Below are 61,641 nucleotides of genomic sequence, written 5' to 3' on the forward strand. Positions count from 1 at the left end.
GTTCTATGATATACAGCAAAATTTGAGAGTTGATTGTATTTTCTGGGACACCTTCATATGAATAGGAGAACATTTTTACAGGGTATAGAGCTGCTGTTCAGTTTTGTCTTCTCAGTTTTTGACCATGTATAATGTGGTCCTCAAAGTATGAGAACTTACTGTGAAAATAGTAAAGTGATAGAGACAGCTCCTCTCTCAGTTACCTGTTGCCTGTTATATCCACTTAAATGTTGTTTTTTAGTTAACCAACATTTGTTAACTGTAAATTAGTAAATAATAAATATCCTGTGAAAGCTTATAAAATCCTGTTGTAGGATTTTGTGTTACCAATGAATAAAGGCAATGTGTTCCATTTCAGACACACTTCCAGTACTCCCTCGTGTGGAAGTTTTGCATCACAAGTTGAACAATGATAGGAGGTTATAGAAGAGCTATTGTGTGGAGGAGCCCTTCAGAGAAGAGCTGTTCCAAAATCTCATTCCCTCCACAGCACTTCTGTGTCCTCATCCTTTATGGTCTGCAAGGGAGTGTTCAGAGTGGATATAACACAGTGCATCATCTGGAAAAATATGTCTGAAAATATCTAGGTTGAAGATAAAAGCCTAATTTGTGTGTGTGTGTGTGTGTGTGTGTGTGTGTGTGTGTGTGTGTGTGTGTGAAGGAGAGAGAGAGAGGGAGAGAGAGAAAGAGAGCACCACAAGATGGCACTATAATACACAAGTTTCTTCGGGACGTTGCAGTCTTCGCACCACATCAGTTCAACCTAAACACTAATCCGCTATTTTGTGAAAGAGCGCACTGTCTGGGTGAAAATTCATTCTTAAGGTTGATTAATTCATGCGCATATTTAATATCGAACATGTTACTTCACAGGAGTTCTTGTATTATGTACGTTAGGGTAAAGTAATGTATGTCCAGCCGAGTAATGCATGGCGATTACTTTTATAGAGAGAATTAACATTATTACTTATTGTCATGTGTGAATATATTGAATTATACTTTATAGAATAAGTTTTCATTATTCATGTTATAGACAAGTGCGTCTCGAGTTTTCAAAAACTTTCTGCGTAATAGTCAAAACTGTCGAATAACTGTTGAATAATTCTTCAGCATTAAGTCGCCCCTAACCTTACTTTCCATGGTTTTTATTAAAATTTATAACATATCAACATTGCTATTTGAATGAGGCAAGTCTACAGCAACATATAAAAAGGCGGTTTACTGTGCCAATTACACTTGACGTGTCGGAGGCACCTCGCTTGTGTTGTCCACAGAACAAGTCTCCACACATATTTATTTGAGCGCGCGAAGAATCGTACAGTGCTTTTACTGTAATGAAGGTGCACGCCACTGACGCTGCACAGTGATGTATCACACCATAGCGATGTACTGACTGATAAAAACAAGAGTTTAAAGTTTTGTTTTGTTTTTTTAAATTAGGTTGTACGTTTAATTTAACGTTAAATAACTGCGAAACAATGGAAGAGGTATACTTAAAAACCGTCACGACACTTCTTGTCCTACTTAACTGGATCTTTTTATCTGTCGGTTCAAGAGGAAGTCTCCAGTCCTTCATGTAAGTGAAAAATGCTCACCTGGGGCAATCTGTTTTCAACTCATCAGAATCTGATTCGGTGAATGCCTGTGGCAGTTTAGCGATGTAGAGCCTACCAAATTTGTATGCATTTGCAAATCTGCTATTTAAACAATTTTAACTATTTTAACTTAAAAGAAGTAACAAGATTGTTCATTCATTTAATGCCCTATAAATAAACGTTCAGGCATTCATATACATGCATACATACATACATACATACACACACACACACATATATGTATATATATACATATACACATATATATATACACACACACACACACACACACACACATATGTATGTATATATATGTGTATGTGTATACACAGACACACACACACACACACACACACACACATAGTACACATAGTATATGTATACACATTTATTTCTGTATGATTTGTCTTTTGTATTAAGAGACCTTTAATGAGCTCAGTCTCGGAACACTGAAATGGTAAAATGCTTTTGGTTTTCTCAGCATTATATGAAAAGATTTTATAAAGCTAATTATGGGCTGGTTTCCTTCTCTCTTAAATATGGCTTGGAGTAAACTTTGGAGTAAACTCATTCTTATATTCAGAATTATTATAAATGGACTGTGAAGTACTTGAATAAGTTTGACCAGACATTTTTACTTTACCACACACTCCATGATGGTTTCTTTTAGTGGGCTAAATTTATGCTTTGTAACAAAAGATGCTTCTATAAGGTTTTTAATTAAAAGTTAAGAGGTCAACTTTGGCAAGAATGGTGAAATGGAATAATTATTTCTTAATCTCTGCTAGGCCAAATGTGTGCACGGAGCAGCAGAAAATTATTGTAGCTGAGAAGCAACCGTGCGTACAGACCTTCACACGGATGGTAAAAGTTTGGAAACAAGATTGTGTAGGACATCCCTGGTGCATGGGTTATGAAAGAAGGTTAGTATGGACCCAATTAAATTCCCCCTCTTGCTCTGCTGTCAACCTTCAGTGGACGTTATCTCCCTATCACTTCATCATCTTCGTCATGTCCCAGAAGTCCCTTACTCAACCCTTTAGGCATGTCACGTTATCCTTGTGGTGATTTTTCCCAGTCTTCAGTTTCCCAACTTTCCCATCTTTTCCCATCACTTTCCAAACTACCCCGTCGTGTACTGAATTTACTGACTGACTTGCTGAGGTGCTTACATACTCAGTGATTAATGGCATGAAGGATGCCTGAAACAATTCTGCCATTCATTCATCCATCTATCCGTCCTGAGGATATTTCACTGAGTGCATTATTTGATCTCCGATTAATTTAAAGAATTACCAGGATTTTCAGCAAAGGTCAAGATCTCATAGTTTCTTGAATGACACCCCCATTCCTCCTGTATGGGGCTCACTGAAATAAACCATGGCCTTGTGTTTGTGCTTTTCTTGGACAGTAGAATAGGTCACTGCCAGGTTAGGATCAGGGTCAAATTCTTGTGACAATTTGGCACCCATTTGAAATCATATTCCCTTTTTGGAATCAGATACCAAATGGTGTCAATGGGAATACTTTGTGACATGGTGTCATAATGACAATGACCATTGTCAACAACTGTTTTGTCTGAACAGCATTTTACATGTTGACAGAACCATCCTATGAAACCTAATACCAGTCTGCCTTTGAGACTGGGCAGAGGAGTAGGGGGGAGACAGTGGTTGGAAACCGATCTGCCGGATGAGAGATGACTATTAAAGCTCTCAGATGCTCCAGGAATCAAAGAGGGGCACAAGGCTCCCAGAGTCATCAGTATTCTGGACAATTATAGCAGGTCATTGAATAGACCACATTACTGGAAGTGGGCATGTGAAATGCTGCAGATGAGGTGGACAAATGCTGAACTAATTAGGGTTTAAGGGAGACAAGTTTTACAGTCATTTTGTTTCCAGTCCCATAGAATGGAGTACAGAATAGTCTTTGTGGCATGGAAAGATTCTAAATGTGCCCTCTAAAAGTGTTCCCCAGATTGTCTCTGAACATATTTATACATCTCTAAATGTTAAACAACAAATTGTAATGCGACGACGCATGGATCTTTTTTTCCTTCTTTCGAATGTTGTTAATTAACAGAATGAAAACATCCCTCAAAGAGCAGTCCTATGGGAAAAACTTTGCCTGTTTGGTCTGTCAGTGAGTCTGATTAACAGTATCATAGTAGAGCCCCTGTGGAACATGCAGCTTAACACACAGCTTTACTGTTCGCTGTGGTGTAATGCAGGGACATGCTCTGATGATTGACAAGCCTTGAGTAACAGGCCATAAACATTATAGTGTGTTTGTTGCTGTCAGTCTAAAAGTCCTGTGAGGAAACATAAAGTGAGATGTCCCTCAGGGACTTTGTCTTCATTTCCAAGTGGTATCTTTGCAATGACAGGAGTATTATTTAGACAAAGACAGACTTGCTAGATTTATAGATACTCACGAATACATTCTAAATACCCCCCCCCCCCCCCCCCCCCCCCAAAAAAATCCTGTTTGTTTTTCATGATTCAGTCAGTTTAGGGGGTGGTCCTTTCTAAAAATGGATAAGTTTCATGTAGTTTCCCATTCATGGTCAGATGAGAGCAATAGTATGAAAGTCACAGCATTCAGTTTACTGTTTAAGTACAAAGCACTCGATTGGTTCTCTCTTCAGTGTCAAAGAATGTAAGCTGAACTAGTAATCCAAACCACTTCTAATGTTGATTTGTTCCCTGACTGGTTGCAGGACTGCTTACTACACTGGTTACAGGCAGGTGTACAGACAGGACTATCAGACAGTGTGCAAGTGTTGCCCTGGATGGTCACAGCTCAGTGGAGAGGCTGGCTGTCTCTACCGTAAGTACCACGTCTTTATTTTTCTCACCCTTCTATCACCACTAGTTCATGACCTGTTGGGAGTGACAAAACTGTCACCAGTGTTGTTTCTGAGACCAGATCACAAACTGTCTGAGCCTTGAAGTATGATCTTTATCAGATTACATTAAGAGAAGAAAGGCTGCATGGTTGCTGTTGACTTATATTTCCAAATCTGACACTCACAGAGACATGTATATGTTGATAAACCCCTTGTGCTCTCACTCTTCAGATAAAGACAACAACCTGCTCTCTGTTGGTACCATGGTAACAGTAAAGCCTTGTCTAATGACTGGAGTGAAGCAGCCTCTCTCTCTCCCAGTCTCTATCAGAGGATTTGTCCCCAATCACATGAAACCTGTCTGGGGGCTTTTGAGCCAATTTTACGCTGGGATAGCAGTCACATAGCCTGCATTCCTTAGACAGCACCCTTGACAGAGATCTGCCCCTTATTTATTGTAAATCTACTTCCATCACACTTTCATTCAGCATTTGCCCTTCATCCATCTCCCTTCATTCAACCATTAGAGCAGCTTATGAGATGCTAGGGGTAGGGTGTTAGTGACATTACCATAGCACTCATCAGTCCCCCCACAAAAGGTTTTCATCAGACATTCATTACATGGACATGGACTTTTACTATGAGAAACATGGCTAGTTTTGTTGAGAGCAAGAAATGGTTTTATCCCCTCCCTGTGGGCCAGGAAGTCATGCTCATGCTGTCAGTCCCTGCAGTGATGAAATCTGACCCATGTAAACTTCAAACGCAAAGACACACACACACACACACACACACACACACACACGGCATGCTCATGCATACACACACACATTCTCCTAAAACAGTTAAGCAATTCTCCTCACTTTCACGAGTTCTCTAACCACAAGATGACGCGATGAGCTTCTTTGTGTTTGTCTGTCTGTTTTTGGGCCATTCTTCATGCCTTGACATCGCTGAGATTCCTTTGTGTTTCTACATAAAGGTTAGTCCCTCTGCATTTACTGATGATCATCATCACAGCTCTCTGAGATGTGGTAATGTCAACCACGTTAAAAAAGTTTCACTGTGTAGTCTGTATGCACGTTTTAATAATCAGGGCATGGTGCAGGAAAACTGTGTGCACTGTTTAGACTGGTAGATGCTGTGTTAAATAAAACAGTTCGCTTAAACTTAGAATGTTTAATACATTACTGTTTAAGGGGGTCCAGCATTTCAGTATTTAAGCATTTACGAAAAGACCTGAAAGAAATACTGTTGACTATGGATTTTGGAAAATTAATATAACTATTTTCCAGGTATTTGCCTGGGAACTTAGCTACTTCAGTCCTGTCCCAATTGTAAAGTAAAAGTATATTAGGTCACCATCTACATTTCCGATTTTAAAAATAAATAAATTAAAAAAATTAAGCCTTCAGAAGATGGCTTAAAACCTAATCTGTTCAGGTTGGCTTGGGTGCACGGTGAATTCGTATGTGACAGTGGATCATTATCGTGAATGCAAACATTTTCTCTTACATGCTGTTTCCAAAACACATGTTTTCACGCTTAAAAGGCCTTTAAAAGGACTGAAAGGCTGAACTTACGACACCTGCTCATCCAGTGCTTTGTAGGACTGAAAAACCTGGATGACTTAGTGACCTCCTCCCATCATGCTCTGGTAATCCTCCCTGACAAGGCTTCTTTGTGCTGGGAGAACGTGATGGCAGAGACAGCTGGGAGAGAGAATTTAAGTCATTAGGTTTGGAGTATGGTGAGTTAGGGAACATCACAGGGTCCAGGAGACAGCTCTCCATCTTTCCACAGTGGGACTTAGAACACTAAGTACATATCTTAGCCTATCCAGTGGAATATCCCTTTAATTTAATAAACAAATGCTAGTGTAATCGTGTCTGGTGGAGTTTTGAGGACTTCTAAGCTTTTTACTGGTGGTTGGATTTAGTCAGAGGAGCGCTGTGTAATTGACACAAAGGTGCCAAGCATTCTGTGAACATAGCCAAACAGTTGTGAATGTTTTGACTGCTTTTAGACATGGATAGTTGCCCAACACAACGCTGAATGAAAAGACTGATTGTCAGCTCTTTCACATTGTGTTTGGACCCAACTGCTGTGATCCTGTTTTTCACAAGTCTTTATGGGCTATTGAAAAAAATAGAAAAGAAAAAAAATAAAATATATATATATATATATATATATATATATATATATATATATGTATATGATCAATCTCCACACGTGCACCTATTTTGTCCAGATATTCCCAAGCAATCTACACAGTAATTCCACCTCCCTGGTCTAACAGCTCTGTTAATCCATTATTCAAGTAGTAAACATGTGTGTACATGCAGCTGACCTATTGTTTCTCTGAAAGGACATTCAGCTCTTACTTGTGAAGTCTTGTCTTGCACATTAAGGAGAAACAGTTGTGTTATATTATCAGTTGAGATATGATCGTGTTTTTGCATTCCATACTCACGGTTTCTGTTGGGTTGATGTCTCCTGTTTAATTATAGCACAGGTGTGACTTGCTTCAGCACAAAGTCAAGTGAATGAGAAGGATTTTGATAATCATATGAGAATTTACAAACTGTGTATCATGGTATTCATGTTCCAAGGAATTATTGGACAAACACCAAGGTTTGACAGTTTTATTTAAAAAAATATTTCCACCAGGGAAACCTGTATTAATGTGTTGGGAGTTGCCATTGGCTGGGAACTCTGTGTGCACTATACGGACTTATATCAATGTGGGAATGCTTCTACAAAAACCTCTCTGATGATTATCCATTTCATGTTCTGCTTATTGTAGAGCCTATAGATAGACCTGCAATTGTTTCCATATTTACATGAGATAGCTCCATTGTCCAGAGTATCCCAGTAAACATATTAATTTGATCAAATTTAACTTTTGCACATGCACAGCATATGGCATTCAGCTCTCAACATGTATGTTTTCTTTTTTGAAGAATTCAAAATGAGTGTTTTGAATGGGTAAATGTAAGACACCTGGAAAGATAGATGGGAACAAACCGAAGTTTTGCTGGTAAATTGACAAATAGAGGCACCATTGGATGCAGAGCGAGTAATACAGATTCCACTGACTCTGTACCAGTTTTGGTTTGAGAGAGGCTGCAAAATGAATCAATACCATCTGCAGTTTTGGGTGTGAAGGCTGCAGAGAGTAAGGCCCACTCTCAGTTCTGAGGGGTGCGAAACCTATTTTGTGAAACTGTTACAATCATTCAGATCTTTGGCTGGGGTGAGTGATTAGCTCCCTTTAAAACCTCTGAGAATCAAATGTTATGTTCAAATTTTGCTGGATCTTGGCTTTGTTCAGACTTCCCCCTCAAGTACTGTAGAGAACTGCTGATGCTTCCAATAAGTCGGTGTCTTTTTAAAGATGAAAAGGCTCCTACCACAGCCACTTGATGAAGACCAAACCTGATGAAACCTTATTCTCTTTTGCCTCCGTTAAGCTCTCTGCAGCTATGGTGTGTGCTTTAATGGAGGAGTTTGTAAGGAGGGTTCGTCCCAGCTCTGCGACTGCCCTGCTGGATTTCATGGACCTAGCTGCCAGTATGGTGAGTACACAAGAGATACTATACATAGGCTTTTTTATTTCCACTGACCTCTACATCTGTGACATTTCAACTTTATGTGACTATCTTTCAATCAACAACAGTCTCTTCTCTACTGTGGTGAATTTTATCAGACTTGTGTGTGCTTGTGGTGATAGCTCTTTCTCTTTCTCTCTCTCTGTCTCTCTCTCTCTCTCTCTCATGGGGAAGGCTAGGCTTCCTTCCTTCCTTTGAGCTCTGGCACTGCTCAAGATGGTTCATTCATGTCTGCACATGTCAGATGTGTCGGTGCTTTGCTGCCTTTTCTAAATTAGTAAAAGTAATACTTCATCCTGCTCTTGTATTATCAGAGAGTCTTAAAAACACAACTTGAAACTTGATGACGATATGTGTGAAATCACGGCAGCTTATAAATTGCAACAATTTTCTTGTGAATAAAACCAGGGGTCTCTTTACAGTTGACTGTATTTTCACATTTTTTTTCTAATCTAACAAAAATGTTTTATGTCTTATCCCTTATACATGGGCTGTCTTCTTCTGCTTATCAGTACTTGACCTGCAAATCACTTTGTTTGCCTTATGAAAACTGTGGACGGCCAGTAATTTTATCAGCAAACCATTGTAATGATTCAGGAAATTCATCTCTTAGGAGCAAGTTGAGGATGTCAAAACAACAAAGTTGCGCTGTCCCCTTCTGTAAATCAACGACGTGAAGGTTTTCGGAACTTCTGAACAATTGGAATCACTAGCAACCACAGAAAAAATCCTCAGATAGTGTAGTGTATCGCTAGATAGAACAGAAAAGGCAAAACATTGTACTATTGAAAAAATGGTACAACTAATTTAAGATTCACTGAAGATTTGGTTTTGGTTCTTCAAATAATTATAGGCTGGTTTTATTGTAATCTTTTTCAGACGAGTGGTTGTCCCTAAACCAAAGACACAGGTGAAAATGATTTTGATTATAGAATATATGCCCACCAAAAGATCATAAAATATTGTCATAGAATGGAGGAAAAAATTATATTGCCCATATGCCTGCCTGTCCAGTTTCTATGATTCCCTTCAGAACATTTGGCTATGATGTTGCTAAGACCATTAGTTCCACCTGTCAGCCTCTTCATACAATATGATTATAATGATTATAAAGCAGAAGAACAGATGTATGACGTACTTCTAACTAAATCCTCCTCTACAGATTTTCTGTATAAAATAATGAGGAGAAGAGTTAAGTGCACCTCATGAAAGTCTACAGTTCATTGTTTTATGTTATTTTATGTTATTTAATGTACGTCTTGCATGTGTTGTAGCAGAGTTATTGGAATTATGGTGGAATTACTGTTAGAATTACAGGTAGCAAGATCCCATAAAGTTTTAGATGTTTCATGACTGAAAAAGAATAAATAATACCTCATAAAAGAAGTGTTCTAATACTTCATTTAAAAACTTAAGGATGAAAAACTGGATATTGAAAGTTAGCGAGCAAATATATTGGTTTCTATGGTTATGGTAGTAATAACTTCTCACCTGGCCTTTAGTAGACATACCACGTAAGTGATACATATGGAACTTTTCTCTGTCCCTTCTTTTTTAACTTTACACACCTTTAATGGAACAAACAGCTCTACTTTCCACACCTTAAATAAGTCTGAACACTCCCCAACAAGTCATTAATTTAACATAAACAGTTATTAATTTAACCTAAATATTTTTGCATTTTACACTGAGGCTTTTGTTAGTGTATAGATAGAATTATTTGTTCCATTTAGGCACCTTAAAGGGCTTTCAAGAAATTTAAGTCCAAGGAACATTATCTAAATGTGAAAAATAGTGTTGACCAACAGAGTAGTGAAACTTTAATTTTTAACATTAGGAGTTGTACTTTGCATGGATATACTCCTGGGTATAATTTTGGTCCCCAGGAGTAGATTTTTTTTGTGTGTGTGTCTGAGCTAATGTCTTGGCAAAGACTTTAAGTGAGAGATGCCAGGCCAGCCACCTAACTGCTGTAACACCTCATAGCTTTGGATTCAGTGGTAATCCCTAATACCTTTGACAGTATGTAATGTAAATGGAATATGTGAATCAAATGCATGGCAACTATCTCTGTCTTAATGCGTTTTGTGATGGAGGTGAGATTCTTGAGATATCTGGGTTTCATAAGTAATATCTAAAATTTCTTTTCAACTGCCTAATCTCAGATGAAACCAGATGAAAAAAAAAAAAACTAAAACACCTACTCACCTCCCGGCAAACAATATGTTGACTTACCAAAGTCTTTTTGTAATAGCCTCTGGAGTTACTTCATGTGCAACCTTTTACCCTCAAATGAATCTGATCTCTGTCTGCTCTGTTCATTGTATGTTCCTCAAATTGGGCATTGTTCACCTGAACCCATACCCCCAATTCACTGGCCTACAGTAAGTCAGAGTGGCTCAGGGGTCAAGAGGTAGCTGACAGGACAACCAGAGTCCTTTGGCCAGACAGCAGATTCAGTGTTCTGTCTCGGGATGTTTGTATGAAATGAAGTGCGAGAATGCCGTGCTGGAACCATGTACTCTGAAGTGTTTCTGTTTTATGGTAGGTCTGTGAAGTTTTGTGGAGGGCTTTCTACACAGCTGCAGGGCCTCTGAGGAAGGCAACATTGGCAAGTCCCCTCAGGCTGCCTGCAGCTCAAGCTGTTAAAAGATGTAGAAATTTGAGACTGGGGATAAAACTGGAATATACTGATTTTCAAATCAAGAAAGTGTCTTAGTCAAAGATTGATAAATCAAATCAAAGCACCTTAAGAAAGAGGTGCTTGCTTAGGACACAACGGAACTCATTGAGATTTATTTTCACCATAGTATAGAGCCTGTAAGATGTTCTATGATGTAAGATCAATAATTTGAGCTGGATATTTGGATATTTGGAAGAAAGTTAAACTCCCTTGGGCTACTTGATCCACTTTTGATGATGACTGTGCATTCACCAGTAGGAAGAGCATAAAACTAATCTCTGAGAAATGTCTAAAACATTATAGAGATTATAGAGAAGTTGTTGAAAAGCAGTTGTCTGAGGTTGCAGTATGAAATTGGGAGATTAGTGTTTTAAAATTGAAATTCAAACATGTTGTGGTGTAAATACCCTCGCTTATTTAAACTGCACACACAGCAGGTGGGCTTGGCAGAGAAAAGGCATCTTCAGGCTGCAGTTGGTGTTGACTTCTCAGGCTCACTTTGATAGGGTAAGCGATACAATTCCTTGAAACGCATTCATTTCCCACAGGAGCCACAAAACAAAGGACAGGCCTTTTCCTCTGATCCCCCTGTCTGCACTTTTGTGATTATTTGGGATTTCTGAACTCCAGCTGATATATAATATAACTGAAGTGGCTGTATCCAAAGGGATTAATAAACTAAATGTGCTGGTGAATATTGTGGTTGGTCCTCGCTAATCTCCATTTTAGGACCTCTTCCAGGTACATTATTTGAAAAATTACATAGCATTGTAGAATCACACAGTCTTGAATGCTAAAACACTGGCAATCCAGAAGGATATCAATGCCAAATATCTACAGATAGATCCTGTCAGTGGAGCTTGTTAAGGAAGTGTGACAAATTAAGGAAATTCTCTGTAAGCCAACTGCGGAAATCTAAAGTATAGACTGATTAATAGTAAGACTATGATCCTGACATTGTGTGACCCCTGACGAGTTCATGTTAAAGAAGTCTGGACAGAGAAGGTCTTTTCAAAAATATGGATGCATATGACTGTCGATGACACAAATAGTTTTTGTCCCTTTAATATTTTGCCTGCATTTGCCTGCAGTTATGTATACATATTAGTTCTTTTTCCCCCTCTTCAACCTTGATTGTTATTTTAGGACTCTGTAAAATAACTGCTCCAAGATGCCCATTATTTTTGCTGTCAGTACAGGCATCCAGAAACTACTGTGGTTGCCAGACAATTTGCCTGTAGTTTGTTGGGGATGCATGGCCAATTTCAACATCAACGGACTTCTTTTTGCATCTGTGAATGTTTAAGTAAGTCAGAGTGGATATGGCATGTGGTGCTCAGCACAAGAATCTCAAATTATCATCTCAAAATCACCTGCAGATAATGAGGAACATAAGTTTTCCTTTATAATGTGAATGGGATAAAGTTTTTCCTGATGAGTCATATAAACTGGTAGCTATAATATAATATAATATAATATAATATAATATAATATAACTTCATTAGAAACACCATGGATAACTCTAAGGTCTTGGAAAGAGAAAGAAGACAGTGAACTCTCAGACAGAGTGCCTGGTGTTATTGGGAGTGGAGACTCATGCAGATTACATGTGCGTGTCTGTAAGTTAGTGTGTGTGTGTGTGTGTGTGGTAAGGTAATTGTTATGGCTCTCAATCTTTGGTTACATTACAGTTTAAGTCCTCACTTGCATGTAAAAAAGTGTGTGTATGTGTGTGTGTGTGTGTGTGTCTGTGTGTGTGTGTCCGTGCATGTGCGGGTGTGCGCGTTTATGCGTGTGATCTGATCTGCTGATTGACACATCAGGCCTGCCTAGTCCTGATGTCCATTCTAGCCAAGTTACTGAGGGATGAATGACTGCCATTACACAAGCATGTTAAATACATTCAGAGGACAGAATCACCAACTCTCCAACTTGGAAGACTCAGAAGTAAACATTTTTGAACTTTATATGAACTTTGACTGATGATAATTTAGCCAAATATTACCATATTCCTTTTTTTAATCAGTTAAATGGCCCCAAAAGAATGCTTGCACTGACTTGACCTCATCAGAATGAAACTTGGTGTCCCTTTAGTTCCCTAGAGGGAGGCCTCACAAGTAAAATATTCTTCACCGAGACATTTGGATAGAGGACAGAGGAGCCCTAGCAGGTGCTGTGTGATCCTTGACAGAGTGAGGTAGATGAAATGGAAATCAGACTGATTTAGTGAACGTCCGGTCAGTGACCCCTCACATCCCTCAAGACATGATGAAATGGCTCACATTCCCATGAAGGAGGAAAAGCTACGAGTCCCCATACCATCCTGTATTATGAGTTCAGCGAATTATCTGAAATCTCTCTTTGCCTCTCTCTCTGCCTCTCTCTCTGTCTCTCTCTCTGTCTCTCTCTCTCTCTCTCTCTCTCTCTCTCTCTCTCTCTCTCGCTCTCTCTCTCACTCACTTTCTGTCTGTCTCTCTGTCTCTCTGTCTCGCTCTCTCTCTCTCTGTTGCTCTTTTTTCTGTGTGTTTAGAAGAACATGGACCAAACAGTTTTTGGCTCTTTCTTTTGCCTTCAGGGACAACAAGCAGTGCCATATTTTTCTTTGCTGAGAAAATTGAATTTGAAGTGCTTTGTTATTCACACATCAAGGGGATGTTTTTGCCCTGTTTTGATGAATTGCATCTAAGTCTTCTCATTGATTCTGTATGGTTGTCTGTGTGTTTTACATGCTTATGTTTTATGCGTGTGTGTGTTTTTATTGAATAGGGATTAGTTCCCCTCTGAAAGTGGCTAAAGATGTTAGACATTATAAACTTTGGTGCCATACAATCATTCTTACATCTCATGAATTATATTGTAGTGCATTTGTCCCAGGATGAATGGAATGGGAATCGAAACAATGTTTTTGGTACAGATGTTACAGCTGCAAGTCTTTGTCAATGACAGTCTGTGTCAGACCATGTGTGTGAAGCTTCAGGAAAAAGAACTCTGGCAGACATCGAGCAAGAATCCTCAGAAACTATTAAGAGGAAGTCCCATTTCTCATGTTCACCAGCATTTTAATAATGATTTATGTTCTCCTTGTCCATCCTCCCCTGCTACTCTCTCTCATAAAGAATGTTGTACAGTCATCTGAGTGTGTAAGCTCCTGTCTGAGGATGCAGGACTCCTCTGTCATGCAGTCGATCAGTGTACAGTTCGGAGTAGCTTCAGTACTTTATTATTAGAGAAAATGTTGACTGTGTGAAACAAGTATGTGTACTATACCCTGAAGGTATAAATACCAACTGTCTACTCCATGTGTGAAAAATTGGACTTGATAGTTTCTCTTAAGTATTTTAACAAATATTTCAAAAGTTGTATTTTTGTCTTTTCACCTAGTCTGTGCTGCTTAAGTCACCGTCTCTGTTATGCTGCTCACTAATGTCATCTTTAATCTGATTGGGAATGCTAATCCCTCTTAATGGGTGGCACACCTGTAATAGTAAGGGAGAGCAATTTTTCACTTAAAGAATTAAGAGGAGGTTTAAATGCACTCGAGCATGAAACAGTAGATGTGTTGAAATTAGGGAGGTGAAAGTATGTATGTCCTTTTTCTTAATATTTACACGTCTTTTTTTTTTTTTGCTTCCACACAGCGAATTCCCCAGTGTTAACACTGACGGTGTTTACGTGGAATATTGTATGGACAGGGTATAATATGTATAATGTGAAAACCTTCAGGTGACAATGCATGCTGTCTTTTTTTTCAGTATGAGATTTGCAAAAATATATTTTCTTTCTTTCTTTCTTTTTTTTTTTTTTTTTTTTGCCAGAGATCCTGTCTCTGCTCTGATGGGTCAGAGTCCTTGGTCAAGTCACCACCAGAGCAAGTAATCAGTCCCCAATCCAAAACACCAACAAAGAATTAAGTGACATCTGCACTTCCCTAAAGCACCTGGCACACAGAAACATTCCCAGATTAGAGAGCAGAATGTTTCACTGTGATCAGGAGGTGATAACTCACTCTAAGCACTAGTCACCGGATCCTGTGTTTGTGTGTATTCCAGTTGAACTTGACCAAAATTTGAGAGGTCGGGGAAGCAGGTTAAGCTTGTGTGCTTTTGCTGCCAAAAGGTACTGGCAGACTACATTGATTTTGTTTTGCTACTGACATGCTTTGATGGAGAAATGCATCAGCAGGTTTCATTGAATGAACTACTCTATCCATGCGTATATTCGCTCTTTTAAATTGTTTGTATGAAGATGGAGTTACAGTTCACGTAGGCACGTGAAAGCATCGCACATACATTCATTCGCACATATGAAATCATTGTTTCCACAGCTTTAGAATGCGTAGGCCACTGACCCCAGGACTTTGAACTTGGCAACACGTCTTCTAAGAGTGCACGCGGGGAATGATAAATTGCTGTTTTGGAGAGGGACAAATGGCACAGCAGAGCAGTAATTTGTGAATACCTCCATGTCTTACTCTGCCTCAGGCTTCTGAGTATATCAAGGTCAAGAGTCAGGTCCAGACAAGTACCAGATAGACACAATATATGCTAAGCTTGTGCTGAGCACAATATATGCTGAGCTGAGTTGTATCCTAGTGATAATGAACATGTTGAGTAAAGTTTTTTGCGTAGCAGATTGCCTCTATTTCTTTCATTTTTAGACCATGTTAATGGATTCCATTATCCCCACAGGTACAGATTTAGCCAATTTACATTTTCAGAGTCGTTGCTGTACATTACTTTTCTGGTCATAGGCCTATTTGTTCCATACAGGGTATTTCATGGTTGTTCTTAAATATTCTTTGAGTGAGGTTATGGCAAAGAAAAAAATGTGTAAATAAGACATGGATTAATTTAGCTGTTTTTGTGTTGAGGGGTCAGGATATTTGAGCCTTTAGTGCAATTCAAGAAAATGATCTTAAATGCCGACCTAAATGTAACCTGGAATGACACACATTCCTGAAATGGACTCTCTCATCTTGGAGCCTGTAGACTGTTTGACAAATAAACCTACCATAATGTGGACTGGATTCACAGCTCTGCTGTCTCATTAACCTTGTTTATTCTGCCAATTGGGACACATCTGTCTTTGATTTAGTTCCCGTGGGCTCCTTAAAGCCCCGGGAATACAGTGCTCTAATTGTCACCGCATCTTGAAATGACTTTGGTCATACATTGCCATCATGACCATAGCAAGCAGATAAATCTTTTCTATGTACCAACACTCTTCTGTGTATTCTGCTCACCCTAATTATCACATAACCTTGAACAGTAGTCTCAAAAGATCTCTTAAGTGAAATTTACCTTTCGAATGTACCCTTTTGTTTCTGAATGTCGTTGTCTTAAGCTGTGTTTACATATGTTACAACTTTGGACCTACAAACACACATTCAGGTCCAATTGATCCTTTCCTGTCTTGCAAAGCCAGCCATCCCCCCACTCTTTAACACCCCAGTGCTCATGGTGAGTGTGTTATCAGTAGAGGGGCTGTAGAGACCTGGCCCCACAAGCACTCACGCCTGGGCAGGGTGGCGAGACTTCCTGAACCACTTCCATCTGTCTCATATATCTCTCTCAGCAGCAGCCCGTACTCCAAATATTTAGATAAGAGCACCCTAAATGGGCGCTGACAGATGAATAGTTTGAGGGAATAAGATAATAGAAGTATATGTAATAGCATACTTATAAAGTTACAACTAAATACATGCCAGTGAGAGGTTTCAAATTTCAGACGCTGACAAAGGGAGGTTTTTAACCAGTAAATTACTACTGCTATCGTATGAGCTGTTGCTGAAAGGAGTTTGACTTTTATTGAAGAATGTCTTCCTTGCGGCCTGTTATGACAATGGAATCAAAAGACCATTCAAATGTATGCCGAGTGTAATGATTATGAGTATAAACTTGTATGAGTATAATGATTATGCTCATGATGTTCAATCCTGATATAGGTTATATGTTAACAGAATGATGTATTATATTGAATGACAGGTGCTGATTAAAATATTGCTTTTTAACAGTGAACAAAGGATTTGCTTATGCCTTAATAATTTGGGTTTTTTGTTTTTTTTTTAACTGCACTTCAGTGCCATCTGTTTGAGATACCATCAGCCACACATATATTGGCTGAAATATGTAGATTTCATCACTATACATAACTGTTATATACTTTTGTTAACCATGAGCAGGAAAAGGTCATTTAAAAACCAGTCTGTCATGAATACAGAACGGTGTTTCCTTTGACCAATATTGTGAAATGAAGAGTATGAGAGTTCACTAGTGCTGGGTTCAAAAACTACAAAGAGACTGATTCTCAGTTGATCATCTATAATCTTTGAGATGAAGTTGGGTAATACAGGAGTAGGACAGTGGTTTAATGGCCTTAAAAATACTCCTCTTCAGTTAGTTCCTCTTTTTGCTGGAGAATAATCATCATAGTTAGAAGCTTCTAGCTTCTCAGATGTTCTCCAGTGCCCTTACATTGATTCAATTTATTTTTGGCTGATATAATTAGTCTGAAATGCTTGTCTCAGTTGATATGTGGTTGTTGTATCATTTCAGTATGATTCTTTCTTGGCAGGACCCCCAGTCTTTGAGCAAAGGGTCCTTTGGGGGCTGTCTTGTTTTTTGCCCATGTCCACAGTTGAGGAACATGCTGTGTAGATGTGAGAGGTCAAGAGATAATGTAGGAAGTACTTCAGTGATTTGTCATATCTCTAATTCCCCTTGTGAGTCTGTCATACTCCAAAACCCTGGCACCAGCTCTGGACATTCCTAGATAAAGGCTAGATTATTTTACCAACAGTTTCCATGTTCCACTCTGGCTACGAATGACACAAATATCTGCTAATAGATGGAGGGGAATTGTGGACACAAAGGGTACCCTTAGACCTCTTTTTATGAAAGCCTGGTTCACTTCAAGAGTGAAGGAGTGTTTTACCCATTCACTTGTAACACAAAGCCATGTTGTTCCAGTAGACGTTACTGAGCGATCCTCATTCCACACACTGCACAGGTTTAACTCCTGTAATTCCATTACCAGACTCTCTGAACTGGATGCCAAGTCTAATACAGTAGCCTGTGATATATTTTCAGCCTAGGGAATGAGTGTCCTTTGGGACTCATAGATCAGGCACTTTCAAATTAAAACCACACAAAGGAAAGTGACACAGGTTTGAGTAATGGCTTGACACAATGGCACCTGTAACCCCACTGTATTCTAGAGGCTCCATGGTATGTTATGTACATGACTGGCCTTTACAGTCAAAACACTGTCATTATCGCTTACTGGGATCCAATCAATGGTTGTAAAATTTGGATTTATAAATCAGTGTTTTGATTTGGTTTAAAGAGCACTTCACAAAAGTGACTGCTGAAAGGGATAAAAGTTGTTTTGTGTGTTTTGATGAATCCTGCATTGTTTGACATGAAAATATGTATATTTCATCTTCTACACTATATGTAAAATACTACTGTATGTTGTTCAATTAACATTTTAGTTTAGCTGATAATCTTTGCCATTAAGATGTTTTAGGTTCACCATGGAGTATTTTGTCTTGCACAACATTCTACCAAATGTTTCCAAAGGTCCTTAGAAAATTATTCCTTTGAAGGCTACATAACATGAACCTAAATAAGTCTGCCAAAATCCAAAATGACAGAGGCAATATAACACTGTTCATCGTATAGTTCATGGGTCGGATCCAGCGAACCCCAGGAGCGCAGTAAAGCTCAGCGGGTCATGGCAGTATGGACTCTCTAGTCAAACATCAACACTGATGATAATCACCAGGCATGAGATACAGCCTGGGAGTAAATTCACATTTCACTGAGAAAGTGCAGTAGACTGTATGCGTAATCCCCTGCACTCACATTATGATTACAGGAGAGCATTTCTGAGCAGACCTCCTGGTAATACTGTGATAGCCCTGTGTTTTTTTTCTTGACAGAAGGCAGTATCATGCATACCTTAAGATTCTGCTAATCAACATACGCACAAAACTGCTTGCTTGTATGTATGTATAATGTGGTTGTATCTGTATAATGCAGTTTTTTACTCCCTGCTAAAAACTTTATTGAGTGTGATTAATCTATCCTGATTTGTTACATATTCCCTGAGTGACAACACAAACCATGTTGACAGATGGGATTATGAATGGCAACAAACATTTAAAAATGTAATACATTTTCATATTTGCATTTGGTGTTTGGTTCCCTCTAGAGGTTTAGTGTCAAATGGCCTTTTTAATATTCCATTATCATTTTTTTCAGCATCTGTCAGCTGCTGATAATTGTTGATAATGGCTGATAATAGTATTATTTCCATTTCAAAATTCATCTTAGCCAGCTGAAGATTGCGGAAACTTATTAATGGGACTGACATTTTCCCCTTTCACACTTCGTTTTCTTTCTAAATTACATAGATGACCTGCAGATGAGAAACATCTGGCAATTAAATATTAAATGGTCCGATTGCGTAGATTAATAGTTTCGTCAGGGATCAAAATGTTGAGCATTTGGCTGCAGGTTTTGTGTGGATAGACGCATGGCTAGGAAGTCCCAGCAGAGTGAAATCTTATTAAACTTTGCAGAGTGTCCTGATTAGCATAATAAGAGTAGTCTGAAATATCTATTATTCATAGAGACAGAGTGGACAGAGACGTACTTGAATTTTATTAAACTTATTCACATTTCAAACTTTCTCCCCGAAGAGAGGGCTTCTGTCTTGCTTTAAATAGCCTAAAATGACTGAGAGAAACAGGCATAATCGTCTGAAAATAACAATGACTGAAATATTGTGTCTCTGTTCTTGTTCCCAGCTACCCAGTTTGAGTCTCTCTCTCTCAAGCTCCTCTCATTAAATCTCAATATGTGCCGTTATAAACTCAAATTATTTAAGGATTGTTTGCAAGTGCCTGGCAAATCCAGCCAAACCCATCTCTGGTTTTTCATTACATGCCTTAATGTAACCTCATCAAAGCCCAATCAGAAAAACAATGGTAGGCATTTTCCTTAAGCTCAGGGAGAACAGAAGTGCATTTACAAAGTCTCATTTAAGATGCTCGTAATTGCCGTCCCATTACTATTTTAAACAGCAATAACGTAGATATAAATAGTGTCTGCGTTCTGTTCAGTGTGAGGTCTTCTTTATGTCATGGCTTTGCTGGTCCATAGTGAGGATTCAGAAACCCTCACACCTACTGATGGTGTGCTGGGTACTATGGTAATCTTAGTACAGGTTCACCTAGGTGCAGTGCAACACACCCTATTACAGGAATGATGAATTAGTGTGGAATGTTAGTTATCTTTAAAATTTATTTTGCCTGTGCTATGTTTAACTTTCTACAACGTTACAGTAAACTATGAGCTCAACCAGGTCAAATAACAGCGAACTGCTTATATGCCCTGTGCTTATTTAAAATGTCTCAACAACAAATGCTGTCTATAGGAATTTTCTCATCAGCATTCTCTCTAAATTATTCTCATCAGCTGCTGTTTTAACCTATGTATCTGGAAATGATTAACATTTCCTTTGTGTCACATTATTGTTAAACAAGACTTTATCTGAGGGAAATGGGAGGTTTGTGCTGATTCTCTGTGACTCATTGGAAGTCTTTGTGGTACTGTGCCTACTGGCAATGTGCTGCTTTCTTTCATGCAATAGTAACAAACAGGATGCGGAGCGTCAAGGCCGATTAAGGGGAACGCATAGCTATGGCTTTCACTCCAGAGACGCATTCACCAATTACGAAGCTGTGCTGTAAGGTTTGGGTGAGGCCTGTTCCCACAGGGCCAACAGGCAATAGATTCTTTGTTTCTACACATAAACCCAAACATTGATATGGAAAACATGGAAAATATGGATTGAAATTACACACATGCATTAATTATATTAATTACATTAAACACACTAGTTTTAGTGTAACCTCAAAACAAAGAGAAGGGTGCTTTTCTTCTCGGAGGAAGAAAAAAAACCCAAAACAAAACAAAAAAACACAAATTCATTAGAAGTTGTCAAGCGGCATGCGACAGCTGCCATGTCAGTGCTGTTGAGGTAAACAAGGCTAGCGCGATCCTCCAACCCTCCAACCTCCACCAAGCTGCCCCTTTTTGTGTTTTGCACACCTGTGTTGGCACACACCCATTCAGAGACCTCATGTTTCTTCTCTTGTTTTCCTCCCTCAGACAGTTTTTCACTCCTTTTGCCAACAGGTGTATCAGATCTTTTGTCTCTCTGAAAGTAATGAAACCACGTGTTGCCTAGACTCATCACCCTTTTCTTCCATCTCTGAGCCACACTGTTGATGTCAGTAGATAACCTACACACACACACACAGACACAGACACACTGTCTGTTTTATTGTGTGAGAATATCTGTTATGTAATCAGGCTGTATTTGCATCAACTGTTTCATATTTTATTGAATTGTTGGTTTCAATTTTCATTCATTGTCTAATCTAAAAAAAAAAAAAAAAGTCTGAATGTAAATGTTGCCCTCTAGTGGCCCTTGTTACCCAACCTGATATCCACAACATACAATTTACAGAATTCATCTGTTTCTAATGAAGGAAATACTGTCTCAGAATGCATCCTGATAAACGGTAGTTAACTCTGGAAAAGCTTTGGACATTTTAATAATGAAGAGGTGTGAGATTTGACACTCGTTTGGTATTTGACAGGGTGAGAAGGCTAAAGCAATCGTAACGACACTAAAACAGCCACGATTTACAGATCTGACATTGATTTCTGTTTGTGCATCCATCTTATATTACACATGTCGCAGTTTATGTGAAGGTGAATGCTATGTGGTGAAAGTCAGATTTTTGGAATGAAAGCATATCAATGTCTCCCTCTCCTCAGTTCTTCTAGATGACTTTACCAGGCAGTTCTCCCCATCTCACTGAACAAAACAGCCATACAGTAGAATATATATTAAGCCCTTTTGTTTTGCATTTGATCACAGTCATGTTTATCAGATTTAAATGCCTGTTAAATCTCCCAGAACTGGATCAGACCCACCCCTAGTATTGGACTGAAAAAGTGTCAGAGTAATCAGCAAAATTGTCCTGTCTAATATTGTGTAATCTGATATATTACATTGCTCCCAAATAAGCTATTTATTTGGCAAACTAACCACATGGAAAAGGGATAAATTTACAGTAATAGTGAATGTTAACGTGTGATTTTATTATAATGAGAAAGACACACTATTGGGACCTTAGACAAGGTTTCCTTTATTTTGTTTTTTGGAAAAGGAACTAGTATGACATCATGGGATACACATCTGATGGCCGATGGAGAAAGTGTCCCTTCCAAATCTCACACAGGTGTATGTGATAACGAATCTCTCGGAGCATGGTGAGGCATTGCTCGGACGAGGGAGTTCATATCCTGGCCTGTTCAGTGTGAGGGAGCCCCTTGGGGCTCAGTGCTCCACCTGAAGCAGCTAACTGTGGTTTCACAGCCCGCCTGTTGAGCAGAAATGACTTTTCCAGCCTGATTGCTCCTAACACAGTCATTCTCAGGGTTTTCCAGTCAGTGTCAGCCTTCTCTGGAAAGGGCCAAGTGCCTTTGAGGGACAGATGCCTAAGACCTGGCATGAATGGCTATGGTAGACTGACATTGTTTGAATCAGGATGAGAAGAGGCTGAGGACAAGAGGACAAGTTCAATTTTAATATGGCGAAGACTATTGAAATCACCATTTTATCCTTTTGTGCTCGAGATTTCATTTTATAAGCAATGACAGTATACTTCATGCATGTTTACTTCTATTAAACATATTACATGGGATTTGTTAGATTCCTCTGTGCCAGGAGAGCAATGGAGCTATATTATGTTTCACAGACAAAGGCTTTACTGTATTTAAATGACACCAGGCCTTTAGCAGAGCAGTGCCAGATGAACATAGCTTTGGTTGCACTTTGTTTATTCTAGATCACAGACGATTTCCCTCTCTTTCTCCCAGTACAGAGTGAATGCAGATAGATTATTCAGTGGAAGCAATGAGAGGCATTACTGTTCAGAAGGCCCAAATCTAAACAAGTCCCTGTTTGTGGGACATTTTTTAACTGCAGCACTGAATGAATTAGCAAAATGTTGTGCTCAATATTTTTCAGTTCATTTTCATACAAGGCCTATTAATGAATACCAGAAAACATGGCAACATAAAAGGTATGTCAATGGTATCATCAAGATCTTTGGGTTCCTTTAATTGACACTTCTTACATCATGCCCATCTCTACTCTTATGCATATCTACAATCACTTAAAACAAGCACAGAGGTGATGACTTTTTTCAGTCCGTAACTGAGTTACTAAAAGTTTTCATCCAATAATTAAGTTTGATCAAGGATATACAAAGAGGGTTCCAATATTGTAACCACTGTCAATCTTTCAGGTCATTAAAGTGTATTAGGTCTAATTTTCCTTGATTCTTCATTTTCCCCACCACCATTTGAGGGGTATTGTGTTCTGAAGCAGAAATGCAAGACAACATGCTCTCAGCATGACTGAGATTCGTTTGAGTCAGGTCCTTCAAACTGTGGAAAACACCTCACAGGAGAAAGACATCATCCTTTCAGAGCTTCAGTGCTGTGTCCTTGAGAACACATTCTGTTTATTATTTTTAACCCCCTAAGTGTTGTTAATTTGTTGATTCAAACGTTAATTTGAATTCAATGTAAAAGTGGATCGCAGTTTGCCTAACTGTGGAAAAAGAAAAGAAGATGACAGAACATCTCCTGTGGAGACAGAAGGAAGTGTTCCACGCTACGTAGTGAAGTGTGGATCGTAAATAGTGCACTCACAACCACCTGAGCGTTTTCCATGCTGCAGAATGTGTGCGAACATGCTCGAGCACAAAAACAACACACTTACATGATTCAGCATTGCTGTATGTGCTCACGCTGTTTACAGAGAGCAGAGAATGTGACCAGTGCCAAAAACCTAGTGTTGCATATAAATCACTGAGAAAGAGCCATGCAAGAAGGTCAGGAGCTTTCCTATAACTCAAAGTTGTTTTCCGATAACTAACCCAATATCCTTTGACCTCATAATAACCTGAATACATTTCTGACACTATACAATGTATTCTGCTGTATATGATAGAAGGTAGCAGAGGAAGAGCAGTATGGAAAACCACTTCATTAACATTAAACACAGAAATAGCATGATGCAATGCTGGAATTTTAATACGAGTATTTCTCATGAGAACTGTTTTGAATCATGTGAGGAACAGCTGGTTTTGGCCAACTAATTTATTTGTTTCTACTCCAGTCACGCAGAATTTAAAATGAAGTATTTTCCTAATAGTCCAAATAGAACATGTAGACTTAGCTGTTCATAATGTTGGAAAGTTGGAATGTCTTCAAATGACTTCAGCTGTCCTGTGTTTTGAAAAGGTCAACATTGAGAACCATCAAAGTAAAGGTTTCTCTTTTAAAACTGGTTTTCTGATGTTGTGGACTTGTCTCTTTAAACAGAATCAAACTGACAGTTTACCAATATTTATATTAAACATTTAAGAAAGCACAGTTTAATGTTGTCTTGGGCTTTAATTTCATAACTATTTTTGGGGCTCATGTGAATTTACTTAATATCAAAGGATGCATGTTGTAATAGCATACATTCTGCATTAATGTTTTGTGTGTGTATGTATGAGCGTGTGTATCTGAGTGTGTGTGTGTATATGTGTTTTTACAAGTACAGATTTACAACAACTCTCTCTCTCTTTCTCTCTCTCTCTCTCTCTCTCTCTCTTTCTCTCTCTCTCTCTCAGATGTAAATGAGTGTGAGGAAACCAATGGAGGATGTGAGGGGCTCTGTTCTAACACCATTGGTAGCTTTTACTGTAAGTGTACCAGTGGTCAGAGACTAAGGGAGGATGGCAAGACTTGCCAAGGTGAGTGATTTTAAAACTTGAACTGAAAATCATTTTAGGTCACTTTTAACCAGTTAAAGGCTGAATTGTAAGGCAAGAGCACCGTCTTTAAACTGTATTCAATAAGCAAGTCACAGACTTGATGTGACTACTTTGTGACTACTTTTGTCATCATCCTTAATTAAAGGCAGATTCTAGAACTTGCACTACAGGGATAAATTTACGTAAGAAGCCTTGTACCATTGCAAGCTCCTGACAGCCTCAGGTACCAAGTTCACTAATATTTCATTAGACAGAAGGTTGCTCTAAGTGGCTCTCTGCTGTCATTTCAACAGCTGCGCAAAAAGCTGGCAGTTCAAGGTCCTCTTACGTCAAACATAAAAGAAGCAAAATGCTTATTACTCCGACTAAAACTCATTAAAATAATTTGACACTAAATTCTTTGAAATACTAATGATTTGCCAATAGTGGTGTTGCTTTTGCATTTGTTTTTGTAGCTGTTTGTACTAACATTCTTGTAGTTAAGTCTATTCAAGTCAGTTAATGTGATACTGTGCTCAGATCTGTCAGTCATTTACTACCAGTCCTTTTTCACCAGCCAGTTAATACTGCTGGTGCTTTACATGAGAAACAACCCTATACTCTGGAGATTCACACAGACCACTGATATACCGGTTGATTAAATTCTATTCTTTAATAAAAATTTAAAGTTTAAAGAAGTTGAAGATAACTCTACCTCTGCCTTCAGCCTTTCGTGAGTAGAAACACTCTGCGTTATCTGAAACACCACCACTGTGTGGTCATTTGAATTACATTTTACAGTTACATGACTAAATGGAATATATTCTGATTGGAAATAACATTTTTCAGTATCTACCACATCTGAAAAGGGACTAGCAATGATGAATGTCCCCTCAGTGAAGGAAGGATGTGATGTAGAGATCAAAGAGGATTGTAACTATTGCCCCATTAGAGGGCTGTCCTTATGCAAATGGATACCAGGTGGGCTCGCAGTACTATCCCTAATGATGAAGTTGGACTTCACAGGGATCCACCCCAAACTACTTGTCCATCTCAGAAGGCTTAGGTGCTGTTCACTGATTTTGGCTAATGCTCTGAATCTGACATGCAGCTCAGAAGCCCCTCTCATTAGACAAGGCTGGTTCGACTCTAAATGACAGTCGGCAAAAACCTTGTAGACATCAAAGGTGCACTGACCTTTAGCGATCAAAGTGCATTTCCTCTTTAAATGCTAGGTTAGCTACTTGTAATGCTTACTAAGCTTATCCCTGTTTGCACAGTACTCCACACCTGGACAAAGTAACATATAATCTGATTGACAGAATCACACTACACACATTAATAGTATACTGTCACAAAGGGTACTGTAAGACTAGTGAGGAACATTAAGTGAAGCACTTGCATCCATACAAACTGATTGCTTTTTTCCCAACATATCTCATTAGACCAGCATGAAATACAGGCAGAAGCTTAAGGTGACTGAAAGACAAAGGATTGAAGCTGCTTGTAGCAATAAATGGAGGCTTAATCCTGGACCACACATGCTTCTTTCTGCATTCTTTAAGAGTCATTTTACATTTTAAATATTTCTTCCTTAGCTTCAGTTTCAAATTTAGAGAACCTGAGGAAACTAATAAAAACATTCCAGTGAGCACTGAACACATACTTCTGGGTTAACAGAGCCAAAGCAGTTTGCTGAGTATTGTACACGGCACCACACTCAAGTCATACTAGCACTGGTAGTAGATTAATGTGAACCTTTCTACAGTTTTCATGACTGCATATCTGAGATGTTGACAGAAACCTTGTACTTACTTTTTATCTACTAGTAAGTTACCTGTTATCGATATTTAGTTTTGAGGTTTCCAGTTGTATCCTTAAAGTATATACAATGCAAATGTTTCACATACATCCTAATTGCATTCCCTGGGTCAAAAATGTAGTTGATTGTTTCCTTCTCCCCAAGAATAAGAGAAAACTCCTGTGAGCTTCAGCGTTCTTCCATTTATATCTGGTCTAAAACTGAGCTAATTTAGGACCTAATTTAAGGCTTTAATAAGGCTTTTATTAATGTTAGCATTGCAGTTATTTCACTATTTCTGCAGCTGATTGCGTTGAGAGCAGACTCTCTCACTGATTAGCGCAAGACAGCGTATTTCTAGAAGAATTTCGTAAAACCCAAACATGAAAAAAAAAGATCTAAAATTCCTCCACCTGACATAGACTTCTCTGGGTATGTGAACCTCACAGCAAGTACAGTCCTTTTGGCAGTAAGACAGCCTAATAAATAAAGGAACATTTCTTCCTCTGAGATCTTCACAAAGGTTACACAGCCATGGAAAAGACAGATAGGAATCTGGGACACATCCAATCTCAAAGCTGAAAGGTTTTCCCTTTAAAAGCTAGATTTAACCTGATCACTGACAGAGGTTTCATAGAAAGTCTGCGTATGGATTTTTCTGTTGAAAGCATGGCCTCCTTAGTTAGCCATTAGTCAGGCCAAAAAGTTCTGGCCATACACATTAAACCTGCAAATCACAAAGCTGTGTATAATGACTGAGAGATCTCTGGCAATGCTCTTCCTCCTTACACATTTGCTCTTTTAGATACCAGTTTTTCATGTCAGCTTTTCTTTTCTCTATTAAAATGACATTTATATGAGGAAGGGAAGATGAATCTATGTACTTAATAATGGCTTGAGCAAAGCAGCGGAAATGCAATATTCTCTCTGTGGTTCAATAGAAAGACGACTTTGTTGATAGCAATTTAAGACTACAGGTGTGTTGATTAATGAGAATGCTGCAGCAATGTGAATTCGATATATTGTTAGCGCCCATAACGGTTTTCCTTTCGATATCTAGTTCAATTTGCCTTGATGAAAGACTATCTCAATTGCCAATGATGTCCTCATTTAAAGACTGTGAAGATAAATGGGATATGCCATTTTGAGTCTGTAGCAGTATCATTACACAGAATAGTAACATTTTGAAGATGTTTTCCAGGCATAGCTAATCTCTGGTTATGGTGCATGATAAGTTGTCTGGTGTCCAGTGTGGTTTCCTAGTTTGGATGGATGTCCTCAGTCAATGCTTGCCTAGTACATCACTAAAGAATAGTAAGTTCTCTATAAATGTGTAGTGTAGCTGAAACTGGTGCTGTGCACTCTTTCTGAAATACACCAGATAGTGATTGATTATATAAAAACAATCCTTTCATACAGAAGCTCTGCTGTCAGCGTACAGTGTGCAGTGCCAGCATCATGATTAATGCTTTTTTACAGACAGAGAAAAATGAGTGTAATGAATGAGTGTGCTGTAGGTAGTCTGTAAAATGGTCAGTGGTGTCTTCACAAATTGCTTTTGTATTATATCATTCTCGTGTTTAGCACTGAGCAGACTTTTTTCCTCCTGAGTGTGTCAGTGCTTTCCTCAGCTAGCATCTGTGCCAATTATGGACCCAAAAGAGGCCTACTGACGAAAAATATCGTAATTCTGATGCTCAGCAAACTCAGCAAAATAAACTGAATGACTTTTGCCTTTTTTGTCCTGAAGACAAAGACGGCGTAGTTCTGATGAACATATGGTAATGTGTGTTTCCTATCCATTGCATCAGCTTTTATTTGGACTACTTCTCCGGATCTGGGAGAAGAAGTGTAATGTGACTATGTTTAAAAGGTTATAGTGAAGAGTGTGATTCACGGGGTCCAACGCTATGCCAAACACATGTGGTCTTTCAGTGACCAGAACTGTGGAAGATTATCACATTTTGTTCTTTCACAGATGTTTGATGTTTTCTTCTTTCTCACATTTTCTCTTTTTTTTGACTGAGTTACGATCTTTGAAGTGCAGATTTTGGGTAGGGGCTCAACTTGATCCAGAATGACATTGATTTAATGGTTGGCTAAATTTTTCTTTTTTTTTTTTTTTGAAACATCACAAACAATGTCCATTTTATTGTGCCAGAGCCAAAGGTGGGTGTCGTGTCAGGGCTTGTCTGAAAGATAGTTTGCATTAATACGCTCAAAAACAGTTTTTGCTTCTTGTTCTCTAAGAAGGATAGTTGTTTTCTATCTAAAAGACATTCTCTGTTTTTTTTTTTTCAACAAATTGTCGCTTGAAGGGTAATTTCCCCGAATTGCATGCTTAATTTTAGTATTGTGTTGCACGCATCTCTGAGTTGCACTGTTCAGTGTAATCCAAGGGTCTTTCAATGAGCTACACCAGAGAACCCAGCAGTTTTGCCTGACGTACAGACAGAATGCAGACCCTCTTGTGTGTGTCAAAGGGTTTCTAATCTTAATTCTAATCAAATGGGTTTTGACCTGCACCTGGTTTTCTTTTTCAGTTCGGAACCCTGGGATTGTCCAGTATCTGTAATGGGAATGGGAGTTGTAATGGCCTCCATTTGATGCGGTTGACAAAACTCACAGGAATCAGCACTCCCTGAAAAGTTTCCAAGTGTACTATAAAGCCTCACATTTGGAACTCTTTGGAACTCTATGATAGTTTCACAAATATAGCCATATATATGTATGTTTTTTTCTTTACATTTTTTTCATGCTCTACAGGTATATTTATATACTTATGATCTCAACCAAATCTGCTGATACTTGAGCCTGCATGCCAACCATGCTTAGACTATTGGACTACAAAATTCCCAGAGATGTTATTTATGGTCATGTTAAAAGTGCATACTGAAGCTTCATACTCAATATTTGTAAAGATTTTTTTTCCTGCAGACTTGTGCCCTTTCTGTCATACCACTTGAAAATAATCTGACATTTTTCCTCTTATGGCCATCTGCAGTGCATCAGTAACTTGCCAAAATTCCTGATGTTTTAGTCTACTCACATTTCCAACCTTTCAAATTTCTTGAAGGATATTAATTGCCAAGGGCTTATTAATCACTATATCTGGAGTGGAGGACTTGAATTTGAGAGCATAATTTTCCTCTTTAGTGTGGGTATTTCATCTTAGCTGTGGTTCTCTCAACTTGAATCCTTAAATGTCTCATGTTTTTGGTAAGAGCCTCCTCAGTCTTGTATCTGTGTCTAGTACAAACAGCAGTTGTATGTGATCATCTTTTGTTTAGTCCGTCTGACAGAAGCGATCTTGGATCTGCTGTTTTGGCAAACCTCTTGTACCTCTGTCCTACTCCAATACCTGAGGGAGTGAGGAGGGGCAGAGACTAGGAGGTGGGCGGGACTGAAGTGTATTTGGACACAGATGATCGAGGCATAGTAGAAAAGGAGGGCTTTGTTAAAGAAAGCAACAACAAATCAGCAGCACATGTCTGTGAGAGAGAGGGAGAGAGAGAGAGAGAGAGAGAGAGAGAGAGAGAGAGAGAGAGAGAGAGAGAGGGAGAGAGAGAGAGAGAGAGAGAGAGAGAGAGAGAGGGAGAGGACACAGGACTACTTAAGTGACTGACTTAGCAGTACTTGCATTGTCTTCCTTTAAACAGTTTTCTCTCTGACTATTAACATGTTTGGTTCTGTTTTTCAATTTCTCTTCTTCATTCTTCATTGATTTCCACGTCCTGATTTCTTTGTCAGCAAACCAGTGTAGTATGACCATGTTGTCACCTGAGTGGCAATTTGTGGTTTTATTAAGCCTTTGGGGCCAGGTGGTCCCAAGTTTGGGAGCTGGGAATACCCGCTACCGCTATTTCCATAGAAACTGCTATTCATGCTTCCATGGATACAGCCCATACAACACAGGATACCTGGGGCCAGGTGAGTGTTCTATATAGTTTTCTGAGATAAACAGATTATATATCTGTTCTGTGAACTAAATATATCCTTCCTTAGGAGTACAACTCATGAATTGTTTCACTTGAGCTATTATGCAATCATCATTATGAAATGAATGCAGCTGTGTAATCCAACATGCAAAAAAAAAATCTGTCTATGCCTTGAGTGTATAGATCTGTTTCTTATTGAACAAGATAGTTCTGACCTTAAATTTTGGATCTGCAATCTGTGGTGTGTTGCCTGTCACTGTTACCGTGTTTTTGTGCTGGAAGGTGGTATTGTGTTTCTTTAATGAGTTGATTTGACTAATCGCTGGGATCAAGCACAGATACAACGGTGTGACTTGGTGATTTCTTGGCAGTGCCAGGGGAAACATCATCTCTCACTCATCACTCAGTGTAACGGGGTGTAGGCAGCTGGGTAGGATCACGGTCGTGCTGTTTCGTGGATGTACAGTAAGATCTTCCAGAACTATGTCAGAGTTTTGAGTTCACACATAGCATATTCAGATGTTTGCCTCCTGTGAATCAAGATTCAAGATGGTTTTAAGGAAATACAGCTCAGTGTACACCACACAAAGAAATGATGTGTCTGCAAAAAAAGAAGAGGTCCAAGATATGAAAAGCAATTTTAAATAGACGATGCTCACCTAACCCATTTTATTCATCAACCCCATTTATCATTGTTATTTTTTATCAGTGTTATCAGTGTTTTTTCGTATTTTGCCAACATCTATGTAGTAATGTGTATAACTGTGACATATGTCAGAATCACTGTTGAGCATTGAGCGTTGAGCAGTTGAGCATTGTCCGCCACCCAAAAATAACCAGCCAGCAGTGATTCTGTGGCCAGAAACTGACCACTGATGAGTACAGGACTAGTCATCATGAACCAAAGGATAAGTAACATAAGTTTTGCAATGCAACAGATAGTCCATAGTCCATAATCTCTAAGTGTACACCTGCAAAGTGTACCTACAATGTAGATGTCTCTAATGTCTAATGTCTGTATCTATGTCTAGCTCTGTTAGGTTAGCAGGCAAAACATTACATGTCACAAGATCCCTGTGTTTGTTTTACTCAAACAAACACTAGGTGGTTTACTAAGCACCTTCTTACTAAAATGTCTTTGTAAAACATGTAATTTTGCAACACATCAATCTTTGACATAGTACCTCATGTTGTCAGAACTCCACAGACACTGCATCTTCCCAAATGTATACAGAACCACTGTACAGAGATGTCTTCACTATGCATGACCCTCTGAAGGGATAAACGTTCAAAGGAATTCTTGCAGGTACAGAAGAATGTCCTGGACTGTATCCAATCACTTCAAATGTTAGAAAAAAAAACCCCACCTCTGTGTGCCCCTCTCTTTGTGAATATTGTGAGGAACTCAAAGGTGACAAAATGATTCAGTATGTTGATGCTCAACTCTTGGTTCATAGAACAGTTTGGAACGCTTTGTGGGGGTAAACTGACACATTTGCTAAGTGGTCCTCAGTGAAGTGAAAATGTGAAAGAGTGAAGTTAACACTGGTCAAACTAATAATGCAAACAGATTTCATTTATCAAATTACTAAGAAAATTTGTCTTTTGCTTGTTGAGTCTCTTTTTCTGTGAGGATAACAAAATGGTGGCACTTTATAAACATACTTGAATAAACAGACTAAAGATTAGAGGAGAGGGTTAGAGGTACAAGATGAAGTGGTTGAGAATAATGTCATATTTTTGTGAGCACTGTTAATGATTTTCTTCAGATTGAAATAGGCAACGTGAGCAGATGGCATTTTTGATCCTTGGGGAAACTTCAGCCATGCTGCTTGTTTCCCTCAAGTGAAGCATGAAACGTAATATCAACAAGGATGCTTAGATCTGCCTGCCATGATTACCCCTTCAGACTGTGTAGTGTAGAGATGTGACATAACAAAGCTTCGTTTGAACTTGCTTAATTGCACCGAGAGACTGGTTCTAATTCCAAATGTTTGAAAAATTTGGTTGATCTTTGTCTATTTTCTTTCCTTTCTTTTTTTGTGGAGGGCTTTTGTAATAAGTTGCGAGTAAATGTTTTCAGGAGGATCGCTGGTAGTATTTTAATCTGGTTTGATTGTCCTACTATATGAATGGAATGAATTAGGAGTTTGCATTTTTCCCAATTTGACTTTGGAGGCGATTTTTATGCAGTTTGTTGGGGTTATGGCGCTGGTGCAACAGGTTTGTAATGACTGAAGCACTTGAGTTCTGTTTTGTGTAAAGTCATTAAGTTGTTTAGATGAAAACAACTGTTTCATTTTAAGATGCTAAACACCTCAAGACAATTTTCTATGACTAAATGGACAGAATGGGAATGTTTGGTTGGTGTTGGTAGAGATTTTGCTTCAGGGAAGAATATTTCTGGTTGGAAAACACAACTCAGGAGAAACGTGTCTTAGATTAACCATAGACCGCCTGGCACAATCACTTGAGCCACGGCACTGTGTGCTATTTTTCATTCCAGAGAATGTCTGTGATCATCTGTATTTATATGAGTTAGAATCACATTTTACTTCTTTTCTTTTTGATGTTCCCTACCGTTTTCTAAACAATATAAAAATGAAAGACAGGCTGGGATCTTGGCATTTCAGATCACCTTTTTCTCACTCGCGCACACAGATCACACAAACACACACACACACGCGCGCACCTTTATCAGAAATCAAATCATGTACACTGGTTGAATTTTTCTCTCTGTGGTTTTGCTGATGTTTGCAACAAGTTTAAATGCTAGCAACAGACAGACACATTATTTGTGAAGAAGAAAAATTATTAATATACAAACATAAGGCAAAGTGCTACTCTTTTGTGAAACTTTGAACATGTATTTACCGGCAATATTGGTTATGTGATTTTTGTCCAAATGGAGTAATAACGTAATTGTGTTATTATAAAATGTGATTGTTCCAAACATACATAAATTGCTTGTTTGTTCTTATTAACTGTGAAAACTAAACAAAAGGTTGTACTCAAAGTCTTACACTGGTGTATTTAAACTGGAAATTCACACACACACACACACACACACACACACACACACACACACACACACACGCACACACACATGTTGTTGATTTTCTCCTCTGACTGAACTGCAGTGTCTGAGGCCTGTTTCCTACAGCAGTGGGCCTGCTCTCAGAGGACTGTGATACCATTCACTACCATGCTAAACAGGTCATGGGAATGAGCAGTAAATCTCTAGTGTGTACAATAACCCCAACAGCTTACAGTCTTTATACAGTTTAAGTATTTACCTTCACTCTAGTCAGCTTGTTGACAATGTCCTACTCAACTTATGATTAATTGCAGAGATCACTGAACTCCATAAGAAATGCCCCCTGAGCCGCTGCCAGCTCCCACGATGCCCCTCCCCTTCCCCCTCCCCCCAAACCTTGTATACATATATGTCTTTATGGACCTGCATGAATGATGCTGTGTGAATGATTTACACCCTAGCTCTGTATTTGTGCATGAGCATTTCCACTGTACATCTACAGAACTGGAGCACTATAGTATGTCTAAGATTGCCTCTTGGCTGTAGTCCACTGCAATTAAGATTCCTTGTGGTTGTGTGGACAGGTGGTCCCCATTAACCCCCAGTGTCCATTGTCTTTAAATGGTGCGTTTGAGACTCACTACATACTGTAAATAACCCAGGTACACTGGCATTCTACTCAGGCTAGTTTCCTGTCTGTGAGATGGAAGTATGTTAGCTTACTGTTTACAACAGTGAGGTATATGCTCCATTGTACATGTAGGTGTGTCTCTCAAACAGTTGAGATAAGAGATGAAAAGTATATAATGAATGAATGACGATCTCAATAATTCTGGAATATCTGTCCTCCTTTTTATTTTCTGAAGCTATTATTTAGTGTGCTTTATTACCAGAAAGGAGTATCCTTTGTATTTTGTAGCCTCTCCTTATTTCACCTGTCCTGTGCATGAGGTCTTTGTCACTGCTGGATTGCATTAAGTATCTGTGTTGATGTGAAAATGAAGTGGATTGCATTCTTGGCAGCAAACGGTGAAGTTCTATTTTGAATCTGTTTTTTTTTTTTTTTTTTTTTTTTTGGTGGCTGTGGATAGAGCCAAGGCCGATGTGATTAATGGCATGTGGAATAAGCAACAGTCCTTTGAATCAACATACATATTCAGAGCTGTGTTTGGATTATTGCTATGAAAACTAATTCAACTTCTGTAGCCATTTCTTAAATCTAAACCAGATAAATGCTACTGAATGGTTTTAATAAGGAGGCCATAACTTGGCCCATGGGAAAATTATGTTTAGAAGGATTAAATGCGATTTAGGGCAATCATATAGCAGCATTCCATAAATAAAAACATATGGAGAATTCCCAACCTATGGCTGAAGTATAAATGTGTTTGAGGTGGAAAGGTGGAAATTAAAGTCAATAGCTGCATTGACTTGTTTGACCTTATGTTGCCAGGGTCAGACATTAATCTGGTCTTCTCTATAGGAGGTATCTTTTAATCATCCTTATTGGCACGTGAATTTTGAATGTAATCAGACCTATTTATCATACAGGGACAACTTCAAACAAAGGATCTGGCTGTCTGATGAGTTGCTCTCTGTTGTACAGTTGTCAATCAGGGCAATGAGGACATCAAGCAAATTCAGGAGGCTCCCCCTGTCAGATGGTATAACTCCCTTGAATTGCTTTGTTCTCAGACACGCATCCCTTGCTGTGACTCTCTTCTATTCACGGCAGGAGAGGAGAAATGGTAGCTGTGGAGCCAGCTGAATCTCTTTAGAATTGTTTTACATTTGGGTTGAAGAGGAGTGATTCTTTAAGATCAATATTCAATTTTTTCTCATGACATGGTTTTATTGATTTTCTGCAATATCTTCCATTATGTATTATTATATCTTCATGAACTGCTACGACATAGACATTACGTTACTAATGATTCATAAAACAACTAAAATTACTCATTAAATGAAACTAAAAGTGCTGGCAATTGATAGCAAAGCTATTTTTTTTTTATTACGTTCCATTTACAAACTTCAAACATCAGGAAATTGTGTTTTGGCTCCTAAACACCAACACTTAAATGTTAGGCTATCGTTTTCATCTTTAACATTAGGCAGTGCTCACCAAGTGCTGGGCACAGTCCTGAAATTCTCACAGACTGTATAAACAAATGATATTTGTCCCTGTCTGAAATGCTGTCTGAAATGCTGGTGACAGTGTCTACTCATAAAGCTGTAACAGTCTGAGAAAAAAAGCTTGATTCCCCTCCATCCAAGCCAAGCCATCCCAGCCAAGGTTGATTCCCTGTTAGTCAGCACCATATAAAGGGAGAGTGGTAAGACATCAGGCATGGATGAAGTTTAGATTATCTTGTGTATGATCAAGTCTGAATCGAGAGTCAGCTCAGGAAGTTATGAGGACTTAGAGGTTGAGGTGTTTTTTTGTCTATCGTATGCTCTATTGAACTGTAATTTGTTTTAGTTTTAAGAGTGACCTTGCCAACAGCTGAATACATTGTAAAAATCACACATGAAATATGACACACATAAACCAATGTTTAAACAAATAACAACTGCAATAAATCTACTCCTAGAAAACTTTCCATGAAAAAAATAAACTGTAAAGTGTTCACAGACACAGCATTTCATACTCCAAGGATCCAAGGTACACATAGCTGTAACTCTCTGCATGGTAAAATATAACCCACTCCCTGACTCTATTCCCAAACTGATAACTACTGGCATTACTGTGTTTCACCCTGTCACGCTTTTATGGACCTGTTTCAATCATGCCATGTCCAAAATCATCGCCAACCTTTTACATTCCCCTTAAAATCCCTGCAGAATCTCCCTCCCCACCCCTTAACACTGGGTATACAAAACACATTCTCCCAGAGATCCACACATACACCCCAGTGCACCCTAAAATAGTCATACTCACATTTAACACCACTTGATTTCATTTATTTTAACCTATAAACTATTACAAAACACAGCTATGTTGTTGATAATTCATATAATGATTTTTAAATCAGTCACTGATATATATTTTAATATTCCCTCTGTGCCATTGGTTGTGTTCCTTGCTATTAAATGAAGCAAAGTGTAGAGAAAGACTATGTAAGGGACCAAACATGGTTTGTAGCACTATTCTGAGTCTCATAATCATTATGGGGGCCAGTGCCAGGGTGGATCATCAGAGGTAAGCCAGGTTACACTGCGCAGGACACAAAGAGGTCTTTGAGAGGTGTGCTCTGTGCTGATTATATGTTTTCACAGTGCTGATGCACTTTAAAGCAGGCATCTCCAGAGAGAGCAAGTGCACTGCCTGCAGCCCTTTTTTTCAGAACTCCGTCCAATGGCTTTTTAAGGGAATCACATAAATTTAAAGTTAAGTTCTCAGCAGTTGCTTGGAGTCATGGTGACTGTGGATTTTCAAGGTTACAAAATACCAGTCACTAAGGGGATTAAAAAAGGTTTTGAGATGGCCAATTTGTTTTGTCCCAATTCAAAAAAACTATGGTCTTATTTAAGTTACTAAAGACCTGCTGGGATTAGTGAGAGACAACTTGTCTGATTTTCAATGAGATTCCTTAGTAGGAAACACAACACAACACAACACAATGCATCGCAACGCAACCCAGCACAATGCAATGCAATGCAACACAACGCAACACAACACAACACAACACAACACGCAGTCTTTGTTGAATGTGAATGCTTAATTTTGAGCATACAAACAAATCATACAGCATGTTTAAAAAGACTTGAAGTAATGCCAGGTCCTCTGTGTCTGCAGATATTGACGAATGTCAGGTCCATAACGGAGGCTGCCAGCACAGATGTGTGAACACCAGAGGATCCTACTACTGTGAGTGCAACCCGGGCTTTCGGCTGCACAGCGATGCACGTACCTGTATAGGTGAGTCACACTCAGTTTATGGGAGGTCACTGAGGGGGATGACAGAAAGTACTCGGCACAATGTTCCAGAGGTTCTTATCTCCACGATCTAAAGACAGATAACTTTCCAGGACTGGGATTTACATCAAAGCAAAAGGGTCCTCAACCTGCAGCCCTGGGTATTAAGGAGAATCAAAGAAGCTCTTGTTTTCCCTAATAGCTGAATGTTTCCTACTGTTTCTCAGGCCTTGTCGTTCTCAGTTAGAGCCTGACCTGTGAAAAAAAAACAGTGTGTTTGACCACTGATCTCTACTGTTCTCCTGCCAGGTACTGCTGTGTCTCACTGTCTCTCAATCGTCCATTCAGCCTCAAATCTGGCATACAAGGTGTCACTTTCAGAGTAGACATTCATGTTTCAAATTACGCTAGCAGATCCAACAGGAATTTGTGAGTAATTTCGCCAAACTCCAGGATCTTCAAATGTGCAGTCTTCACCTTTTTCCACATTTCAGGATTTAAAGAGCCTTTTTTGTAAGATCATTATTTCACTGTTTCTGTTAATTTGCCAAGCACGCAGTGTAGCATACTTGGTAATGAGTGTTGGAATGAATGTTGTCAAACTCGCCCAGAATTGTCAGAAATGTGTGTCTGACTGTGCAAATAAGTCACAGTATCTGCTTTTCCCCTAACATGTTTACTTGCCTTATGTTCCCTGTGGCTTCTTTAATATGTTCATTGTATCAGTCATTAGTGTGATGAAGATGTGTTTCCCAGCTTTGATCAAGCTCTGTGGGATGGGTCCTGCATCATGGGTTTCAGAAGTCTACCACTGTCAAAGTGAAGTGTTTGTTATTGTTGTGTATTAACGGGACTTTGTTTAAGACTCACAAAAAGTCATTAATTAAGAAAAGATGAAATCAAATTTGAAAGCCAGTGCTGATGGGTTTATTTCCATAAAACTCTTTCCATCAGTTTTATGATTAAAGACACGTGTGTGTGGTCTGGAAATGTATACACAAATGTAAATCAAAAGGATTCTTTCATTTGGTGTGTTGTGAAATCGTGGCACTGCAGACTACATTGTGTTCCTAAGGATACTCTGGTGATCCAATCCGGTCCCATAAGATGGAGATGAGATATTTGCCCTCACTGTACATACGAGCAGTCCTGGGCCCATGCGTTAGGTCCATTCCTGTGGTTTTCCCTGAAACCAAATCAACTCAGCTTCATAACCGCAAGGGGGTTTTGAGAGGAGAGCAGGAGCTGGAGCATCACAAAGGCTAAGCAAAAGCAGACACATCTAAATAATCTGTGTAGGTTTTGTCCAGACAGTATGATTTGTTTTTGAGTGATATTTGCAAATTTGGTAATCTTCCTCAAATGTTCCAGCCATCTGCTATATGCGTATAGTCGTTCACTTTAAGGATAACAAATAATCCCATTTTTTGCTTTGTTTGGAACAGTATGCTGATGTACAAATGGGAATTTTTCCATTTCATGTCATCTTGTCATTTTGAAATGAGCAAAGCTGGTCCTAACTAATAGCTCTTCAGTTGATACAATAATGAAAGTCCATTGTTTATTATTATTAAGATGGATGGCTGAACATTTCTTCTGTAAGAGAATGGTTTTGATGTATATTAAGGGGAATGCATGTGAACACCTGGCTTCATCTAACTTATGGTTTGCTTTTGGAGACCCAGTCTGATGTGTTTACAGTAAAAGCATGTTTTTGATCTGCCTAACCATCTAATCACTGATGCTCTCATAAAGGATCTCACGTCTCTCAGGCTACAGGAACCAGGGGTCTGCGTCTGATTAATATGGTGTATGAGCTAGGTCTGTGTATGTACTGTATATATAGATAGATAGATTCTATATTGTTCTCTTTCAAGGAAATTTGTTGCCACAGTCTGTACAAAGCCTCACATAAACGCCAAGGATACATAAGTACATAAATACGTAAACATAAACATGTAGGTTGCATAAATACATAAATACATAAACATAAGCACATAGGTTACATAACTGAATAAGTACATAAACATAAACATTTATATTGAATACAACCACCTTTATGCACACATACATGACACTACATATGATGGTCACCAGAGTGTTTTGTTTAGTGGTGCTACAGCAGAGGGAACAAAACTTCTGCCATAGCGTGCCTGTTTCCAGGCCAAAGATATGTGTGTGGGAGTGTGTGTTCTTTAGTAAATATTAAGACAGATTTGTTGCTTTAATCAAGAGTGTTGCATTTATATTGTGTATGTACACACTAACTCACTATGTAGGTCATGTATTAAGGTGTCTTATAGCTGTACATTTCGTCTGACCTTGTTATAAAAGCAGAGATCTAATGATTTGGGAAGGTCTTACTCAGACAGGAGAGGAAGATACAGACTGGATGACCTCCAACATTAAGTCAATTAACAAAATAAGAAGCAGCCCAGGGCCAGGCAAAGGCAGGGTCATTAGGAAAGACTTAATGAAAGAGTGGATCATGTGTGCATTAGCCTTTAATTTGGGGGCAGATCTGAGGCTTGACAGATTTGCTCAGAGACTCTTGTGTCTGTGTTGTGGTTATCTCAGACAGAGATAGCATGTCAGTCAGAGCAGATCAAGATCTCAGTGTGAATTTAACAGGGTTGTTATTTAGAAAGATTTGCAGAGAATTATAATTTTGCCAGGGGTTCACTATATAAACATAGATCTGTTATTTCTGACCAGTGTGTTCCTGCTGCCCGCTTATCGGGCCTCGTCAGATGGCTTTTTAATGATGCAGAACAATGCAGTCTGCTTAGGTATTCCGCTGAATACAATAGACCAGGGTCAGGCGTCTTTGGAAACTCAGTGGAATGACTTAATAAGTGCTCATTATATTCCGCAACTTTGATGAAAATGGGAGGCATGTTTTTCTTTTTTTTTCTTTTTTCTGACAGAATTTTTTTGTCTGATGGAAGAGGTTAGGTTTTCTCACAGGAGATGATTATTAAATCTTGAATAATTCAGCTATTTGTTCAGCTAAATGTTCTCTCAGGCTAACATCTTGGATGATTCCAGTGACAGGAAGATTCAATAGTTGTTTCAGTGTCATTCATGCAATTAATTTTGTGACAAATTTACACAAGAAAAAGTTTTTAAATTTGTCTGTGGTAGGCAACTGAAATGAACCTTAGGCTGTGATGTTTTTATAAGCAGCACTAAAAGTTTTCAGTCTGTTTAACAGGTCGTTCCATGTCAGTTTGCTTGTCCATTGACAATACACTGTTTTATTCACTTCACTAATTCCTGTAAATGATTATCAAAATATCTCCCAGCTGTCCAGTCCTGTGCCATCAGTAACGGAGGCTGTGAACAGGAATGCGTCCAAATCTCCTCCGTCCATTTCCAGTGCCGCTGCAGACCAAACTACCAGCTCGCTGCCGATGGCAAACGCTGCAAGCGTGAGTACTGTGTAACCTTTCACTGACATTCATTCTGCACACAGTTGATGTACTGATACTGGTGGGTGATGATAACTTCACTATTCCAGTGTCTGTTCAAAAGGGGAATGATGGATTTCTGCCATGGATAAGAATTCATTCTGAGTAAGAGCCATATGACAGATGGGCTCCAGATGATTGAATAATAAGAATGCGTGACATTAAACTAAGCATCATCTTTCAACCATAAAAGTGCAAGGTTTGGGCCAGGCTTTTGAACTCGAAAGGGACTGTTCTATTTGCCAGGATGGGTATGAGGAAGAATAACAGCTAACTGCATTGCCTATGCTTTGACAGCCCTTCCTGCTTTCATAGAATGTAAGCTACACTGATGTCATACATGACTATAAAAGTCCAAGCCGATGTTTTGCTTTGATTTCATCGTGTTTTACCCGGTAAGGCTGGTAAAAACCATGGACTAGAGGTAGTCAGCTCTCTTTAAACAGAGCTGCATTGTGTGCCCACTTTTGATCTGACCCAACACAAACACCCATGACTCAGCCAATCAAGGCCCATTTAAGGGGTTTGGACTAGAACAGGACAAAGTTTTGCTAATGTAGTCTAGCAGACATGGTTAGACATGCCATGAAACAAAAATTTAAAAAAGAAGGAAGAAAAAGTGGAAAAAAAGGAAATACTAAGCTATTCGATATTTTAAAATGGAAAAGAAATTAAAAAACCTCATTCATAAAATCAAACTGCCATTAAAATCATGAATGAAAACATAATTTGATTTTTGGTCATAGCGGTGAACGCAATCCTAGTCAGAGAGTTTATAATCCATAGGAAAGGAGAAAAATAAGGACATAAAGGCTCAGATATCCGTTGAGTCCTTAGATGTACTTAGGAGGTATCACAGCTCAGCTCAGCTCAGCTCAGCTCTCACTCGATGGCAGTGCTAATGCTGTGTCTTGATGTGGTTATAAGAACCTTATGTGTAGCATGTCAGTGGACCTCTGGGGAGTGTTTCAGCAGGTGTCTGTCATGAAGCTATGAAGCACATGTGATCACACCAGCCAGTGAAGACGTATCATGTTTAATAATGACTTACTGATAGTATACTGGGTTCTGAAAAAAATGCATGTATTTTGGTTGTCCCATTTAATGTTGGCCTATACAACATTCAGTGCTTATGGACATATAAAACGCAAGCCAGTGAAATGAAATGCGCTGAGAAAAGAAATAGAGCCAGTCTGTGGGGTTGTGAATGGTAGGGGGACTGAAATGTGTTAAATTACTCTGCATTTTGGCATGCACTGAAATTACTTTTAAGCACTTTCCACCGAGAGAACCTAACGTTAGTTCCACTTGGTTGTCGTCTTGACAACATCAACATCGACTCAGAAATGCTTGCCAGAATTCACTTTCATTTTAGAATGGCTTGCAGAACTAGTGTTCTGAGACTAACCACAGCCATTGTTCTTAGAGTGAAGAGCTAACATTCAGAGATGGGTGATGACAAGCTAAGTTGCACTAAGAGTCAAGTTGTCACATGAGGAGACAGAAGTCTGTAAAGTGCTGATGGAGAAAGTCTGCAAGCGTAGATTAAGTGACCTGAGAGGAAAATAGTTTGTCAAGAAATTGATTTGTTACAAAATTCAATCTCAGCAGCTGGCCAAAAACTCTGTATACATTTGACCTGAAATTACCTGCCTGTCTGTGGAATGTCTCTCTTCTAATAAAATGTGTTTTATGCCACTTGAAGGTTTATAGCTGACATTATTTGTTGCTCCCTCCTGCTTAATATCAGAATGCGCGCCAGATGGTTTCATTCTTTAAGGTTATTTCTTATATTTAGGAAAGCTTTTCTCTGCACTGTTTGAGCTGTAAATGCTCTTCTAACTTCCCACACTACTGGTGCCCTGCAATCCTTAAATTGTTCAGTAAAGTCCTTACACTTTTATGATTATGTGCACAGTTCTGTATAAGGGATAATGTTAGCCATTGTAACCTCCATTCATAGAAAGTGTTAACTGTGTCTTTTTAAACTGAAACCATAACTGTTACTGTACTGCCAAACAGGTCTAATTTACCTAACCAAGCACACACACATATACTATGTATTTGTGTGTGTGTGTGTGTGTGTGTGCATGTGGTTTTGAGGCTTTGTCTCCATGATCACAAGAAGGTTTTGCTACATAATGGGCTTTACAGAATCCTAGTGTGGTGTTGTTGTGTGGAGCAACAGTTGTGTGTGTGTGTGTGTGTGTGTGTGAGAGAGAGAGAGAGAGAGAGAGAGAGTGAGTGAGTAATGATTTTGGAAAGAGATTTTCCATCATTGAACAATACAGTAAATTTGCGGCACATAACATATGCATATATGTTGCAGTTAGGAACCCGTGTGCAGACAGAAATGGAGGCTGCATGCACAAATGTCACAATGACCGTGGTCGGGCCCAGTGTGAGTGCCACAGAGGGTTCAGACTGGCCCAGGACAGACGGAGCTGTGAAGGTAAATTATTCTGACAGTGCTGTGAATAATAGTTGAAGTATTCACTTCTGCTCATCTCACTTCCACAATTATGGACATGCTTTTTCTTCTGGAAATTCATCACAGTGATGCCTAGCTTTGAATTTTATGATATTTATCTCTCATGGCTTTGGAGAATGGAGAACAGTGGAAACACTGTTTTGAAAAGAGAGGAGATGACTGAGGGAATGTGGAATTGAGCTGATTCTCTCAAGCTTGGCCAGAAATATTCATTTACAACATGGAGTGACTTTAGAGCGAGCCAGTGTTATTTTCCATCACAGCATTTCTGTCAAAACCACTTTCTGAATTAGCATATGATGTATTCTAATCTGGTTTTGTGAAAATGCACCCTAAAAATCTGTCGCTAACTATACAAATGATAAAGTTGAGACTGGAGATGTCATTGCATTTTGAGTGATACAGACTGTAAGTGAGGAAATTTCATAATGTGTTGTGATGAGGCCTAAGCATTGGGATGTTCAAACGTCACTCTCTCACCAGGAGTGCAGAATGGAAACAGAGCAAAGGTTTTCAAAGACCTTTCCCACGTTCTCTCTTTGTTTCAGACATTGATGAGTGTGAGACGGGCCAGGCTGCCTGTGCGCATGGCTGCCATAACAACCCTGGCTCTTTCTCCTGCATCTGTAACCCTGGATACGAACTGGGCTCCGATGGCAGGAAATGTTACCGTGAGTTCCTTTTCATTTTCATGCACCTGAAGGGGACACACACGCACGCACGCACACACACACACACGCACACACAAATCCATTTCACTTCAGTTCCAAGACAAAACGCAATATTATCCAAGTATTTATGAGTTTGTGGATTTGATTCTCTTCAAAGTGGTATTGTGGTGAAAGTGAAATGTCATCTTGTGACTGGTGTATGGTCTCTTTTCAGGTATTGAAATGGAGATTGTTAACAGTTGTGAAACTGGAAATGGAGGCTGCTCTCACCACTGTCAACATGGCACTCTTGGGCCTGTTTGCAGCTGTAACACTGGATACCAGCTTGATGATGACTTAAAGACTTGTTTGGGTAAGAGGAATGTCTATCAGAACCTAACTGTGTTGAGACTGTTCCTAATTTATAACCTGAAAGTGATCAGACCAGATATTGGATTTTATCCTTCCAAGGAACCTCTGGTACAGCAACAAAAGCTTTAGAAACCAAGCCTCCAAGCTACATAATCCACTTGACCTTGAAATGAGATTACCATCATTGATTCTGTTGTATGACATTTGTAATGTTTTGCAAACATGAATAAAATGAATGTTTAATACTTATGAAATTATGGCTCTGTTTCTCTTTGGCAAGCTTAACTTCAGTAGTTTATTGGGCCCTTCCTGTTCTCCCCTGGCTTTCACCCAGAAGTTTTTTTTAGAATAAGCACTCCTCTAGATACCTGGAAATGTGCTTATACAAACACTTTGTAAGCTGTGATTAAATAAACAGTTGTGGTTTCTGTGTGTTTTCGCAGATTCAGTATTGTTGTTTGTTTCTTACAGATGTGGATGAATGCGGAGATGGAACTTCGTGCTGTGAGCAGGACTGCACTAATTACCCTGGGGGATACGAGTGCTATTGCAGGGCAGGATACAGACTCAATTCAGATGGATGTGGTTGTGATGGTACAGTACATTTTAATTTTAGTTTATTGCTCAATAAAAATCACTGAATAATTGTTTTCTAAGCACAATAAATACCATTTTGTAATAGGGTGTTGAGGTGGAGAAGAAATGTTTTAGAAAAATGTTTTTAACAGAGTTTTGTGAAATGTGGACCTCTTTAGATGTGGATGAGTGCGTCTCTGATAACGGAGGCTGCGATCATACCTGCCAGAACACAGCCGGGTCCTATCAGTGCTTCTGTCGATTGGGGCATCGCCTGGCTGAGGACAGACACCAGTGCATACGTGAGTCCTCTCTATCTTTTGATCATCTTCAAGCCAGTGCTTCACCCCTTTGGTCTGGAAACATTTATTTTGCTTCCTGTGTGTTCAAATTCAAAAGCGATTTGAGTTAAATGATAGACTAGGCTTATTTTTCTGATATTTTCTGATACTTTCTCTTTCTCCTTCTCTTTCTTCTCCTTTCTTTTTTCTCTTTCTCTCTCTCTCTGTGTCTAGCTCTGGAGAGGACAGTGGAAGCATTGTCCAGTCATTTGGTGGTTGAAAGACCCCTGCCTCAGATCACTCTGCTGCAGGACTACGCTCTGCCATTAGAGCGCTATGATGACTATGAGGAGGGTCTGGGAGAGCTACGGGCTGAGAGCACCCTCTCTGAGAAATATGGTCTGATCCTGTTTTTTTTTTTTTTTTTTTTTTTATCAGTCTTCTAACCACAATTAAATGCATTTCCTGCTGTCACTTCTCGCCTGCTGTGAGAGAGGCAGCTGCTTGTGACTCACGTTATAAATGAGTATTTTTACAAATTTTCTCTCAATCCCTCTCTTGTACTATTCATAGTCTGTTTGAACAACACATTTGGCCATGACTGCAGCCTGTCGTGTGATGACTGCTCCAACGGAGGAGAGTGTAATGTTGAGCGGAATGGTTGCGATTGCCCAGACGGCTGGACGGACATTATCTGCAACCAGAGTGAGCTCAAACTCACAGCATGGGCTAGACAAAGATTAAATGCAGTATTCTAAACATCAGTGACGCATAATCTCGTTCTGTCTGTCCACCAGCCTGTCCGGAGGGCACATTTGGCAGGAACTGCTCCTTCACCTGTAAGTGTAAGAATGGAGGCACCTGTGATCCGGTGACCGGGCACTGCCGCTGCCCGCCCGGAGTCAGTGGAGAAATGTGTCAGGATGGTGAGTGAATGGGGACCACAGATTATAAGAGGATTTTAAATATAAGCTTTAGATATAAGCTTTAGAACCTTTTTTTGTGGTCACTCCTGTACATTTTTGTAATATAAGCATGTGAATGGTGAACTGTGGAGGAAGAGATTCAGGCCAGCTCTCTGTGACTCACAGGCTGTCCAAAAGGCTTTTATGGGAAACACTGTAATAAAAAATGTAACTGTGCCAACAATGGCCGCTGTCATCGCACCTACGGAGCCTGTCTGTGTGACCCTGGACTCTACGGCAGGTTCTGCCACCTGCGTGAGTCTCACACAACATATCACAAATTACACCTCTGTTTCCTCTCTCTCTGTCTCCCACCTTCCACATTTTGTCCTGGCCCTTAAGTATTATGAAAGATATCTGTTTAATAGCTTATGTGTTCCACCCCTGTATTTTCCCACCATGAGTTTCCATTCATACTGTTCATGTGCTTTGTCATATTGTCATTTTCTGCAAAAGATTGTTTCCTCAGTCTTTATTCTTTCATTGAATGACTGTAAACTGCTTATTTTATTTACTGAATAGTAAACTTGGCTCTCTGTACAGATCTAATTGTAGCCTGTGTGTTTTGTAACAGCGTGCCCTAAATGGACGTATGGACCAGGCTGTTCAGAGGAGTGTCCGTGTGTGCAAAGGAACTCTCAGGAGTGCCACCGTCGCTATGGCACCTGTGTGTGTAAACCTGGGTACCAAGGCAAGACTTGCAACCAGGGTCAGTGGTCCAAGGATCGGTTTTATAAAATACATACAGTCGTTTTTTTTCCAGACTGGTTATACCACAATGTTTTCTGGTTGTGCATTTGTAATTTGTAATCTGTTTATATTTTTTTCCAGAATGTGACAGTGGGTTCTATGGTGTAGGATGTAAGAGGAAATGTCAGTGCCCAACTGGAATTTCTTGCCATCATGTGACAGGGGACTGCCAGCACCACTGCCCAGCAGGTCTGCATGGGCAGAACTGTGACCAAGGTTTGTAACGATATGACCCACAACGCTAAGGCCTGCTGTCAGATTAAAAAAAAGAACAACTTTCCTTCCCTTTACAGGAAAAACCCCATCACAGTGGATTTATGGTTATCAGTATTAACGTGTAGATAATTACACATTTCAAAGTGCTTCCACGTTGTCTGTTGCTTGACTCCTCTTGCTTGAGTTAATCATTATCTGGAAGTGCTGCTGACATCTGATTTATTACACTTTGTCTTTTCCACCCCACATTTGTCTGCTGAACAGGGACATCAGCTGCATATGAGTCACAGATCTGTACTGAACTACTCTACTTCTGTGAAGCATTGCAAACAGCATGTGGATATGGTGCAGGGTTTGAAAATGTGAACAACAATAAAAACCCGGTCAAATATCTGTGCCATGTGTGGTCCCGCAATTGATTTTTTGATTTGTGATTTTTCCCGCAAGTATACACGGTTAGCTCCTCAGTATTTAAATTATTCCGTTTTGAAATTAAGGGGTAAATAAATAATCTGAACACTGGAAATGCCGTTTAGTTTTTCGGCAGACCTTTCCGTCATCCCGCCATGTTGGAATCCGCAACTTTTGGCCCACTGACAGACAGCTGCTTGAAATGATATGCACAAGATTTCTTTATATTCAATTCTCCTCCAGACCTGATTTAGGGAAGGAATGTGGAAATTGTCCTGAAGGCCTGAAGCTGAGTCTAAGAAAGTCTCACTGTAGGTAGTCCAGAGCCCCCACAGCCTGTTCACAGTGCCCCAGTATGCTCCACACCATGGGACCTGAAGGGGGTATGGAAATATATAGAATATTTTTATAGAAACCCTGAGCTGGCAGTCAGGCCACTGCGACTGGAAGCCATTAAATGATCAGAATGTTGCATCTGCCATCAATTAGAAACAACAGGGAGCAAAGGGGGAGTCGTACTGACGGATCGCTAGCTGCCCCGACACACGCTCTACCATTCCCCGAACTCTTTGGCCTTTTTGAGGAAGGTTGTTTTGGTTTGGATGCTGGGTGAACTGTGGCCAAGACAAGTGGCAGGGGGAAAGGAACTTAAATCCTTGTTCCTGCTCTCAGTTTGACCTCAGTGGTCTGTGCACAGATTCTCACCCTGCACTGCTATTGCTGTCAGGTAGCTGACTTGTGTGGGTCAAAGCAGGGCTTATCTAAGTACTCCCATAGCTTCTCTCCTGCTGTTTCCTCCTGTTCATCAGCTGTTCTGCCACACTGCACTGCCAGACATTGAAAATTTGACCTCAAGAAGCAGAGCAGTAGCTGAGGTCTGGAGAGCTTTGACTAATTTCAGCCAGAGAGATGTAACTGTACGTGAAATTACAAGTTCTCCAGGTTTGTCAAAACAGAGCAGACCAAGATATTTTCCTCTTAAGTTGTATTTTTTTTGTAATATGTAAGTACACTGTTTGGCATAGTCATATGTGTATTGGAATGATATAACAGTTCCCTGATGATACTGAACAAATATATCTTTAATCTGGAAAAGTTGAGAGGGGACAGAGGACAGCTTGCCTCAATTTGTTTTCCTGTTGAGCTCTGCTTGAGTTCTGGAAGCAATCAAAAAGAGAATCTGTCCAATTTAGTTTGGATGACAAACACTATTGCTGTTGCTGCTTGAATGCTTCATAGTGTCTCCGTTGCTTACATAATTTGCAAGACTTCTTGGCTGAAAGTTTAAGATGATGTATGGGTAAAGAGTACATGTTTTGTGTGACAGAATGTACAGAGGGCAGTTATGGACCTGGATGCTCTCTGTCTTGTGACTGCTCTGGAGCAGCGTGCGATGCAGTAAACGGGCAGTGCCACTGTCCGGCCGGAAGAACTGGAGAGCGCTGTGAAAGAGGTAAGACCTCACGAGCCAAAAAGAAGGTTAATTTCCTTTGTTATATGTGTTCCCGAAACCAGTATCTGCCTGACAGGAGGTTCCATTCAACTATGTGACCTCACAGGGCTTGCCAAGCAGTAACCATGTTAGGGGGAAAAAAAAGTATGTTTTGATTCCACTTTTAATGACTTTCCATTCTGGTCCGTTTGGACTTTTGGATTGTGAACTCAATGTGGGAGCCTGGAAGGAGGTGAAAGAGGAAGAAATGTAAGAAGAGACGAGAGACTGCTTTAAGTTTAGATCTATTCTTAGCCAGGTTCACCACTGTCTGTTAAAACTCAGCCAAACATCACAGTGCAATGACATGATAATATATGAACCCTTGCTTGCTGTTCTTTCAGATGAACTCTCTGTGTGTTGCACATATTGAAATGCATCACGAGAGGTAATACTGTCTGGAAAAAGGAAAGGCATACAAAGGCATACAGCCAGTTAAACTCAGTGCTTAACAAGAGAGCAAGGGCTAATAGCTGTAAATGACCATGTGGGATGCCCGACTGGGATGTCAGCAGTGTTGAGGCGGATGTGTGTGTGTGTGTGTGTGTGTGTGTGTGTGTGTGTGTGTGTGTGTGTGTGTGTCTGTGTGTGTCTGTGTCTGTGTTTGTATATTGGTGCCACAGGTCTGTCAGGACACCTACAATGGTGGGGTTAGAGGAGAAAGCAGCAGTATGATTTTTTTGTATTGCCAATCACAGTGCCTGTTTCAGCTCCAAGAGAATAATGGCACCAAAACAGTGTCAGGTTCCTCTACAGTGCAGGCTGCAGGAACAGTTTAGTTTGGCCTGAGGCTCTGGCACAAAGACTCTTATTCAGTACACTGTGGTAATATAGCAGCACGCTCACTCTGCACATGCTCTCTGTCTATAGAGGTTCAGTGAAATATCAGGGCTGGGCTTTGGAGCAGTGGAAATTACACTATATTTCATTTAAAATCATTCCTGGCACGCACTATTTCTTGTTTTGTATGAAATCATCAATCTAATACCTCAAATGTAGAGGCACATTCACATCAGTTGCATTTAATATACCTGGGAGCAGTTACAGGTTATACTGAAAAGACAAAAAAGCAAAAAAAAAAAAAACCTGTCACTGAACAGAGACAGTTAAATCATTGTTGATGATTTGTGGACTTACTCAGATTTCTCTGTTTTTATCTGTATTGTTTTGCATCCAGAGTGTGTTAATGGGACTTGGGGTTTGGCCTGTGCAGAGCAGTGTCCGGTCTGTGAGAACAGCGGAGTGTGTGATAAAGTGAATGGAACATGCATCTGCCTGCCAGGATATGAAGGAAGGCTCTGTGAAAATGGTAAGAAATGCCTTTTGGGTTGAGGCTTGTATGTCGCACACAGTAATGTCCCTCCAATGCAGGGAATCCATTAGGATGGTGTGCACAGCCATCAAAGAGTGAATTGCTTTTCCTGACTGTTAGTGGTATTCCTCTGCAGTCTGCCCAGTGGGACACTTTGGTCTGGGTTGTCAGCATCGCTGTTTGTGTGAGAACAGTGGACTCTGTCACCACGTCACAGGCCGTTGTACTTGTATGGATGGCTGGACCGGGCACAACTGCAAGAAAGGTGAAAGACACAAACACACATTTAGTTCTCTTTTCACCCATTGGTGTATTCTCCAACACCCTTTACTGAAGAGTAAATGTAAGATTAACTTAAAATGAAAATACATTACTTCACGGCTTCAGTGGGAAAACTCATCGCTTAGGCAAACTGGACCACTTCACTAATAATTTGCCTATTAATCTGAACAGTTTTAATCTCACAATCTCACAATTATAGATTATAACTGGTACTCTTATAAAGAAACATTTTTTTACAGTGTGGATGTAGCAATGACAGGCACGCATATAAACAGCAAAAATGAACTATTGAATTTAACGAGCTGTGATTTTTTCTTATTGTGGCAGCCTGTGACCCTGGACATTGGGGAGCAGACTGTGCCAACGCGTGTGACTGTAAAAACACAGATGGGAGCTGTGACGCGGTGACTGGGCAGTGTAACTGTGAGGCAGGTTTTACTGGACCACGCTGCGATCAAAGTATGGGACTCTCAGATTCTCATTAGTGTCTCTCTGTGGCACAGAGACACACTGGTGAGATGTTGTTAGAACATGTGTTATAATGGCATCACACTAAAAGATGATGTTTTTACTTTTTTTTTTTTTTTTTGTGCTGTTGCAGAGTGCCCTGAAGGGTTCTTTGGTCCAGGCTGTCGTCACAGGTGCCAGTGTGATAATAGTGCAGCTTGTGAACATGTCAGTGGTGCTTGTACATGCCTGCCAGGCTGGACTGGGACATACTGCGAAAAATGTAAGATAGAGCAAGCAAGACATCTGGTTTACTGGTTTACTTCTGCTGGATTTGATCTATTAACATCTGTGTGTGTGTGGGGTGTGTGTTTGTGCGTGTGTGTGTGTGTGTGTGTGTGTGTGTGTGTGTGTGTGTGTGTGTGTGTGTGTATGTGTTTTCAGCCTGTCCTGAAGGTTTCCATGGTCTGGACTGTCAGCAGAAATGTAATTGCTTACATGGTGGGCGATGTCACCACATGACAGGAACCTGTCTTTGCCCCCCTGGCTGGATTGGCCCCCAATGCAACACCGGTAAGACTTTCTCACTGTGGTACTCACAAAATGCAGTGTAATCATAATATGATACAATGGGAAATGTCTACAGACTGTATTCCCTCCATCTCCTGTGACTCGATTTAAAGTAAATCATCATTTAAAGTAAGCTCTTTAAGTAGTCAAGCAGATGTTCTTGGGTCTCATGGTGCTACTGAAGAAGTTCAAACATCTACACACTCATTGTTCAGTTACATAAAGTAGTTGATACCAGTCTGACTTCTTTCAGAGATGTGTTTGCAGGCCACTGCTGGGCCAATAAACTTAAACTTAATAATGCAATATTTCATGAAAATGCACTGCATATTCAGGTTCTAAAAGAATTTGACATCTTTGTACTCGCTCTAACCTCTTGTGACAGCATGCCAAGCAAACACATTTGGACCAGGTTGCAATCAAACCTGTAACTGCCACAACAATGCCACCTGTGACCCGGTGAATGGGAAGTGCGAATGTGGGCCAGGCTGGACCGGACCCGGTTGTGAGGAAGGTGAGTTATCTATACGCCTTAGAGTAACAATCAGAAACCATTCCCAATATTAAATCCTGATATTAAACCTTGAAAAGCAGGCTATAAATTTCCCACATCTGGGGTCTACACTTTCTTCTGAAGAAACCTATGGTTGATTTATTCTCACATCGCATGAGAGTTTCCTTGATCGCTGTTACACTTTTCCTGAAACATGTGTGTGATTCAATGCATTTCTTCATTATGTGGGAATGTGTGCGTCCTGCGGTTTTCTTCACCTAGTGGTTTTTATTCTCTAGCAGACATGCTCACATTACACCTTCACCCCAAAGACCTTCTCAAGGCATTAGACCACAACATCTGAGAGAGACAACAGTAAAAAGAAGATATTGTCCTTGTTTTTTGACTGTAGTGTTGGAACATATTTGTGGTTTCACCCTGCTCGTTGCCTTTTTTTTCTCCCAGCCTGTTCTGCTGGCTTCTATGGGATTGGCTGCCACCAGCACTGCCTATGCCAGAACGGAGGGTCATGTGATCACATCAGCGGACACTGCACGTGTCCCAGCGGGTGGACTGGGGTTGCATGTGAACTGGGTGAGTGAGAAACACTAATTGCATTTAGAACCTGACACATACAATTGTAGTGAAAAAATGATGTAGGAGTTCCTCTCCTGTACCTTTCTTGTGTTTCATATTAAAAAAAACCTTTATTGAAGTTAGTGTTTACAAATGTTTATTAACCAGCGTTTCAGATCTGCCTGTTCTCTTATCAAAGCCCGCCCGTTATTATGATTCAGACTTAATGTCTAAAATAAACTTCGATCCCAGATTGAAGTTTGAAACAGACACTGAAGTCTGTCCTTCCTGTGTCATCCCTTACAGAGTGTGCCCCAGGCTGGTATGGTATTGACTGTCAGCAGGAGTGTGTGTGTGAGAATGGAGGAGTGTGTAACCGGCAGAGTGGAGAGTGCTCATGTCCAGCAGGATGGGTGGGCCAGCGCTGTGAGAAAGGTGACAAGCACATTCATAGTTACTGATTTTATGGCTGTTACATGATAAATGCTCTGAGGAGGTTAAGTCCAATAGTAAAAACTCCCTGTGTCTGTGCGTTGTGACACTGAACAGCCTGCGTGGCAGGATTTTTTGGTCTTGGCTGTGAGGAGCAGTGTCAGTGTGAACACAACGCCCCCTGTGATCATGTCACAGGAGCCTGTTTATGTCCACCGGGCTGGAGGGGACTGCGCTGTGAGAAAAGTGAGTCATACGCTCACAGTTCACACTATAGCTGACTCACCCTATATATACTGTATGTATATACAAATGCTCTGTATGTGATTGTCCCTGATTTTCCAAAAGTGCACTAACATTGTAGAAAATGTTTCTCCCCTTTACTGCCCTCTAGTGGCAGAGGTGTGCTATTGCTGTTGTTGAGGCTGGTAACATTCTTGCCTGTCTGTGTGTACTGCAGTCTGTTTTCCTGGCTCATATGGGAAGGATTGTTCACAGCGTTGTGTCTGCCCCCATGGCACTTCTTGTAATCACGTGACTGGGGAATGTGGCTGTCCCCCGGGGTTTACGGGAAACGGCTGTGAACAGAGTGAGTACTGCTGGAACATAGTGTAACTGTCTTAACTTATTTATAGTTTGTAACGGTGAAGCCATCCTCTCCATTCAATATATATACAGCCATATGTGGACATGAATACATATGCATCTATAGTAAAACTTATCAACTAGTCCATTATACATCATGAATGCTTAATTGTTAATTTATTAATGTTGTATGTTGTACATTAGAGTTTGTACGTGCAGGGACAAAATTCACTAAGTCAGATTTCTCATTCATATGCATACAGTGTATATGGCATATATGTTCATTATATACTATAAAATTCTGTTTCTGATTCTAAAGCACTTACCACAGCTTTTAAGAATTACAATAGCATTAAGAATTAAGTCAGGTATTATTAAACCAGTGGAAGATTATATATAAATTTAACAATTAATTATCGTTTGGTGCTGTAACATTACGAAATCACTTTTCAGTAGAATGAATGCATAAATAACTTCTTTTGTTCTATTGCTCAGTTACAAATGTAATAAAGCTCCATTAGTAGTACCAATAGGGAGATATGTCATTCTTGTGTTGTAGTTTGCCAGCCTGGCACATTTGGGCTGAACTGTAATCAGGTGTGTCAGTGCTCAGCAGCTAATCAGTTATGCCACCCTGTTACTGGACTCTGCTACTGTGCTCCAGGTTACCAAGGCAACAACTGTGATTTAGGTAAGCTTGTCTTCATTCATTTCTGAAATTATGTCAGTTGGAATATTGGCAACAGATGCTGTAATAAGTAGTATATGAAGCTAAATCATGGGAAAAGAAACTGGGGTTTTTTTTGTGAGTTAAGATGAGGTGCAGTATAAACTGGGTGACCTTGAGCTACATAGTGACCTTGATTCCGTCATGTTGAAATGCTAGAGTGTGAGGAGGGCCAATATGGACCTAACTGTGAACGCCGGTGCCAGTGTCTAAATAATGGAGTCTGTCAGACCACCACTGGGACCTGTTTGTGTCCTCCAGGATTTATTGGGGCAAACTGCAATATCAGTGAGTACAGTAATACATGCAAAAAGACAAAAGATGAAAAAAGAATACCAACAACAAAAGGAACAACAACAAAAAAAACAATATCCAAAATAATGGGGGGTATTGTATGTTTGGCCGTTACTCTGGTTATCAGAACCAGTCCTGGATTTATGATGAAAAAATCACTGTGGTTGTCTTTTTTTTCACAGCATGCCCAGCAGGGCATTATGGGCAGGATTGTGCCCAAGTGGCACTGTGTGGAAAGGGTGCCAGGAACGACCCCATCACGGGCAGATGTGTGTGCAAGGCTGGGCAGCGAGGGGAGGACTGCGGCCAAGGTTTGGCAGACTAGAGACCACAAAGTAATGCTGTCTTTGTTCTATTTGGTATGCATCGTACTTGAAAAGATATTGTACAAATGTATGTGTGTGTGTGTGTGTGTGTGTGTGGGTGCGTGCATGTGTGTTTCTGGGTATTAGGCTGTCCTAAAGGCTGGTTTGGGGAGGCCTGTGCATACCGTTGTAACTGCAGTAATGGAGGATTGTGTGACCCTGTGTCGGGAAACTGTACCTGTGGACTAGGATGGACTGGAGGCAGCTGTGATATAGGTATAGTGTTAGAGAGAGTATAAATATGAGGTGGTGTATACCAGAGTTTGGCATACACCACCTCAGTGTACTCAGAGAAATTTGAGAATGTTAAAAATGTTTGCATCACAGTGTGCTGTTGTCCAGTTCTCTGTGCATTACTGAGTTGGATGTTGTTTTTAGAATGTCCCCAAGGATGGTATGGCGCTAACTGTCAACAGCAATGTGAATGTAAGAACAACGGCACATGTGACAGAGTAACGGGGGAGTGCCAGTGTAGCCCTGGATATTATGGACATCTCTGTGAACATGGTGAGAACAACAGTACACAAATATTTGTTTTCTATTGTCCTATCCCAAACAATCCAACCATTTACTGCTCATACTAATAGTTCTAAATGGACTTGCTGAGGAAACATGTATTATTCTTTTTTTATCATTATTAAGCTTGCCCTCCTGGTTTCCATGGACACCACTGCCAGCTGTTTTGTGACTGTAGAGAAAATGTGCCTTGTGACCCTCGTTCTGGCCAATGCCAATGCCCAGCAGGTTACCAAGGCAACCGTTGTGAGAGAGGTGAGAACAGCTTTGCCCTTTAACACCTTTCTGTGATGAGTCTAAATTGGGTTTTTCTGATCTTGTTTCGCCCTTGTGTTTCATGCAGAATGTGAAGAGGGAAAGTTTGGTCATGGGTGTACTCAGACTTGTGACTGTGATAGAAACACACCATGTGATCCAGTGAGTGGCAAATGCCTGTGTGCACCGGGGAAGACAGGACTTCATTGTGATATAGGTAAATCTTACAAAAATCATAACTAGGATAATGTTAACAACAATAAATTTACCAAAAAAGTAACCATGTTTTTTGTTGTTTTTTTTTTAGATTTTTTTGCCATTTCCGGCTGCATAAAATATTCGTTTGAATTAAACTCTTTTTTTTTGTTTGTTTGTTTGTCAGACTGTAGTCTGAATCGCTATGGTCCTGATTGTTCAGAGAGCTGCCACTGTGAAAATGGAGCTCTGTGTAACCCACGGAATGGACGTTGCACTTGTCTAAATGGATGGATGGGACCTAGTTGTCATGAAGGTCATTTTTGAGATTCAGAACTAATGTTGTAAATTGATCTTATTTATTGAGACTGATCATCCATTTCCTTCCTTACAAATTAAATCCTTTTGAGTGAAGATGCTTGAATTTGATTTTAAAATTTTTATATCCTCAGGAGGACCACTGCAACCTTTTCATCAACATCATGGGGACCACAGGAGGGAAAAGCTACACACAAAATTTCCAGTATAGCAGACCAGCAATTGTTTTTACAATGTCCATTGTATAGTTACACAGCAAACAAATGCACTCCAGAAACTGTCAGAGGGACAGAAATGGGATTTTTCTTTTATCAGTACATAACTGTCTTGACTAATGACTTCAAACTGGATGTTGAAACTTTTTCTTTTCCCCCTTTGATTGAACTTTCCTTGACGTTTGAACTAATGAGCACAACATTGTGTGTACTTAGGCCTACCCGATTCTTTTTGTTTCTGGAAACTGTTGATGTGGCAGGGGATAAAGACACATAAGTTACCTGTGTTGGACCACACAGTTTCACTGCTGCAGTGATCAGCCGTAGCGCCGTGCCGGGAGAACTGCAAAAAGCATTGTCCTTCATAGAAAACCGGACAAAAGATGAAGGAGAAAACCCTTTTGATGAAGCGTCATATGGATATGAATGCTCGAAGACACAATCAACTGCAAACAACCATATTTTTCTAAAAATATCTCTCTTATTTTTGAGTGTCAGTACAATATTTTTATCATTCCACTTGTCAAATGACAGTAAAATGTAATACTATTCCTAAATATTATGAAAGTTTTAAGAAAAATTAAACAATGTCCAGGATTCATTCATTTTTTTCTCACATTGGATTAGTGTCATGTGTCCAATCTAAGGAAAAAGAGTGAGTGTATTTATGTGTGTGTGAAAACTTCTGTGGAAGTGTCCTTATTCAGTGCAGTAAGAGCTGTTGTATGTGATACTGGGACTACATATAGTTATGATAACCCTGTCTACTTTATATGTATACCATGTATACCATGGTGAGAGAAAATGAAGATGACCACACTGATTTCGGTTCACTCTTTTAACAATATTTTGTAAAACCACTTTCTGTTTTTCTGTAAGTATTTTACCAAAATGCATATTTTTCTATGTTGTTAGTCTTTAGAACTCTGATGCTACCCTGTGCATGTACACTGGACTATGAGCAAACCAAAGAAAAAAAAATAGATTTACAAAATTCCTACAGTCATGCCAGGGAGTAAGATAGGACTTTCATTGTTACTGAAAAGGCTTTTGTGCACCTTTGGTACTTTTGCTTAATAAAGGTCAAAACTGTTTTGTATAATGTTCACGCCCAGATACTTTGAGAAGACACAAACTTAAACATACATTGCATGTAGTAACACAAAGCACAATCAAAAGCAATAATATTTCAATTCAATATAATTTATTTTCTTTCCATACATGTTAAAGCTGTACATATTTTTTCCATACATTTTCTCAAATGCTTAAGCACAATGTAAGCAGTACTTGCCGATGAGAATAAACAAAGGCAAAAGTGTTGACAGCCAATGATACAAGTACTGTATGTTTAAAGCAGAGACTATATACACAGGGAAGCTATAGGACCGTCCCATTTCATATTCAAAAAATGACTGAAAGTCTCTCCAAATGAGCCTATGACAGAATCCATCCACAGAACATAGAAACACAACACTCAGCTGTAGTCCAGTCAGTAAACATTTATGTTAAAAGAAAAAAAAAAGAAAGAAAAAAAGCAAATGTATTAATCTCAGATCAATTCGAAAGGGCATAACAGCATTTTCTGCTATCATTCCACATACATTTAATTATTCCTATCAAGAACGTAGGACTGTCATTATTATAGGCTACACAGTGTGTTAATAAACGAGACCTATGTCTTCTGGTTACAGCTCTTGCTATTGTCCTTGCTACAGAGCATTTTTTTTAGAAAGTATTAAGCTGTAAAATGATATGCAACAATAGCTTTACATTTCAAGGAGTTCATGCCTCCATTGGAGCAGCTTCTTATGATACAATATTTATGGCTTACTCAATAAGTGCAAACATACAGCCAATACTGCTGTCCAGTTAAGGTCCAATTCAGCTCAGAAACAGAACATGTTACAAACACACAGGAAGAATTGGGTAATTGGAGTTGAACACTTGAAACAAATCGGAACAAGAATGTTTAACTGACCATGAACTTCGCATTAACAATGACATCAGACTTACAGTAATGAGCACAATTCATAGTTACCTGCCACACTGCATTAAAATGCTCCGATCATTTGTTCAACAGTGGTCTTTGGTTAAAGAATTGACTTAATATACTTGACTGTTATTATGAGTCACCAGCACATTGCCCAGCGGGTTAACAGCAGTTTTCATAACTGTAAGATATCATCAGAGTCAATAAAACTTTAACTGAGTACTATCTTTCTCACTAACCATCCAACTGTCAGCACTGTGGACTCTGTGCAATGAGTATTTCTAACGCTTAACTTATTAACATACAGCCCACAATGAAACATTTTGATATCTCTGTAATGGCATAAAGCAAAATAAACTGTCAGAACACTATGGAAGATCACAGATCTTAAAAATATAGGTGACAGAAGCATTGTGGAATGAAGTAGAGGGTGTGGTAACGCTTTATTTTACATTCTGCTTACCAGATATTAACTAGGAAATGAGATCATAATAAAAATGCAGCTATTCGGAAAGCGCAAAAAAAAAAACTGGATAGGAAGTACTAAATAATTTCCTGGTAAGTACATAGAAACCTACTAAGAAACTGGATGGCATTAAAATATAGTTATTTGGAAAGTACCCATTAGAAATGTATCGTAAGTACTAAGTTACTAGGTACATAGAGGTACATAGAAACCTATTAGCAAACTAGATGGTTAGAATTAGGGTTAGGGTTGTTGCCATCTCATTTCCTAAGAGGTTTCATGTACTTATCAGAAAATTATTTAGTACATCCTATCCTAATAACTGTATTATCATCTCATTTCCTCGTGAATACTTAGTAATTAGCAGACTAAAATAAAGCATTACTGAGGGTGCAAACTTTTTTGACATAAACACTGAACTATCTAAATAAAACTTGCAGATTGTACATGGATTATTAGTTAGGATATCCAGTATAAGATTAGTCTGTTTATGATGTATTGGGAAAGATGCAACAATGGCCTTTAATGGTATAATAAATCTTAACTTTACAAACTACAAAATGCCAATATCATGTCTCAACCCAAAGGTGACAATAATTATCATAACACTAGTTCTAAAATAAATAGTTCTTCAATGCCATAACTGTATTCAGATGATTTGCTTTGAAAGATAACATTATATTGTTCAGCTATAATACTTTGTAAGCATCAATGCATAAAGACTTATTACAAGGGAATGAAAATTAGCATTAAGTATGTATTGTCATTATTTCTTTGGAGGGTAATATCACCACTTTGGTGAATAAAGAACATTTAGCTAAATTTGTCAGTGCCATTCAAAAAGAGTATTCATGCAGTAATTACAATAAAAACCCAATGGTTCAGAATAGAGAGGAAATATTCCCTGCGGCATAATCTGTGGCCAGCTCCAGGATAGAAAAATTATTGAATTATACAAATATTGCATGGACAAGTTCTTTTTAGGTTACTTGAGAAGACAAATAAGTGTGTGATGGATTCCGACTGTGATCTCATTGGCCATTGCAGGTAACATCATCACTCAGTAAGCAGTATGTCAAAGCAAGTGTTCCACGACTTGCACAGTAGAGGGAGACACTGGATAAGGTGAAATTCAATGAACAGCACATAGAATGAAAGTTTGTATAGAGAAGTAGATGACATGTAACATCAGAAAAAAAGTGTCTGTATCATTTGTCATATTATTCAGTTATTAACCGAACTGAACTAAGAAGAATTTGTAAAGCACAGTTAAGCTGGGTATTTGACAAACTAAACATAGGCAAGTATCTAAAGTACCAAATAGGTCAAGCCTAATTAAGAAGAAAACATGAAATCAATACTGGCCTTACTGCACTGTTTTCTCTGTGGACACTTTTTAAAATGAATATTAAAGAAAGATTTCAAACAGTTTTGACAACATAATTACACAAGCACTAAAAAAAAAATCAAAGATAAAACCAACTGCAAGTATAGAAAAATATGTTAAGCAGGTCTGACGTTTTGAATTTTAGTGTTTTAAGGCAGATCAATTAAAAATGAGTATAGCCGGCAGATGCAAAAATACAAAACTAATTACATTTTAAATTACAATTCTTCATACAGTAATAGGGCTTCACCTGACTAAGTTCACTGTATGAGACATGATTTGTTCACTACTTATGATTAATCAAATGAACCCCCTTTACCAAATATGTTTTAAATATGAGTCCTATTCAATTTACTCATTAATGCAATGCTAAATACATGTTTGAAAATAAATCTTTGGCTCCAACTTTTGGTAATTCCACAGGTTTTAAAGGTAACATCTGCACTAAAATGAGTAGCTAAACATACTGAGAATCAGCTGAAATGATCATTTCTCTCAAACATCCCAAAACACAGAAAAGGTCAACAAGAAGAGCATGGGGTCATTGCGGCTTAGAAAAATCCACATTCTATGATTTCTCAATTGCCAGCATTGATCTGAAAGTAGATAATATTTTGTAAAAATAAATTAATAAACAAACAAACAAAGAAATATCTAAGGAAACAGGTTCAAAAACAATCATGGGGGTGTGCTGACTGTTCTATGGGAGTTATATTTAAGAGCAATGTTTTATAGAGTGGCCATATACCTTCGATCACTTAAATTATATTCGTACTTGAGTTGTAATAGGTTGTAATACAATGTTTATTTATGTGTAATAACTATTAAGTATGATCATTCACTGTGTGAATTCATGAGTAGCAACAATGACCCAAACATAAGATATGTTGTAAATACCAGAAATCTGAAAATATGAATATTTACCATAGACTATGGTCCCCTGTGAGTTTTAAATTAAACTTCTTAAATGAAAACTCCTTTGAAGACCCTCAAAAACAAAACCCTTCTAGCTTGTATGATGGACCTAGAGCAAACTGAAACGTTCATACAGAGCTCAGTGTAGTGATCAATTTGTGAACTGAAAAGTAATAACCGATCAGAAATTTGCTTGTTGGAGAAATGCAAGACCTTAAATTATATCTAAGATGGCTACCAACAAGACAAGAAAAGCACTAAAGAGAACATTGCGACCATATTAGAACGAAATGAATCTGCT

General features: G+C 39.3%; 1 protein-coding gene across 1 annotated transcript; it reads left to right on the forward strand.

The window, feature by feature from the left end:
• The first annotated feature begins 2,345 nt into the window (after nucleotides 1-2,345).
• On the forward strand, nucleotides 2,346-56,376 carry megf6a (multiple EGF-like-domains 6a). The gene is made up of 36 exons (XM_030767736.1): nucleotides 2,346-2,518; nucleotides 4,318-4,427; nucleotides 7,920-8,024; nucleotides 24,512-24,634; nucleotides 37,207-37,329; nucleotides 40,632-40,757; nucleotides 43,126-43,248; nucleotides 43,836-43,958; nucleotides 44,173-44,310; nucleotides 44,781-44,903; nucleotides 45,065-45,187; nucleotides 45,401-45,565; nucleotides 45,740-45,871; nucleotides 45,964-46,092; nucleotides 46,258-46,386; nucleotides 46,706-46,840; nucleotides 46,963-47,097; nucleotides 48,836-48,961; nucleotides 50,178-50,309; nucleotides 50,449-50,577; nucleotides 50,922-51,053; nucleotides 51,196-51,324; nucleotides 51,486-51,614; nucleotides 51,997-52,125; nucleotides 52,570-52,698; nucleotides 52,987-53,115; nucleotides 53,230-53,358; nucleotides 53,573-53,701; nucleotides 54,257-54,388; nucleotides 54,584-54,712; nucleotides 54,901-55,029; nucleotides 55,171-55,299; nucleotides 55,462-55,590; nucleotides 55,726-55,854; nucleotides 55,943-56,071; nucleotides 56,237-56,376. Exons 1-36 carry the CDS (start codon nucleotides 2,346-2,348, stop codon nucleotides 56,374-56,376), a joined length of 4,683 nt encoding a protein of 1,560 aa, XP_030623596.1.
• Nucleotides 56,377-61,641: the final 5,265 nt, after the last annotated feature.

The sequence above is a fragment of the Chanos chanos genome, chromosome 3 (assembly GCF_902362185.1).
Source record: "Chanos chanos chromosome 3, fChaCha1.1, whole genome shotgun sequence".
Taxonomy (NCBI): Eukaryota; Metazoa; Chordata; class Actinopteri; order Gonorynchiformes; family Chanidae; genus Chanos; species Chanos chanos.

What these genes read in the sequence shown, in the direction of transcription:
- megf6a (XM_030767736.1), top strand. Translation starts at nt 2,346, where the DNA reads ATGGTGAAATGGAATAATTATTTCTTAATCTCTGCTAGGCCAAATGTG. An exon ending in CGATGGCAGGAAATGTTACC is followed by an intron (nt 43,959 to 44,172) that starts GTGAGTTCCTTT and finishes GTCTCTTTTCAG; the next exon opens with GTATTGAAATGGAGATTGTT. An exon ending in TGGAGAAATGTGTCAGGATG is followed by an intron (nt 46,093 to 46,257) that starts GTGAGTGAATGG and finishes TGTGACTCACAG; the next exon opens with GCTGTCCAAAAGGCTTTTAT.